The sequence below is a fragment of the Perna viridis genome, chromosome 5 (genome assembly GCF_037379345.1).
Source record: "Perna viridis isolate PV_CMFRI_1.1 ecotype Kerala chromosome 5, ASM3737934v1, whole genome shotgun sequence".
NCBI classification, from domain to species: domain Eukaryota; kingdom Metazoa; phylum Mollusca; class Bivalvia; order Mytilida; family Mytilidae; genus Perna; species Perna viridis.
Genome location: NC_142449.1, coordinates 23,735,512 through 23,807,600, shown reverse-complemented (window position 1 = coordinate 23,807,600; position 72,089 = coordinate 23,735,512). Strand labels below are relative to the sequence as shown.

Sequence of the window (72,089 nt, the reverse complement as noted above, 5' to 3'; positions counted from 1 at the left end):
TTATAGCCTGACAACCCCAGCACGTAACACGCCACGGGTACCCCATTCCACCACCTGGGGCACACATCCCAGTTGCTCTGTGGGCAGAGCGCCTAGCCCCTGGCTAGGTTTCTGAGCACTATTTAGTCGCCTTATACGACAAGCTTAGCGCTGCTGCAGGCCTATTCTTTTAACACCCGGACCTGCACGGGGCTATTTGAAAATCCGGTTTGTAGTTAGTTGAGGATGAATGTTTAGCGAAAGTTTCGGCTAGCTTATTGGCGATATCTTTTTCGGTGGTTAGAGTGGTATTACCAACTTCAAGGTGTTTCACTGAAGAATTCGTATTTTTTCCTTTTACTTTTCTAATAAAATTCCATACTTTATTGAGGGGAGTGTGAGATTTAATATTAGAAACAAAATTTTTCCAAGAGGTTCGTCTGGCTTGTTTACATGTACGTCGAGCTTTTGCTCGAAATATTCGGAAGGTTGACAAATTTGCTGGTGTAGGATTTTTGTCAAACCGGCGATGGGCCTTGTTGCGTTCTTCGATCGCTTTGTCGCATTCATCAGTAAACCATGGTTTACTAGGCCTTTTTGGATTTGTCGAGGTTTTAGGTATTGTTGTATTAGCAATTGATGTCAGTCTTTCATTAAATAATAAAATGGGATCTTCAACATCCTCCATCGTTTCTAATCGTAATTCTTCAAGACAGTGGGCTTCAAATGAAGTCCAATCTGCTTTCTCAAGTTTAAAACGAGGTTGACGTTGAAGATGCACAAATCTTCTTCCTGAAGGAGCTCCTCAACTTTTTTACCTTTATCGTTCGTATGATTACTTCCCCATAAAGGATTATGAGCATTAAAGTCACCCAAAATAATAAATGGTTTGGGCAACTGTTTAACCAAATCAACTAATTTATTTCTGCACAAAATTGAGTTTGGGGGAATATAAATGGAACAAACGGTTATGGTTTTATCAAGGGATAACCGAACGGCCACTGCTTGTAGATCGGTAGTTAAAGGAACTGAACTATGTATTACTCTGTTCCTAATAAAAATGGTAGATCCACCAGCAGCTGTACTATACATTGTATATCCTTTTACGGAAATTTGATTCGTTTCTTTTAAATGAGGCTCCTGGAGACATAATGCAACTGGTAAAATAGACTGAACAAGAAGAGTTAATTCCAAAATATTAGCCTTTAAACTTTAAACCTCGACAATTCCATTGAAGTAATTTGGCCACTTTTTATGGGTGACGAAGGGGGGTATCTTCTCTGACTTGGATCCGTGACCACGACTGGATGACCTTCTAGTACGAGTGCCACCATTAAGGTCAATTCGAATTCAAACCTAAGAGCCGAGTGGCATATACAGCCGTATCCTCGATCATCCAGCCGTCGATGACACGGGGGTTACGTCACGACTGGAGTCTAGATACGACCATCATCCACTAGGACCTCCTCGCCCACCGATAACTCACGGGTTGCATCTCACGGCAAACAAGTAGGTGAACCCACTTTTTATTTTAAACACCGGGTCGATGTTCGGATCGCTTTAGTCTGGCCTCTAACCTTTGACCTTTCCAGCATGGGTAACCCTACCAGCTGGCATAGCTCTTAGGATCACTGAGGCACGCAAGTCCCCATAACGACAAGGATAGCGATCCACAGGGGGGATGATCAAATGAACACGTTCCATTTGCTTTGTGTGCCCTAGCCCCCGGCACTATTTAGTCTCCTTTTACGACAAGCTTAGCGCTGCTGCAGGGCTATTATTTTAACACCAGGTCCTGCACGGGGCAGGAACTCGTAGTGGAGTATTTCAGACGTTTTGGTTCTGATGTCCATATTGAGGAGGAGTCGATGGACTACGGAATATCTTTACAAACTGGTAGGCTCAGAGGGACCATGAATGAAGACCAATATTGCAGTATTCCGTACCGTACGAGAGTGTACAAAAGGCCTGTATAGTTAACAGTCTTGGGCAGGCCATCACAGTGTCTTCGGTGTGGCGAAACTGGGCATCATCGAGCCCGATGCCAGGAACGACAAACAGCTGCAACTACTCAGCTGTCCTCTGGTGGAAGCAGGATAGAAACAGTAGCGGTGAAGGTCGTGAGGCTGAGGTACCGACGACAAGTAGCAGTGAAGGTATCGTGGAGGATGCTGATGTACTGACAGGCAGTGAAAGCGCTCAGGTACTGATTAGCAGTGAAGGTGCTCAAAAGAGCGCTGATGTACTGACTGGCAGTGAAGGATATCGATGTACTGATTTGCGGTGATGGTACCAATCCTGGTACTGAGGTAGCGATTCCTGAAGTGGCCAACACCCAGAAGAGACCTCGAGAGGAGGAGGAATCTGACAAGGATGACGGAGAAGATGTCACCGAAAAGAGAACCCGGGCCGACGATGATAATATGGAGGTAGACAGGAAGCCACTTGCCCTGCCACTGATAAGGCCGGACAAGCCGGAGGACCCAGTTAAAATCGACTAGGTGATATGAACTTTTTATTATGTTAAACGGTCTTAAGAGAATTTGTATTGTCCCCCCTGATATGATTGCCTTTATGTCCACGGTAAATGAGTTTAAATACCGATCATGCTTTATAATTTTGTTTGTTTGTTGGGGTTTAACGTCCGAGCAGCAATATTGATGATAAAATGAACATCAAATGATGATGAAGTGAAAAAGGGATGGGACACGAGGACAATGGGGTCGACAAATTTTGATTGCCACTGGAAATAGGGAGGTGGGTAGGGTCGGGCAATTTAGCCTCCTGTGGCGGAGCCCTATGGTTCCTACTCCGGGAGAATACCACAGCAGGGTTCTTTAACGTGCGAGGAACGTGGCATCTTTCCCAACACGGTGCACCACTATGGTTTGCGGTCAGGTTTTCCGTATTATAGCCTGACAACCCCAGCATGTAACACGCCAGGGGTACCCCATTCCACCACCTGGGGCACACATCCCAGTTGCTCTGTAGGCAGAGCGCCCTAGCCCCCAGATAAGGTTCTGAGCACTATTTAGTCGCCTTTTACGACAAGCATAGCGCTGCTGCAGGCCTATTCTTTTAACACCCGGACCTGCACGGGGCGACATAAATAGGATTAATGACGCAGTCGTAGGCAGGGCTATCTGGGTAGGCCATAAGTTTACTTACAAATTGAAGACCTAATTTCAAACGTCTGTCTCCAAGGGATGGTTCATTTGCCTGGGCATTAAGGCTCTCAATAGGAGAGGTTCTGAAGGCACCAAGGCAAATTCGCAACCCCTGGTGGTGAACAGCGTCTAAAATTTTAAGGTAAGATTTTTTGGCGGAACCATAAACAATAGATCCATAATCAAGTTTAGACCTAACCAAAGATCTATATAAATTTAATAAAATTGAGCTATCAGCACACCAATCGGTACTGGACACCATTTTTAAAATATCTAATGCCTTAAGACACCTAGATTTAAGTAATTTGATATGGGGAAGAAAAGAGTTTATTATCAAAAAGTAATCCAAGGAATTTTGTTTCTTCTACTATTTTGATTTTATTACCATAAAGAAAGAGATCTGGGTCCGGATGCAGCTTTCCCTTTCGACAAAAGTGCATACCAACAGTTGTAGATGTAGAAAACTTAAACCCATTCTCCAAAGCCCATTTCTCAATTCTTTTGAGGCAAAGTTGTAACTGCCTTTCAATATTACTCATATTTTGTCCCCTGTAGCAGATCAAAAAGTCGTCTACATACAAGGAACCGTCAATATTGTCCTTCAAAACTTGGGCTAAACTATTAATTTTAATACTGAAGAGAGTGACAGAAAGAATACTTCCCTGAGGAACTCCCATTTCCTGTTCCTTCTCCTCAGAAAAAGTCGAATTTACACTCACATTAAAGTGACGATCTGGCAAAAAATTATACAAGAACAGAGGAAGTCTTCCTTTCAACCCCATATCAAATATGTCATTATTTGACTTGAAGTTTAATTTTGTCTTTTCTGCAGATGATTTAATTTTTTGAAAATCCGGTTTGTAGTTAGTTGATGATGAATGTTTAGCGAAAGTTTCGGCTAGCTTATTGGCGATATCTTTTTCGGTGGTTCGACTGGTATTACCAACTTCAAGGTGTTTCACTGAAGAACTCTTATTTTTTCCTTTTACTTTTCTAATAAAATTCCATACTTTATTGAGGGGAGTGTGAGATTTAATATTAGAAACAAATTTTTTCCAAGAGGTTCGTCTGGCTTGTTTACATGTACGTCGAGCTTTTGCTCGAAATATTCGGAAGTGTCATATAGTTCATTTTGATTAAAATTGATAAAGTCAATTTTAATGTTGAAATTTCATGTTTCATTTCTAAAGTTTCAAATTTGGAATATTTAGAGTTTAATTCTAGGTATTTGAACATTGAGTTATTTTGATAACACATAAAGTTTAAGTTTTATATTCCCACAGATGGCAAAAAGCTCTTTTCAATGAAATTAAGTGGAAAAGGGTTTCTTGTTTGTTCTGAAGATTAATTATCTAAAATTAACCAGGCTTTGGGCCCAGTTTATGAGATAGGTGTAGGCTTAATTACTTGATTGCGCAATTGAAATCAGCTCTATTGTGTCAAGCCGGACGCTTAATCCAGTGGTAGATAATCTGAACAATAGGCAATTTACATATCTTGTAAGTGTTCCTACAGTGTCAAAAAGTAGTTTTAGACACACATTTAATTGAAATTTATTCGCCGTTTCCTAGCAAATTAATGTAATCTAATTCTGATTGGCCCTCATCTGGAAAATAGTGCAAAAGCGAGGAATTTGTTTATTTGCTGGTATAGCGTCACTTTTGAGTTTGCCAGCAAATAAAGAAGTTCAAAATAATTCACTGTTTTCCAGGTAAGACAATTTTCATTATTCACTTTATAAATTTAAAGTTATGGTAATTTTGATGTTTAAAATAATTGGAAATTAAGTTTTAGTTTTTCTAGATTTAATTTGCTTGCTTTAGTAATTTGGTTTTTTTATTCACTGACTAAATTGTGAATTTGAAGGATAATTTTGGCTACTTCTAAATGAGGCTAAGGCATGCAAAAGCCCGACTTTTGTATGCAAGTATTTTATTAAGTTTATTAAGAAATTTGGCTCTTTTGAGTCATTTGACGCTTTCAATATATTAAGAAGAAGCGTATCGATGATAGATTTTCCTATTTCCAGGTAAGCGTCCTTGGTTTAGCAAGTCCCAAAACATTTCATATAGTCTGCTTTACGGCATAGGTAATATTTGAATATTCTCGCATTCTTTTATTTGTCTCATAATTTTGATTTATTTGATTGTGTAAATATGATCGTAATACTGTTTTATTAGTTTTTGTATAATTGAGATAGCGTCCCTCGCTTAGTGTGTCCCAAAATGCGTTCAGTTAAAGGGAGATAATTCAGATTTTTTCCCGCAACACGTTTTTAAGGAAAACGACAAAAAAAAAAAAAAAAAAAAAGATTGTTCTTTTAAGTTTTATTAAGATGTAGGTGTCCAGTCGTATAGTCACGAAAGCCAATGGTTTCATACTCCTCGTGTTTTAAATTTTGAAGTGAAATTAAGTGATTTGTCAAATTCATAAAGTTTTTAATTTTATTTTTGATATCCATTAGTAACGAAGATTTGATTGGGTGAAATATTTGAATTTAAATGTTTATTCTTATCCTATTATTGTATACTTATGCATCTTATATGATATTGTTTTTTATTGTTATAACACTTTTGAGTTTGCCAGCAAATAAAGAAGTTCAAAATAAATCACTGTTTTCCAGGCCTGTCAGAAGACCCCGAGTCAGTTACGTAGTAACAAACAGTGTCCTGAATCTATACAGTCATTACTAGCGCCTGTCTGTCTGTCTGTCCGTCTGTACTCTACTAGCTATTCCCCCACAGGAAACAAGAAAATTGTAGTGTGTCAATTGGTGGACGAACCAAAAGATCCAGAGGACAGACAGATTCATCATTGATGTCAAGTGGTTATTGGTTGAGGATGAGACCCAACAATTCTACCCAAGGAACATCCACCTCCCAGGAGACGGAGACGATACCACCAACAGAGGATGTAAACCAAACAACCCAAGGGGCAGAAGGGGGTGTTGAGACTGGCATCCTAGTGGACCTTCCAGTCCAGACCAGACCAGTTCTACAATCAACAGGCTCAGAGACTATATCACCAGTGACATCAGAAACTCCAATACGATCTCCAAAGGTACAAGTATCCCTGGAAAGATTCAATGGGTCAGGTGACGCCACCCAATGGTGGTCTATGTTTATGACTTTCTTAACACTTCAAAGAATCTTGCCAGCCGAAGGTGTCAATGTTCTACCTTTCTATTTAGATGGCATTGCCAAACAATGGTATTATATGACCAGTTCTACTGTAAGAAAATCCTTACAACTACTTAATACTTCATTCATTAACCGTTTCAAAACTGATGAAGACGATGATATTTGTTTAACCGATCTTAAACAAGAGCGAAATGAACCTGTTGATGAATTTATTCACCGAGCATTAAAATACAACAAAAATGATAGTTGCAATGAAAAGTTTCTCATTAAATTATTATACAGAGGTATAAAAGAGTCAATCAGAAACATTGTTATGCCTCAAAATCCAACCTCAGTGGCAGATCTTATCGAAAGGGCAAAAAGAGCAGAGTTAACAATCAAAATGGGAGAATATGCTCCAGATTCGAAGGAAAACATTTTTATGAGTGCTATTCAATCAATGGAAAAGACATTCGCTGACAAACTTGAAAGTTGTATGCAATCTATAGCAGCCATTTCAACATCAAATATAGAAAACCAACCCAGACATAACTTTAAAACTAATTATGTTCATGAACAGTCATTTCAGATGCCTCGCAGCCAGCAGCAGCAGCAGCAGCAACAACAGCCTAGAATTCACCAGCAAGTGCCAAGATCGTTTGAGAGAACCAGGGGATGCCAGGGTTGTGGTAAGTCCTGCAGATTAAGGTCACTATGCCCCGCCAATAATATGATGTGCCACTATTGCCATAAGCCTGGTCATTACATGAGGGTCTGCATTAAGCGAAGTCAAGATATGTCACAAAGGTCAGGACGCTAGGAATTCGGGCCTGCCTTTGGGCAACAGTCTAGAGGTGGGCACAAACATAATTCTAACCCCTATCTCAGAAACTATCTGTCAAAATCTTACTCTAAACAAGAGCAAATTTTTCCCGTCACATCTTTAGATTCGGATAAGTGTACGACAAAAGTTTTCATAGGAAAAACTCACACCAAGGCTCTTATTGATACAGGAGCTAATATTTCAGTTATCAGTAGGGAGTTTTTGGCACATACTTCTTATCGAGTTAAAGCATTGAATGATAGTCACATCAAGCAAGTTTTAGCTGCTAATGGACAACAGGTGCAGGTTTTAGGCAAAATTGATATTGATATTTCTATAGGGGACCACATTTTTACTCAAACTTTTCATGTTTTAGATAGGCTTCATCATACTCTTATATTGGGTGTTGATTTCATGAAAAAGCATCATGCTTTTCTCAACTTTTCTGAGTGTACTCTGGAGTTAAAGTCGAATTCTCAGGTAGTCATAGGGTCCATTACATTGAAGACAGGTCTTGTACGCACTAAAAAGGCAGTGAATATTCCATCTAATTCTGAAACCCTCATTACTGTCTCTGTTTCGAAACAAGCTGACAATAGTACAATTCTCTTGGAACCAATTGAGGCTAAATGTCAACTACCTGAAGGTTTGGTTATAGCTAAGTGTCTTGTTAAGGTTCACAAAGGAAAGGCTGTGATACGAGTTCTCAATCCAACAAATTCTGATGTCAAAATTAGGGCTCACAAAGTAGTTGCTAAGATCTCATCGGTTCAAACTGAACAAATCTACTCTCTAGATGACACAGGTCCTAGTTCTTCAAAGACTCAAAATCATTCCAGTTCTTCACCTTCGGCTTCTTCTAGTGACTTGTCCTTTGATTTTAAAAACTCTTGTTTGTTGCCTGAGGAAAAACAGAAGCTTTTGGCCTTCTTACAAAGGAACAAATCTGTCTTTGCAACATCAATGGATCAACTTGGTTGCACTCCCTTCTATCAACACCACATTGAAACTATCCCAGGTGCAAAACCAATCAGATCTGCTCCTTATAGGCAAGCACCCAAAGTTAGGGCGGAACAAGATCGCCAAATTGCAGAGTTTCAAAAGCTTGGTATTGTTGAACCCTCTACTTCTAATTGGGCGTCACCAGTAGTCATGTGCTTCAAAAAGTCTGGTGAAATGAGGATGGCAATTGACTACCGAAAATTAAATGCTGTCACTGTTCCCCAATCTTTTCCTCTACCTCATCTTGACAGTGTTTTTGATGCCATTGGGGAGGCAAAGGCTCAATATTTTTCTTGTGTTGATTTAAAATCTGGCTTCCATCAGGTACCATTGTCTGACGAAAGCAAGCATAAAAGTTCTTTTATCACTCAGTCAGGAATCTACCAATTCACAAGAATGCCATTTGGTCTGATGAACAGTCCTATCACTTTCCAGGCAATGATGTCCCATGTTCTTAGAGGCCTAAATTGGAAATTTCTCTTGGTGTATGTGGATGATATTTTGGTTTTCTCTCGTACATTTGAAGAACATCTCAGTCATTTGTCCCAGGTTTTTGACAGGTTACGTGAGGCTAATTTAAAACTTCACTCAAAGAAATGTCACTTTGCAGTGCAGGAATTAAAATTTCTAGGTTACGTCATATCTCGCGAAGGTGCCAAGGTCGATCCTGAGAAAACAGTTTGTTTGTTTTGTTTGTTGGGGTTTAACGTCCGAGCAGCAATATTTCAGCTATATTCAGACGATGAACATGAAATGGATGATAAAATGAACATGAAATGAAAAAAAGAAAGGATGGGTCACAAGGATAATAGGGTCGACAAATTTTGATTGCCACTGGAAAAAGGGGGGATGGGTAAGGTCGGGCAATTAAGCCTCCTGTGGCGGAGCGCAAAGGTTCCTACTCCTATCGAATACCACAGCAGGGTTCTTTAACGTGCGAGGAACGTGGCATCTTTCCCAACACGGTGCACCACTATGGATTGCGGTCAGGTTTTCCGTATTATAGCCTGACAACCCCAGCATGTAACACGCCAGGGGTACCATATTCCACCACCTGGGGCACACATCCCAGTTGCTCTGTGGGCAGAGCGCCTAGCCCCCGGCTAGGTTTCTGACAACTGTTTAGTCGCCTTTTACGACAAGCTTAGCGCTGCTGCAGGTTTATTCTTTTAACACCCGGACCTGCAATGTCCCAGTTCCAAAAACTCAAAAACAGTTGCGTTCAGTACTTGGTATGGCAAATTTCTATCGAAGGTTTATCAAGGACTACAGCAAAATAGTCGCTCCCATGAATGCTCTTCTTCACAAAGATCAGCCAGTTAGGCTCAAGTGGACACCTAAGTGTCAGACGGCTTTTGAAACTCTCAAGCATTCTTTAGTCACTGCCCCTGTTCTTGGTTACCCAAATCTTGAGAGACCTTTCATTCTTACATGTGATAGTTCAGATGTTGCAGTTGGCTTTGTTCTTGGTCAATTAGATGATGAGAAAAAGGAGTATGTTATTGCTTATGGGAACAAAACCTTGACCAAAGAGGAGAGAAATTACACAACCTCAGAGAAGGAACTCTTAGCTATTCTTAAAGGTGTTGAAGCTTTTCGACCTTACCTCTCACATAACCATTTCACTGTAATAACTGATCATCGGGCTCTCATTTGGTTGAAGACAGCCAAACACACAGGTCGTTTGGCCAGGTGGATGCTAAAATTACAGGAGCTTCAGTTCGATATTATACATAGGTCAGGTAAAAGCAATGTTGTGGCTGTTTGTTTAAGTCGCCTCCCTAATCCTTTAATAGCAGAAAAGATTGATTCTATTTCAGCCCCAAGTCAAGGTTCTTCTGATATCCAAGCTTCCACTTCTTATAGCGAAGATGATACTGATAATATGGGTACAGCTGTTACCTTCTATTACAATTTTGATCATTTCCACCCTAGTTTTGAGCACCCAGCTGTATCTGCTATTGATACAGCCCCCGCTGAAAACCCTGTTGATACACCAGATCTCCCCCAGTTGCAAAAGGACTGTCCAGAATTTTCTTGTGTCTATAAATATCTTGAGTTAGATGAACTTCCTGACGATGCTAAGTTAAGAGACAAGGTTGTTTCTAAGAGCAAACATTTCCAACTAGTTGATAAAGTGCTTTACCATATGTATCAAAAGAGATGCAAAGGTCAGGAGGAGGAAATGCGACAACTCGGACAAATCGCACTTCCAAAATGTTTAAGATTAGATGCTCTCAAGTCATATCATGATTCTTTGGCAGCAGGTGGACATTTCGGTATCGATAAGGTCAGTAATTCTTTCACTCAAAAATATTGGTGGAAAGGCATGTATCAGGATGTTACTGATTATGTAAAATCCTGTGAAAGGTGTCAAAAGGCCAAACAAAATTGTCACCCTAATAAGCCCCCTTTGACTCAAATGCCTCAGGTTGGTCGATTCGAGAGATGGCACATTGATGTTCTTGGTCCACTTACAAAAACAAAGGAGGGTTATGAGTACATTCTGTTGATAGTAGATGCATTTAGTAGATTCTGTGAAGCTTTTCCTATGCGCACTCAAAGTGCAAAAGAAATTGCCGAGAACCTCTATAGTGGTGTCATTACAAGGTATGGGAGTCCAAGAGTTCTCTTTAGTGATCGTGGTCAACCTTTCATGTCTAAGATTGTCAAGGCTATGTGTGAAATCTTTCAAATCACACAGCATCACAGCACCTCATACCATCCTAACACCAATGGAACCGTCGAGCGCCAAAATCACACCTTGGCTCAGTCTCTTCGCACTTACTGTAACAACAGTCATGACATCTGGCCCTCTCTTATTCCTGGAATCATGATGGCTTTTTGTAGGTCTGTTTCATCTTCTACAGGGTTTTCACCGTATTATATGGTTTTTGGAGAAGAAATGAAAATTCCATTTGATATAGCGTTGCAACCAAAGGACTCTTTACCCCCAGAATCACCAGAGTATATCAAGCAGTTCCTTTCTAAGCTAAAGATAGCCCATACAGTTGCTTCTCAGAATGAAAGTGCACAAAAGGAAAAGAACAAAGTCAGGCATGATAGAAATGCAAGAACTCCACGCTTTGCTATAGGAGATCTTGTATTGTTGAAAAACCACAAGTTTCCTAAAGGTCAAGCTAGAAAACTCTGTGACAAGGCTAATGGTCCTTATCGCATATGGTATTCGGAGAGAGTCGGATCAAAAGCGTCAGGCGTCCCTTATCAATGCAACAAACTTACAACTTTACATGCACCCTGATCCAATTAGGAGAAACTTGTCGTTGAACCACCCTCCACAGATTGATAATGACCCTGAGTCAGACATTGAATCTTTGAGTGATCATGATATTGAACCTGCCCCTCTTTCACAAAACCTCCCAAGATCTCAAACTCCTGTTGACCCAACTGTGAAGTATCGCATTAAGAAGCTTGTTAGGGGTAGATTTAAGGCTGGTCGTAGAGAAATATTAGTCAATTGGGAAGATGGCTCATGCTCATGAGAGCCAGATGAATCTTTTGATGAGGGTCTACTAGCTGTCATTAACTCAAAGTGGACAAAAAAGGGAAAACGTAGGAAAAGTCATTTTCGATAGAGGTATCTTAGTTTTCACAGTTTTGGCAATCTCTAGTTCCTCTTAAATTAAAGTGTGCAGTCTCGTTCTATCCATATTTAGTAAGTGTTTTTATGTTTCTCTGGGGCTCTATTAACCTGAGTGAGCTGATAAAGAGTTATTAATTCATTTCATTTTCATTGTGGTATTGCTACACCACATGTTTATTGGGTGTTAAGAGAGTGGTATTGCGACACCACCTATTGATTTATGTGTTTAGAGTGTGGTACTTGACACCACAAATCTGAGTGCAACTAGCAACGTTGTAGCCAGATTTCATGTTCGAACATTTATAGCGTATGGACTCACTTGTACAACTTAGACAACAATGCCCGTTGGTAATGGTGCTAAGAAGAATTGCGCTTTGAGACATTTGCTTCAAATATAGGTTAATTGTCTATGACTAAGGGTAAATTGATGATTCAATCCCAGAAAATTGGAGATGCTTTTGAAAGTCCTTGTGGTTTCTAATTGCTTGTTTCATAGTGCTAGATTGTATGCTGAGACGTTGGCTGCAGTCATTTGAAGTAATTGGCATATCTAATTTTCTCTTTTGGTATCATTGTAGGCCCTTACTTGAGTTTTTGGAGCTGTCTCCTTCTAGTTCCCTTTGTCATCATAAGTTGTGACACCGCAAGTGCTGTCCCATCATCACAAGATGTGATTCAGAGATTGAATTACGGAGTAGTGTTTCGCCCAGAGTCGAAGCTTTTCATCGCACAAGAGACATGGCTGCACACTTTTATGATTCCTTTACCCAGAGACTTGCCATTACCACAAACAGAGTTCTGCAATGCCACACAAACAAATTGCTCACAGTTCAACAGCATGGTACCGTTTATTAGACATTTACATACATCTATGATTCATGATTTGAAAGAAACAATTAAGGCTATTCGTACTCTTGTTCCTCAGTCAAATATTTTCCAAGGTAGAAGGATATCGAGGTCACTTTTACCATTTATAGGCACTTTAGCCAAAGGTTTATTTGGAACGGCAACAATGTCGGATGTTGAGTTGTTAGCAAAACATATTAATGCTTTAAATGTTAGAACTAGAGAAATTACACAAGCTCTCCAGCAACATGGGGATCACCTTTCATCTTTTGTAAAGGTGGTCGATGATAAAACATCAAACTTATTGCAAGGTATTAAGGATAATTCTTTTGAAATTAGGCAGCTTTCGAAATCAGTAAATAAGTCTTTAGGGATGTTGCAACACTCCTTGATGAACATGTCTCAATTGTTAATTACCCTTACTAATAACTTTAACACTTTGCACTCTAACCTTGTCCAACTGCAAAATGCAATCCAGTCATTGGTGGAAGGACGCATTTCACCCTTTCTTATACCTAAACAAGTCTTTACTAAGACTTTACATAACATTCAATCCATTTTAACTAAATACTATCCTGGTTTTTATTTGACACATTTTCATGCCTCTTATTATTACACAACATCCAACTTTATGTTCACTAGAAACCATTCCTCTCTATATATCACGGTACGATTTCCTGTATGTTCACATGCTCGTCCATTGCAACTATACAAAATCATTGCACTTCCTGTGCCGGCTACTAACAAAAACCTCACTAAGCATGCGACTAAGCTCTTTGATTTGCCTGGTTTCCTAGCACTAACACATGATCATGATTATTTCTTGCCATTGCAATCAGCTGACCTGACTAACTGCGTGCATGGCTCAACAATTATTTGTAATTTCAACATGGCATTAGTTCCTTCAATCAGCCCACAATGTTCATCAGCAGTGTTCCACAACAATGTCAACCAGGTATCACAACTATGCAACTTTCGGTTTTTACAAAATCATATTTCACATAGCATTATGGAGTTAACACCAACATCAGTGCTTGTTTATGATAGTGAGGACATGTATTTAGATTGTCCTCAACACCAAAGAAAGATACCTGGGTGTACATTTTGCGTTATTGATATACCTTGCAAATGCTCAATTTCTACAAGAAGCTTATATTTTTCTCCAAGGCTTGTTAAATGTTATAATTCAAGTTCTCATTTTTCTGTTTTACATCCAGTCAATCTTGCCTTGGTACAAGAATTTTTCGATGAACAAAAATTTTCTAAGGTTCTTGGAGATACTTTATTTTCGACACCAGTTTACCTATCTATTCCAAATTTTTCATTTTATGAGCACAATATTTCAAGTGTTTTAGCTGCAGATGCAAAAACCCATTTAAATTTAAAGAAAATAGCGAGCGCAGCTAAAGAGGATAAAATGATTTTTAAAACCTTATCAGAACCATTGTTGTCTGGAGAGATAAGTTTGAAGTCAAGTTGGCCTGACAAAACAGCCATTTTATCTTTCATTTCTATGGGAGTTGCCAGTCTTTCTCTTTTCGCTTTCGCATATTTGTTTTGTAAGATCAGAAAGATGGCATTGTCTTTAACGGTTATGCAGCAAATGGCTAGTGTAAAATCTCAAAGTGCACCATCATTCATATATTATAAGCCAACTGACACACCTCAAGTAGAACAAAATGTTATGAGCAATGTCAAAGAATTTTTAACATCTGAATTCACTTGGGTACATGCTTCTGTTGTCCTTAGCATTTTAGTTTTGATATTTTTGTCGATTTTAGTTATTTATTTATACAAGTCCAGGAGTAATCGTTGTACAAAATTGGTGTTAGAAGTTACAAGTGGCGGCAATTGTGTTGTCATCCCTATCCTCGAATTATCATTGTGGCCATCTTATTATAAGTTCACTCGTTCAAATGTTGAAGACTTGACTGTTGCCCCGTTCCCTACAAGTAAACTATTTGTTGTTTGGTCTGAATTTAGAGTAACTAATTTGTTGACAAATCAGTCAGTTAATATTCCTACTTCCCTACCCTGTAGTTTTATGCAACGTTATAAGTTGAACCAGATACTTCGACAACCTTTCAATACTTATATATATGTGACACATCAGAATTTCGCTTCAGTTCTGAATCCACCAGGAGATGTTGTTCAAAATGTAACAAAAACTTCTGCGGTGAATTCTAATTCACTGTATCCATGTCTATGAACTGATTTTTTTAGCAACCTCACGCGATTTAGTAGTCATCTTTACATGTTTTTATCACATTCATGATAAATTTTAGACAATTTTTTTAATTTAGACTTTAAGTAGAGCCATCTCTTCTTGTAGATGTAAAATCATTCGTTTACGCATCAAGTCGTGGTACAAGTATCCTGGGCGAGGGAGAAATCAACAGTAAAGTTCGTGTTGTTCCTGGTGGCAAAATTAGACAATTAAGCAATATGGCTGTACAAGATCTTCAATCCGTGCCAGGAATCAAAATTGTTTACTTCTTTACCGGAATACCTGATATTTGTACCTTGAAAAGAGATAAAAACTCTCTCTATGAAGAACTTTTTGGATATGGACAAAGGTCATGTGAATCATTTTAAGACCGAAATTTTATTTGTTCAAGAGCAAATGAAACAAATTGGTTGTAAGGTTGTTTTCTGTACCATTCCTCCTATGAACTTTTCAATGTGGAATGCAAACAGACTGAAAATTAGAAAAACAAAGTTTTTGAAATTTGTCAAAGATTATCCTTCTATGCAAAAGGCTCTCAATGATGCCTTACATACACTAAATTGTTTTATTACGAATGTTAATTGCAAAAATGAAGTTGTCACTCCCTTCGTCCACACGGCTATTGTAAAGCAGAGAAAAGATGGGCATTTCAAATTTTCATATTCAAAAATGCCAGATGGTGTTCACCCATCACCAGAGTTAGCCGCTACATGGGTTACTAAGTTTAGTAAAGCCATTGACATAAATAAGCGCAAACTTGCTTCTTGACTTCTACTTCTTATGTCATCATTTTGATTACGGGCCCTTGCAGGGGCGGTCGCCACAAAGGTGGTCATGTAATCCAGGTTGTGATGTATGAAAAGGAATTCAAGGGCAATCACTGTGTTTAATTATCAGATATCAAGACATAGACATGGCTTTTTACACTCTATGATACCAAATTATTTTTGACGGTATCTGTTCTTCTATTTTAAACGTTTTTTTTTACTCAAAAGAGACATAGGAAAAACAGAGTAGTTTTTCTGTGTTTGAGACCAGGCTTATAGCATATTTCATAGAGCTCTTTCGAGCTCATGTATATAGTGTATATATATGCAATATTCTTTTCATCTCCATATATTATTTTATATTCTCAAGTGACCTTGATACGTAGGGCTTACAATATTTTTTTATATTTGAATGTGTGTATGTGTTTGTTTGATAGTGACATTTTACCGTTAAGCTGCTGTTGTCCGTTGTGCTGTTAAGGCATCACCGACCGAACATTAACGATATAGTGACCCAGAACTGTGTTACCCGAAACAACGCCTTGGAACATTCCGAATATCCGTGTGCTTCATTTCATTCATTCTATGGATTTGTGATGTGAAACAAATGAAATATGTGTTCGAATATGAATCAATATATGTGTTCAAAAGTAAATCAATTTGTGTTCATAGTGAATCATTCAGAGGATTACTATTTTTGCTTTCAGTTTATATTTTTCTGTTTATTTATTAATGAATATATTATTTGATATATTAATGTTTTCAGATGGTGCAAACAAATTTCGCTTTGGGGTCCAAAGCAAATGGGTCAGGGGGGAGTTGTCATATAGTTCATTTTGATTAAAATTGATAAAGTCAATTTTAATGTTGAAATTTCATGTTTAATTTCTAAAGTTTCAAATTTGGAATATTTAGAGTTTAATTCTAGGTATTTGAACATTGAGTTATTTTGATAACACATAAAGTTTTAGTTTTATATTCCCACAGATGGCAAAAAGCTCTTTTCAATAAAATTAAGTGGAAAAGGGTTTCTTGTTTGTTCTGAAGATTAATTATCTAAAATAAACCGCCCCGTACAGGTCCGGGTGTCAAAAGAATAGGCCTGCAGTAGCGCTAAGCTTGTCGTAAAAGGCGACTAAATAGTGCTCAGAAACCTAGCCGGGGGCTAGGCGCTCTAGAGGATGTGTGCCCCAGGTGGTGGAATGGGGTACCCCTGGCATGTTACATGCTGGGGTTGTCAGGCTATATTTTATTATAACTATATGTTCATTTTATCATCATTTCATGTTCATTTTATCATCCATTTCATGTTCATCGTCTGAATATAGCTGAAATATTGCTGCTCGGACGTTAAACCCCAACAATCAATCAATCTAAAATTAACCAGGCTTTAGGCCCAGTTTATGAGATAGGTGTAGGCTTAATTACTTGATTGCGCAATTGAAATCAGCTCTATTGTGTCAAGCCGGACGCTTAATCCAGTGGTAGATAATCTGAACAATAGGCAATTTACATATCTTGTAAGTGTTCCTACAGTGTCAAAAAGTAGTTTTAGACACACATTTAATTGAAATTTATCCGCCGTTTCCTAGCAAATTAAGGTAATCTAATTCTGATTGGCCCTCATCTGGAAAATAGTGCAAAAGCGAGGAATTTGTTTATTTGCTGGTATAGCGTCACTTTTGAGTTTGCCAGCAAATAAAGAAGTTCAAAATAATTCACTGTTTTCCAGGTAAGACAATTTTCATTATTCACTTTATAAATTTAAAGTTATAGTAATTTTGATGTTTAAAATAATTGGAAATTAGGTTTTAGTTTTTCTAGATTTAACTTGCTTGCTTTAGTAATTTGTTTTTTTTATTCACTGACTAAATTGTGAATTTAAAGGATAATTTTGGCTACTTCTAAATGAGGCTAAGGCATGCAAAAGCCCGACTTTTGTATGCAAGTATTTTATTAAGTTTATTAAGAAATTTGGCTCTTTTGAGTCATTTGACACGTTCAATATATTAAGAAGAAGCGTTGTGATATCGATGATAGATTTTCCTATTTCCAGGTAAGCGTCCTTGGTTTAGCAAGTCCCAAAACATTTCATATAGTCTGCTTTACGGCATAGGTAATATTTGAATATTCTCGCATTCTTTTATTTGTCTCATAATTTTGATTTATTTGATTGTGTAAATATGATCGTAATGCTGTTTTATTAGTTTTTGTATAATTGAGATAGCGTCCCTCGCTTAGTGTGTCTCAAAATGCGTTCAGTTAAAGGGAGATAATTCAGGTTTTTTCCTGCAACACGTTTTTAAGGAAAACGACAAAAAAAAAAAAAAAAAGATTGTTCTTTTAAGTTTTATTAAGATGGTAGGTGTCCAGTCGTATAGTCACGAAAGCCAATGGTTTCATACTCCTCGTGTTTTAAATTTTGAAGTGAAATTAAGTGATTTGTCAAATTCATAAAGTTTTTAATTTTATTTTTGATATCCATTAGTAACGAAGATTTGATTGGGTGAAATATTTGAATTTAAATGTTTATTCTTATCCTATTATTGTATACTTATGCATCTTATATGATATTGTTTTTTATTGTTATAACACTTTTGAGTTTGCCAGCAAATAAAGAAGTTCAAAATAATTCACTGTTTTCCAGGCCTGTCAGAAGACCCCGAGTCAGTTACGTAGTAACAAACAGTGTCCTGAATCTATACAGTCATTACTAGCGCCTGTCTGTCTGTCCGTCTGTACTCTACTAGCTATTCCCCCACAGGAAACAAGAAAATTTTAGTGTGTCAGAAGGTTGACAAATTTGCTGGTGTAGGATTTTTGTCAAACCGGCGATGGGCCTTGTTGCGTTCTTCGATCGCTTTGTCGCATTCATCAGTAAACCATGGTTTACTAGGCCTTTTTGGATTTGTCGAGGTTTTAGGTATTGTTTTATTATCAATTGATGTCAGTCTTTCATTAAATAATAAAATGGGATCTTCAACATCCTTCATCGTTTCTAATCGTAATTCTTCAAGACAGTGGGCGTCAAATGAAGCCCAATCTGCTTTCTCAAGTTTAAAACGAGATTAACGTTCCTCCGTTTTGGAGGATAAATGCTCCAAAATAATTGGATTGTTTGTTTGTTTGTTTGTTGGGGTTTAACGTCCGAGCAGCAATATTTCAGCTATATTCAGACAATCCAAAATTGGTAAATGATCACTCCCGCACAAGTCATCTTGAACTCGCCATGTAAACTCTGAAAGTACGAGAGGATCACAAATGCTTAAATCAATAGAAGAATACGATCCATTGCCTGAATGATTGATTGATTGATTGTTGTTGTTTATTGCCGTTTCGGCGACCAGGGCCATATCACGGCAAGAACATTTAATGTAAGGAAAATATTAAAAGCAAGATCAAAGTCTCTTCATAAAATAATGAAATTAAAACAAACAGCTATTCACATATAAAAAGGTACATAAAAGGTGAACCTAAGACATAAAATAAATATAGAAAGATAACTTCGATAAAACATTTAATATATTGAAAAATCAAGGAAGGTATCCAATTTAGATTTTATTAAATAAACCAATGTCCCGCAAGAAATCGATAATGTTTTTAGATGAAACGGTCTTGAATAAATCAAACATATTGGCGCAGTCAAAATAATTTTGCCTGAATGAAGGAACGTTTAAGATCCGTCATTAAATATGCACAAATCTTCTTCCGGAAGGAGCTCCTCAACTTTTTTACCTTTATCATTCGTATGATTACTTCCCCATAAAGGATTATGAGCATTAAAGTCACCCAAAATAATAAATGGTTTGGGCAACTGTTTAACCAAATCAACTAATTTATTTCTGAACAAAATTGAGTTTGGGGGAATGTTAATGGAACAAACGGTTATGGTTTTATCCAGGGATAACCGAACGGCCACTGCTTGTAGATCGGTAGTTAAAGGAACTGAACTATGTATTACTCTGTTCCTAATAAAAATGGTAGATCCACCAGCAGCTGTACTATACATTGTATATCCTTTTACGGAAATTTGATTCGTTTCTTTTAAATGAGGCTCCTGGAGACATAATGCAACTGGTAAAATAGACTGAACAAGAAGAGTTAATTCCAAAATATTAGCCTTTAAACTTTAAACCTCGACAATTCCATTGAAGTAATTTGGCCACTTTTTATGGGTGACGAAGGGGGGTATCTTCTCTGACTTGGATCCGTGACCACGACTGGATGACCTTCTAGTACGAGTGCCACCATTAAGGTCAATTCGAATTCAAACCTAAGAGCCGAGTGGCATATACAGCCGTATCCTCGATCATCCAGCCGTCGATGACACGGGGGTTACGTCACGACTGGAGTCTAGATACGACCATCATCCACTAGGACCTCCTCGCCCACCGATAACTCACGGGTTGCAACTCACGGCAAACAAGTAGGTGAACCCACTTTTTATTTTAAACACCGGGCCCACGGTCGATGTTCGGATCGCTTTAGTCTGGCCTCTAACCTTTGACCTTTCCAGCATGGGTAACCCTACCAGCTGGCATAGCTCTTAGGATCACTGAGGCACGCAAGCCCCCTACAACGACAAGGATAGCGATCCACAGGAGGGATGATCAAATGAACACGTTCCATTTGCTTTGTGTGCCCTAGCCCCCGGCACTATTTAGTCTCCTTTTACGACAAGCTTAGCGCTGCTGCAGGGCTATTATTTTAACACCAGGTCCTGCACGGGGCAGGAACTCGTAGTGGAGTATTTCAGACGTTTTGGTTCTGATGTCCATATTGAGGAGGAGTCGATGGACTACGGAATATCTTTACAAACTGGTAGGCTCAGAGGGACCATGAATGAAGACCAATATTGCAGTATTCCGTACCGTACGAGAGTGTACAAAAGGCCTGTATAGTTAACAGACTTGGGCAGGCCATCACAGTGTCTTCGGTGTGGCGAAACTGGGCATCATCGAGCCCGATGCCAGGAACGACAAACAGCTGCAAGCTACTCAGCTGTCCTCTGGTGGAAGCAGGATAGAAACAGTAGCGGTGAAGGTTGTGAGGCTGAGGTACCGACGACAAGTAGCAGTGAAGGTATCGTGGAGGATGCTGATGTACTGACAGGCAGTGAAAGCGCTCAGGTACTGATTAGCAGTGAAGGTGCTCAAAAGAGCGCTGATGTACTGACTGGCAGTGAAGGATATCGATGTACTGATTTGCGGTGATGGTACCAATCCTGGTACTGAGGTAGCGATTCCTGAAGTGGCCAACACCCAGAAGAGACCTCGAGAGGAGGAGGAATCTGACAAGGATGACGGAGAAGATGTCACCGAAAAGAGAACCCGGGCCGAGGATGATAATATGGAGGTAGACAGGAAGCCACTTGCCCTGCCACTGATAAGGCCGGACAAGCCGGAAGACCCAGTTAAAATCGACTAGGTGATATGAACTTTTTATTATGTTAAACGGTCTTAAGAGAATTTGTATTGTACCCCCTGATATGATTGCCTTTATGTCCACGGTAAATGAGTTTAAATACCGATCATGCTTTATAATTTTGTTTGTTTGTTGGGGTTTAACGTCCGAGCAGCAATATTGATGATAAAATGAACATCAAATGATGATGAAGTGAAAAAGGGATGGGACACAAGGACAATGGGGTCGACAAATTTTGATTGCCACTGGAAATAGGGAGAGATGGGTAAGGTCGGGCAAATTAACCTCCTGTGGCGAAGCCCTATGGTTCCTACTCCGTGAGAATACCACAGTAGGGTTCTTTAACGTCCTAGGAACGTGGCATCTTACCCAACACGGTGCACCACTATGGTTTGCGGTCAGGTTTTCCGTATTATATCCTGACAACCCCAGCATACAACACGCCAGGGGTACCCCATTCCACCACCTGGGGCACACATCCCAGTTGCTTTGTTGGGAAAGCGCCGTAGCCCCTGGTTAGGGTTCTGAGCACTATTTAGTCGCCTTTTACGACAAACTTAGCGCTGCTGCAGGGCTATTCTTTTAACACCCGGACCTGCACGGGGCCACATTGATCACATTAGAGTTAAATCTCCCCTTATTTGATGAATTGAAGTGGTATTTAAATCCGGCAGTGAGCATTATTTTCTTTGTCAAATGTTTAGATGTACCTATTTTTTCTCACCTTTATTTTACTTGGGTCATTATCTAAAACGTGCTTATGAGTGAGCAGAAAATCGATTGATTGATTGATTGTTGGGGTTTAACGTCCGAGCATCAATATTTCAGCTAGGCTAGGTTTCTGGGCACTATTTAGTCGCCTTTTACGACAAGCTTCGCACTGCTGCAGGCCTATTCTTTTAACACCCGGACCTGCACGGGGGCAGTTTTTGTTTGTTGGGATTTAACGTCCGAGCAGCAATATTTCAGCTATATTCAGACAATGAACATGAAATAAAAAAAAAGGATGGGTCACAAGGATAATAGGGTCGACAAATTTTGATTGCCACTGGAAAAAAGGGGATGGGTAAGGTCGGGCAATTTAGCCTCCTGTGGCGGAGCGCAAAGGTTCCTACTCCTATCGAATACCACAGCAGGGTTCTTTAACGTGCGAGGAACGTGGCATCTTTCCCAACACGGTGCACCACTATGGTTTGCGGTCAGGTTTTCTGTATTATAGCCTGACAACCCCAGCATGTAACATGCCAGGGGTACCCCATTCCACCACCTGGGGCAAACATCCCAGTTGCTCTGTGGGCAGAGCGCCTAGCCCCCGGCTAGGTTTCTGAGCACTATTTAGTCGCCTTATAGGACAAGCTTAGCGCTGCTGCAGGCCTATTCTTTTAACACCCGGACCTGCACGGGGCGCACGGGGGCAGAAAATCGATATTGTAACTTTAAATGTCAGAGGTTTATTGAATTGTAATACATAATTTTCATTGAAACAGTTACGTACTCAGCGTTAAGTTGATATTTTATTTTTGCAAGAGACCTGTTTCAAATTTAAAGATTGCAAAGCAACTTGATTTTTATTTTTCGCAATATAAATGTTTTTTGAATTTTGGATCGAATTTAAGCCGTGGTACGGCAATTTTTATTTCACAGTCACTTGATTTTTCCATTGTTAAATTTCATAGAGATTTAGATGGGCGTTTTCAGTTTATAGATATTATTATATATTAATTATAAGTTAATGAATATAAATGCGCCAATAAATAATGTAGAGCGAAAAGATTTTTTTTAAAGATTTTTATCCATTTATTATGTCTCAAAATATGAAAATTGTTGGTGGCGATTTTAACTATATTGACAAACCAGTACTAGATTTTGTTTGTTTGCTGGGGTTTAACGTCCGAGCAGCAATATTTCAGCTATATTAAGACAATGAACATGAAATGGATGATATAATGAACATGAAATGAAAAAAAAAAGGATGGGTCACAAGAATAATAGGGTCGACAAATTTTGATTGCCACTGGAAAAAGAGGGGATGGGTAAGATCGGGCAATTTAGCCTCCTGTGGCGGAGCGCAAAGGTTTCTACTCCTATCGAATACCACAGTTATTTAAGGTGCAAGGTCCCAACACGGTGCACCACTATAGTTTGCGGTCCGGTTTTCCGTATTATAGCCTGACAACCCCAGCATGTAACATGCCAGGGGTACCCCATTCCACCACCTGGGGCACACATCCCAGTTGCTCTGTGGGCAGAGCGCCTAGCCCCCGGCTAGTTTCTGAGCACTATTTAGTCGCCTTATACGACAAGCTTAGCGCTGCTGCAGGCCTATTCTTTTAAAACCCGACCTACACTGGACAAAAACTGGTCTTTAAATTGATGATTTTAAACAAAATATGTATTTCGCATTCGTTGCATTATATTCGGTCAACTTCTGAAGCCAATAAAATGGTGTCTCCATTTCCCGTATTTTTTTTAACTCATGGAGAAGTTTCTTACAAATTATGCTGGCGAAAAACGTAAAACTGACGAGGAAGTAAAGCAAAGGAAACATGTATTTGGTTTGTTGGGGTTTAACGTCCGAGCAGCAATATTTCAGCTATATTCAGACAATGAACATGAAATGGATGATAAAATGAACATGAAATGAAGAAAAAAAAGTGGGGTCACAAGGATAATAGGGTCGACAAATTTTGATTGCCACTGGAAAAAGGGAGGATGGGTAAGGTTGGGCAATTTAGCCTCTTGTGGCGGAGCGCAAAGGTTCCTACTATCGAATACCACAGCAGGGTTCTTTAACGTGCGAGGAACGTGGCATCTTTCCCAACACGGTGCACCACTATGGTTTGCGGGCAGGTTTTCCGTATTATAGCCTGACAACCCCAGCATGTAACACGCCAGGGGTACCCCATTCCACCACCTGGGGCACACATCCCAGTTGCTCTGTGGGCAGAGTTTGTTTGTTTTGTTTGTTGGGGTTTAACGTCCGAGCAGCAATATTTCAGCTAAATTCAGACGATGAACATGAAATTGATGATAAAATGAACATGTTTGTTTGTTTGTTTGTTGGGGTTTAACGTCCGAGCAGCAATATTTCAGCTATATTCAGACAATGAACATGAAATGGATGACAAAATGAACATGAAATGATAAAAAAAAAGTATGGGTCACAAGGACAACAGGGTCGACAAATTTTGATTGCTACTAGAAAAAGGGGGGATGGGTAAGGTCGGGCAATTTAGCCTCCTGTGGCGGAGCGCAAAGGTTCCTACTCCTATCGAATACCACAGCAGGGTTCTTTAACGTGCGAGGAACGTGGCATCTTTCCCAACACGGTGCACCACTATGGTTTGCGGTCAGGTTTTCCGTATTATAACCTGACAACCCCAGCATGTAACATGCCAGGGGTACCCCATTCCACCACCTGGGGCACACATCCCAGTTGCTCTGTGGGCAGAGCGCCTAGCCCCCGGCTAGATTTCTGAGCACCATTTAGTCGCCTTATATGACAAGCTTAGCGCTGCTGCAGGCCTATTCTTTTGACACCCGGACCTGCACGGGGCAAAATGAACATGAAATGATGATGAAATGAAAAAGGGATGGGACACAAAGATAATGGGGTCGACATATTTTGATTGCCACTGGAAATGGGGAGAGGTGGGTAGGGTCGGGTAATTTAGCCACCTGTGGCGGAGCCCTATGGTTCCTACTCCGGGAGAATACCACAGTAGGGTTCTTTAACGTGCGAGGAACGTGGCATTTTTCCCAACACGGTGCACCACTATGGTTTGCGGTCAGGTTTTCCGTATTATAGCCTGACAATCCCAGCATGTAACACGCCAGGGGTACCCCATTCCAGCACCTGGGGCACACATCCCAGTTGCTCTGTGGGCAGAGCGCCCTAGCCCCGGCTAGGGTTCTGAGCACTATTTAGTCGCCTTTTACGACAAGCTTAGCGCTGCTGTAGGCCTATTCTTTTAACACCCGGACCTGCACGTGTGGGCAGAGCGCCTAGCCCCCGGCTAGGTTTCTGAGCACTGTTTAGTCGCCTTTTACGACAAGCTTAGTGCTGCTGCAGGCCTATTCTTTTAACACCCGGACCAGCACGGGGCAGCAAAGGAAACAGGAATATGATAAAACTATACGGGTTAGAGAATTTCAGTCGCATTAGCTAAAATTATTTCAGTGGTTGGAGTATCATGTAACCAATGGAGAGGGAAAAATATATTGCCAAATATGTTTGTTTGGGTTTAACGTCCGAGCAGCAATATTTCAGCTATATTCAGACGATGAACATGAAATTGATGATAAAATGAACTTGAAATGATGATGAAATGAATAAGAAATGGGACAAATGGACAATGGGGTCGACAAATTTTGATTGCCACTGCAAATAAGGAGAGGTGGATAGGGTCGGCAATTTAGCCTCCTGTGGCGGAGCCCTATGATTCCTATTCCGGGAGAATACCACAGTAGGGTTCTTTAACGAGCTAGGAACGTGGCATCTTTCCCAACACGGTGCACCACTATGGTTTGCGGACAGGTTTTTCGTATTAAAGCCTGACAACCCCAGCATGTAACACGCCAGGGGTACCCCATTCAACCACCTGGGCACATATCCCAGTTGCTCTGTGGGCAAAGCGCCCTAGCCCCCGCCATGGTTCTGAGCACTATTTAGTCGCCTTTTACGACAAGCTTAGCGCTGCTGCAGGCCTATTCTTTTAACACCCGGACCTACAGAAATTGCTTGAGAGCAATGAGAAGATTTTTTCTATTTCACTCGCCTCACGGAGGCTTATGCATTACCTAATACGGAGTCAGTTGCAGATAAAAATGAATTCATTTGCCGTTATTAAGTACCAAAGCACTTCCATACCAATCAGGGTACGCAATTTACTTCTGAACTTTTTAATCAATTATGTACCAGGTTACGCATAAATAAAACAAAAAATACCCCCTTTCACCCACAAAGTTCAGGATTAGTCGAGCAATTGAATGGTACAATCAAAGATATGTTGGTTAAGTTTGTAAATAGATATAAAAAAAAAAAAGCCTGGGACCAATACCTTCCATACGTGATGTTAGCATACCGTTCGTCAATTCATGGCATATGAAGTGAATCCCCAAACCTTGTGATGTTTGGTAGAGAAGTCCAAATATAAACGCCCCGTGCAGGCCCGGGTGTTAAAAGAATAGGCCTGCAGCAGCGCTAAGCTTGTCGTAAAAGGCGACTAAATAGTGCTCTGAACCCTAGCCGGGGGCTAGGGCGCTCTGCCCACAGAGCAACTGGGATGTTTGCCCCAGGTGGTGGAATGGGGTACCCCTGGCGTGTTACATGCTAGGGTTGTCAGGCTATAATACGGAAAACCTGACCGCAAACCATAGTGGTGCACTGTGTTGGGAAGGATGCCACGTTCCTCGCACGTTAAAGAACCCTACTGAGGTAGTCTCCCGGAGTAGGAATCAGGTCTCCGCCACAGTAGGCTAAATTGCCCGACCTTATCCACCTCTCCCTATTTCCATTGGCAATCAAAATTTGTCGACCCTATTCACTGCTTCTCACGAATTTCTGTAAGAAAAGATACATGTTTTTTTAGTTCATCTTCTTCAGATATTGAAGAAAATAAAGCTTCTGGACTCACATAAGGCAAGAATGCTGAGCAGTGTCTAGTAAAATATAAAGAACCAATCAATCTGTAAAAGGATAAAAGTAGATTTGGTGAGTTCACATCTGTAAAGTCATTAGAAACAATGAAAGAAGCATTTTTTCTAAAAACATCAAAAAATGTCTTCTTTCCGAATCCTCTAAAATAAGACACAAAATCACAGCCACTGTAAATATAAACTAGCTGAATATAATCAAGAACTTGAGGTATATTTTGAAGTTGAATGTCATTTAAAATGAGCTCTGTCAGAACATTCATGTTAAGGAAGGTACAGTCATAAGGAGAATCTTTCAGCTGAATGAAAACAGACTTATTTAAGGTTAGTGTAATTGGCATTCCAATTACAAAAATATCTGTATCAGGACTGTAAATTATAACTTGGTCGGTCTGGGAAACAGCGGCATGTAACCAAACCCTTGTGTCAGCTTCTTCATGGTTACCATGAACCAAGTCATAATCTTCAGTCCTGCCCCTTGAAACTGAAAATGCCTTGTCAGTATCACTTCCATCAAAGCCACCAGCTGTAATAAATATAAAATCATGAAAGTGATCAGCAGCTAGAGCCAGAAAATAAGAAGACAAAAAGTTTATCAAAAAAATCTCTTCTGTTGTCTAATTGCTATAAAGAAGGAAGTAAAGTATCAGGTGTTATGGTAGAATGGAAGACTGGTTCTTGGACAACTGTGTCCCGCCTATTTCTTTCTATGTCTTTAGGGCTTACACCATTTCTATTGGGATGGTCAAACACCAAATGAACTTCACTGCCCTTATATTGCTGAACTGATCTGGTTACCCATCTCTGAAATAAAAATTCAGCATACTGACCAAACGTTCTGTGAGTAGGAAGAGGATTTGAATTTATGATAAACATACCATCAATAACCAACGATGAAGTTTTGTTAGAATCAAGATCAGGTAATTTAGAATCAAAGGCTTCTGAATAGAGACCTTTGAAGACAGAAACTGTAGAGGACTTCTGTCCCTTTTCTGGAATACCTTCAGCATTACACAAAGCTCTAGGCAGTTGGAGAAACTGATTTAGATCTTGAACAGCACTACCTGAATGTTTAGAAAAAGCTATCTTTTTGCGTAAACAGGAAATAACAGTTTGATCTTGAATTTCCTTCTTCTGTTTGTGAACAGTAACTTTCTCAGGAGCAAATGATTTCAGTTTCCGCCTTTTCTTTCTTGGTGGCTTAGAACCTGAAACAGACGACTTCAACAGAAAACAAGTTACATAATTATTGAAATCTTCATCACCATACTTTCTGTAATTAGTTAAGCTGTCAATCTGTTCACAATTTGCCTCAGCACCTGAAAAAATATGATGTAAATTTTTGTTACTGTCACAAACAAAGAAGATGACTTTAAGGTGGAAATGTATTCTTCTACTGTTTTCTCAGCAGTTTTGATGTGAGACTTACTTGTCTCTCTATGATAAAACTTATCATCTTTCTCTAAATTTAGCTCAGACTTTAAATTATGAATAGTCTTTGCTCTAAAAGGCAGATAAAAAGTAAGAGTGGCTAAAGATGTTTGACTGAAAGAATTCAAAGCATTCTTGGATTTCAGGTTTATCTCCATCTCATGCGCCTCATCCAATGCAACAGAAAACATGTCTTTGCCTGAAATACATACAGAAAAGCAGCCACTAGATAAATGATCAAGTACAGAATCTGGAAAGGTAAGAAGATCAACAAGATGATAAGGAATGAGACGCTGGTAGTTCTGCCTGTCAAATGCGTGGAACAAACAGACTAATTTTTTCAAAGAAGCATTCCTCAAATGCCAATTTCTGCTGCGGATCGAAAAATAAAGTCCTAAGTAAGACATAAAGTCAACATGAATAAAGTTATCCCAAAAGTGAAACGTTTGATTTTGAGAGCAGTTCTCAAGTCGCCATTCCTGAAATTCTGAGAGTAAATCACTATTAAAAGCAGAAAATATTTTGTCTTTAAAATGGCATATCTGTCTCCATTCATCTTGTAGCTCTCTGTCGGTCATGTGACAGCATAGAGTCAAAATCTAGATCTGTCTCGACAATTTCAGACACTATATCGGAAAGAACAGAATTAATTTGAACATCAAATGGCTGACTTAAACCTGTGGATTTACATGTATAAAAAGAAGAAATCTGATGTCTAAAAATAGCTTCCCATGTCTACAAAAAACCTGTGTGTAATAGAAAATTTAGTACACTCTGTAAGGACTTTTAAAGTTGCACCTCTGTGGTGTTTGGTGGCTAACTCCTTTAATCCAGCATCAAAGTAAAGCTTAATAAAAATTGGCAAAACCTTTTTTTAGTACATGCCAATCACCTGGATAAGGAAGAACCCAATCAAGGTTGTTGCCATACTCAGACTTCAGCTTAACCAAATGGTCATAACTTTTCCCATCACCTACGATAACAACAAAGTCTGTAGATTTTCCTACCTGAAATTTGTCATGTAATATATTAATTACTTTCAAAACAGTATCTTTACTGTCAGCAGTTTCATCAAGAATGGCCACAGAAGTAAATTCAGATTTTTCTGTTGATTTCTCTGGAATAGAAAAAATTTTTTGAGACCAGGCAAAACTATATTCTGATCCTGAAAAGAGGATTTAGTAAAACCATAATTAGTCATGTTGTTGATAAAATTGACCACTCAGCAAGTTCCAAATCTGTCTCTTCTAAATCTGAAAAGGATAAATTAGAAAATCTACTTCTATTAGAATTAGGGGGTGGACCAACATTGTCAACTGGATTAACCAAGATGTCAATAAGGCGGATATCAAGCTTCCGCTCACGGCTATTAATCTTACTATTACAGACTGTTGTTTTCTCATCTACAACAGATATCTCAGTGGGATCACCATCTACTCTGCTTGGCTTAGGAACAACAGTCTGTATAGTAGTTCCGTGAAAACCAGTCTTGTCCTTGCCAGCACCTACAAGAGAGTATGAAACGTTTATATCAAGATTATCAAAAGAAGCTATAGAAAATTTGTTTGAACAGAGGTGTCTCTGCTGTTGCTCTAAATCAAGACAACGGCGTGTTATGTAACGCTTCAATGAATCTTTAGAAATACTAGCACCAATTCTAGCATTAATAGAAAGAAGCAAACTGGAGGAATCTGAAAATTTGTCTGAAATGTCAGTCAGAAGAAGATGTAAAGGCTCGACACACTGCGGATTCTGTAAATTGAAAATACAACTAGCAGTAAACAGCCTTGGAAACATTCTAGTATTACTAGATTCAAGATAATGAGTACTCCAGGAAAATTTGCCCTTCTGACTCTTGTCTTCTCTGTCAGTGCATGAAATTCTAAACAAAAAGTTCTACAAAAAAGGATGAATCTTTAAAATTTCATCTCTACAACAAAATTTATCAATATCAGGCAGTCTGTCTGTTACAATTTTGTCAGAGACATATAATTTAACATAATTTCTCAGAATGTGAGCAGCATGTTCTAAACTTTCATGGGTCTTGTTAACCTTCATACTATCTGTAATAAAAGATGAAACTTTTTCCTTTAATCTAATATTTTCTTTATCCATCATAGTAATCTGATGTTCAGATTTTCTACAAGACAAAAGTAATGAATGACAAGAAGAAAAAAGGTTAGAACCATTTCTATATATCATTAGCCCTAAATTTCTTTTAGGTGGGACATAACACAGCAATGACCTTCCGAGACATGCCTTCAACATGGAAAATATCCACTGGGAAGAGTGTAATAACTTAGAAATCTCATGAAAGTCTACAGTAATATTCAAATCATGAATATTTTTATCTAAAAGGAACTTGTACTTATCATATAAATCTGGTAAAAGAAGAGACATATCATTTTCAAATGACCTAATAACAAATCTCAAAATCTGCTGAAAGGTATAAAGATCAACATTAGTACAAGTAACCTCTGATTCCTCTATCAACACCTGTTTATTTAAACAGTCTTGTAAGTATGCAGGACTTTGAGCCAAGTTTTCTTCTGCTGCATCAGATCTAGAAAAGAGATTAAATGAGTTATAACAATAAGGACAACAAATCAATCTATTGTCCTCAATACTCTTTTTTACAAAAAGCTCTCGCTTGTCCTCGCCTACAGTTTTAAAAACTGAATTGCTCTTACTGACCGAAGTCTTCTCGCAAACAATGCACTTATATACTTCATTGTTCATAGAACGGTTTAGCTTATTGTAATGTGAGTGACAAAGTTCGGCCGAAAAAGCTTCACCATACTGATCTGATATAGAAATACCAAAAGCATTTTCAAAAGAAATGCTTCTTACTTCAGTCTTATGATCAGGTGTGCTGGAACACAAATCAAAGTTGTTAAGGAAACATACATGTATACTTTCAGCTTCAGTACTGCCATTATGCTCAAGGCAGGCTTTCTTAGGTTCAGAACTTTCAGAGGTTTTAGAAACCTGAAATTTAAGAAAAGCTCGTTTAAATGCAGCTTCACATCTCCTGCAAATACAATCTGTATCGAAATATTAAAATGTTTTAAAACATAATTATAATACTCAGGCTGATCTGTTATCTTAAGGCAAAAGCCCCGTGCAGGTCCGGGTGTTAAAAGAATAGGCCTGCAGCAGCGCTAAGCTTGTCGTAAAAGGCGACTAAATAGTGCTCAGAAACCTAGCCGGGGGCTAGGCGCTCTGCCCACAGAGCAACTGGAATGTGTGCCCCAGGTGGTGGAATGGGGTACTCCTGGCGTGTTATATGCTGGGTTTGTCAGGCTATAATACGGAAAACCTGACCGCAAACCATAGTGGTGCACCGTGTTGGGAAAGATGCCACGTTCCTCGCACGTTAAAGAACCCTGCTGTGGTATTCGATAGGAGTAGGAACCTTTGGGCTCCGCCACAGGAGGCTGAATTGCCCGACCTTGCCCATCCCCCCTTTTTCCAGTGGCAATCAAAATTTGTCGACCCTATTATCCTTGTGACCCATCCTTTCTTTTTTTCATTTCATGTTCATTTTGTCATCCATTTCATGTTCATTGTCTGAATATAGCTGAAATATTGCTGCTCGGACGTTAAACCCCAACAAACAAACAAAACAAACTAAATTGCCCGACCTTACCCATCCCCCTTTTTCCAGTGGCAATCAAAATTTGTCGACCCTATTATCCTTGTGACCCATCCTTTTTTTCATTTCATGTTCATTTTATCATCCATTTCATGTTCTTTGTCTGAATATAGCTGAAATATTGCTGCTCGGACGTTAAACCCCAACAAACAAACAAACAAACATCTTAAGGCAAAAATGAACATATCTATTAGAAGGATCAAATTTACCACATTTTGGGGCTTTGTACGGACCAGGCTCTTGAAGAGGGTGAACTTTTGAGCAGTTATTTTTGGACATGTCCAATTGCACCTGGGGCTGCGCCTGTGGAAGATCTGAAATACATGTACATGCACATAAAAGAGCAAAAAACAGGTAATGATACACAATGAAGTACATAAAGAGTGAATAGAATGAAAAAAGGGGAAGCTAGTTAAATTCTGTCTTACATGAAAATCAAAACACAAATACAACAACTATAAAGAATGTTTCTTGGCTCGACAAATTAAAAGCCTTATATGCAGATAAATTACAAGTTTATCTACACAGAAAATCTATAAACACGGAAAAAAAACATTCAGATATGAAAGTCTGCAGTCTGTTGACCCGAGACAAACTCAGTACCACTGACAACTGTATATTTGTGCCAAGCTCACATCGTTGAAAAGAAATTATGTGTAAACTGTATAGATATATTTGTTAACAAATCAAAGACAATGTAAAGAGAGCTACTCACAAAAAAACTGATGAAGGCCTTATCTAAAACATCTGTAGCTTGGTAACATGCACACAGCTACATGTACATGTATGTATGAAAGAAATCAAATAAAAATATACAGCTACATGTCTTTGATTATTATAATCTAGTCTACAAATGTAAGAAACAAAAGGCAATATCTGTGTTGGATACCTAGTCTATATAAGGGAAAATATCAGAGTTAATTATAAAAAGGTCAGGCAAGACAGGTCTCTGACGCTGAAAAACGTGGAAATGTGGTAGAACTACATGGTGAATTTTGGTATTTCGGACGAAAAATCCTAATATTCTATGGTATGGGACTGAAAAAGACTAATTGTAATGCAAAATACACACTAATATGGACAAAAACAATAATAAAACGCTGAAACATACACAAATTTTGCTGGAATTTGTCTGAAAAGAATGCCGACTTTGAAGGTCAAAATCAAGTATTTACCGTATTTACCAAGTGAATGCTGGGACATTTTTGATATCAGAGGATTCTTTTCTAATTTTAGAGTTTATTTATAAATTCACGTTTTTGATTGGTTTTGGAGGATGCGATTGTGTCAGTTAAATTTAGAGAGGGGGGTTTTCGCGCCATATTTTTAGACCTGAAACGTCCAAACTAGGTCGCCACAAAATTAGCGTAAAATTGGGTAGATTGAAGATAAAAACCATTCAGTCATGTTTATTTATCAACTTATTATCCAAAAAGACATTAAAAGAATTAAAACAGCCCGTCTAAGTTAAGAAAACAACGTTTGCTGAAGATACCCGATCGCGATCAATACTGTTTATATTTTACGTAGCGCCCTCTATATCAAAAATCGCAGTTGTCCTTGACGCTCGAATATTGACATTCTGTATGTTGATTGATCGATTTGAATGGCGGCTTCCCGGCTGATTGTCCTTGTGTACCATCCCATTTTCATTTCATCATCATTTCATGTTCATTTTGTCATCAGTTTCATGTTCATCGTCTGAATATAGCTGAAATATTGCTGCTCGGACGTTAAACACCAACAAACAAACCAAATACAAACCGTTCCTGATAATATTGATAATATTTCAAACCGAACCCCACCCTGTGCTGGTCCGGGTCTTAAAGAATAGGCCTGCAGCAGCGCTAAGCTTGTCGTATAAGGCGACTAAATAGTGCTCAGAAACCTAGCCGGGGGCTAGGCGCTCTGCCCACAGAGCAACTGGGATATGTGCCCCAGGTGGTGGAATGGGGTACCCCTGGCGTGTTACATGCTGGGATTGTCAGGCTATAATATGGAAAACCTGACCGCAAACCATAGTGGTGCACCGTGTTGGTAAAGATGCCACGTTCCTCGCACGTTCAAGAGTCCTGCTGTGGTATTCGATAGGAGTAGGAACCTTTGCGCTCCGCCACAGGAGGCTAAATTGTCCGACCTTACCCATCCCCCTTTTTTCCAGTGGCAATCAAAATTTGTCGACCCTATTATCTTTGTGACCCATCCTTTCTTTTTTCATTTCATGTTCATTTTATCATCCATTTCATGTTCATTGTCTGAATATAGCTGAAATATTGCTGCTCGGATGTTAAACCCCAACAAACAAATAAATTGTCGTAAAAGGCGACTAGATAGTGCTCAGAACCCTAGCCGGGGGCTAGGGCGCTCTGCCCACAGAGCAACTGGGATGTGTGCCCCAGGTGGTTGAATGAGGTACCCCTGGCCTGTTACATGTTGGGGTTGTCAGGCTATAATACGGGAAACCTGACTGCAAACCATAGTGGTGCACCGTGTTGGGGAAAAATGCCACGTTCCTCGCACGTTAAAGAACCCTACTGTGGTATTTTCCCGGAATAGGAACCATAGGGCTCCGCCACAGGAGGCCAAATTGCCGGACCCTCCCCACCTCTCCCTATTTCCATTGGCAATCAAAATTTGTCGACCCCATTGTCTTTGTGTCCCATCCCTTTTTCATTTCATCATTTCAGCCCCGTGCAGGTCCGGGTGTCAAAAGAATAGGCCTGCAGCGCTAAGCTTGTCGAATAAGGCGACTAAATAGTGCTCAGAAACCTAGCCGGGGGCTAGGCGCTCTGCCCACAGAGCAACTGGGATGTGTGCCCCAGGTGGTGGAATGGGGTACCCCTGGCGTGTTACATGCTGGGGTTGTCAGGCTATAATACGGAAAACCTGACCGCAAACCATAGTGGTGCACCGTGTTGGGAAAGATGCCACAATCCTCGCACGTTAAAGAACCGTGTTGTGGTATTCGATAGGAGTAGGAACCTTTACGCTCCGCCACAGGAGGCTAAATTGCCCGACCTTACCCATCCCCCATTTTCCAGTGGCAATCAAAATTTTTCGACCCTATTATCCTTGTGACCCATCCTTTTTTTTTCATTTCATGTTCATTTTGTCATCCATTTCATGTTCATCGTCTGAATATAGCTGAAATATTGCTGCTCGGACGTTAAACCCCAACAAACAAACAAACAAACATTTCATCATTTCATGTTCATCTTCTGAAAAAAGCTGAAATATTGCTACTCGGACGTTAAACCCCAACAAACAAAAAAAAGACGAATGGAACCCGTGCAGGTCCGGGTGTCGAAAGAATAGGCCTGCAGCAGTGCTAAGCTTGTCGTAAAAGGCAATTAAATAGTGCTCAGAAACCTAGCCGGGGGCTAGGCGTTTTGCCCACACAGCAACTGTGATGTGTGCCCCAGGTGCTGGAATAGGGTACCCCTGGCGTGTAACATGGTAGTTTTTGTTTGTTGGGGTTTAACGTCCGAGCAGCAATATTTCAGCTACATTCAGACGATGAACATGAAATTGACGATAAAATGAACAGGAAATGATGATGAAAAGAAGGGATGGGACAAAAGGACAATGGGGTCGACAAATTTTGATTGCCACTGGAAATAGGGAGAGATGGGTAGGGTCGTGCAATTTACTCCGGGAGAATCAAACCGCAAACCATAGTGGTGCACTGTGTTTGGAAAGATGCCACGTTCCTCGCACGTTAAAGAACCCTACTGTAGTATTCAATAAGTTTGTTTCTTGGGGTTTAACGTCCGAGGAGCAATATTTCAGCTATATTCAGACGAGTATTCAATAAGAGCAGGAACCTTTGCGCTCCGCCACAAGAGGCTAAATTGCCCGACTCTACCAATCCTTCCTGTTTTTTTGTGGCAATCAAAATTTGTCAACCCAATTACTTGTGTCCCATTCCTGTATTTTTTTTTATTTCATCATCATGACGGAGCCCTATGGTTCCTACTCCGGGAGAATCAAACCGCAAACCATAGTGGTGCACCGTGTTGGGAAAGATGCCACGTTCCTCGCACGTTAAAGAACCCTGCTGTGGTATTCGATAGGAGAAGGAACCTTTGCGCTCCGCCACAGGAGGCTAAATTGCCCGACCTTACCCATCCCCCCCTTTTTCCAGTGGCAATCAAAATTTGTCGACCCTATTATCCTTGTGACCCATCCTTTTTTTTTTTCATTTCATGTTCATTTTATCATCCATTTCATGTTCATTGTCTGAATATAGCTGAAATATTGCTGCTCGGACGTTAAACCCCAACAAACAAACATCATCATCATTTCATGTTCATCGACTGAATATAGCTGAAATATTGCAGCTCGGTCGTAAAACCATCCCACCTTCAGTTCGTACGATTTATCACTTGTCCCTGATTCTTACATTCATATCTTATTTATATAAGGGCCATGTATTGTAATGGGTGCGTCCTGTTAAGTCCCGCACATGATTTATGCAGGTCAAGTGGTGTTTTCGCTCTGAAAACTCCGCCATTTGTGGTTATTTATTTACGGCGCATGATTACCGGAAATCGGTGATTATTGATCTAATGACCCAATAGATAACCAATTAATAATTGTTATTGGGCCACGGTGGGTTTTCACACAAACCGTTTTTATCGTCTGCACACCATTACTGCAGCTACCACCATAGAACAAAGACTGGACTAGCAGAATAAACCAGAGCAGAGACAGTAACCAAACCAACCACAGCATCAAGATATATACTAATTATGGTACAAAGAGAGGTGTACACAAACTAGTGGCCTTGCTTGATAAATCAAGCTACCAGTGTTAGAAATATAAACCAAAAGTTCAAACCAGGGCTGAGGCTCGACAGTACTTTGAATAAATCTGGTTATAACTAGTGCTACTTCTTAAGTGTAATATTTAGCTTTTTTTTTTTAAACAAATAGATTATACATACATGTATGAAGTCAGCTATACAACTAAAGAGGCATGTTTTTGTATTTTAAATTCAGACATTAAATATGAGAAATACATAGTGTTATATATGTTTCAATAAATCTTTGTAGATTATTAATTTTCTGTTTATAAAAAATACTAATTTATTTAAAGATGTATCTTTACTTATTATGGTGGATTGATTGATTGTTGGGTTTTAACGTCCGAGCAGCAATATTTCAGATATATTCAGGCGATGAACATGAAATGATGATGATGAAATAAAAAAGATACAAAGATAATAGGGTCGAAAAATTTTGATTCCCACTAGAAAAGGAGGGATGGGTAGGGTCGGGCAATTTAGCCTCCTGTGGCGGAGCGCAAAGGTTCTACTCCTATCGAATACCACAGCAGTGTTTTTTGAACGTGCAGGAACATTGCATTTTTCCCAACACGATGCACCACTAAGGTTTGAGGTCAGGTTTTCCGTATTATAGCCTGACAACCCCAGCATGTAACACGCCAGGGGTACCCCATTCCACCATTCCACCATTTAAATCTTCTTCAATTGTTTCTTCCATTTTCATAGGATCCATGAACTTTCCTCGCACGTGAAAGAACCTGCTGTGGTATTCGATAGGAGTAGGAACCTTTGCGCTCCGCCACAGGAGGCTAAATTGCCCGACCTTACCCATCCCCCCGTTTTCCAGTGGCAATCAAAATTTGTCGACCCTATTATCCTTGTGTCCCATCCTTTTTTTTTTTTTTTTTCATGTTCATTTTATCATCCATTTCATGTTCATCGTCTGAATATAGCTGAAATATTGCTGCTCGGACGTTAAACCCCAACAAACAAACAAACACCCCATTCCACCACCTGGGGCACACATCCCAGTTGCTCTATGGGCATGGCGCCTAGCCCCCCGGCTATGTTCCTGAGCACTATTTAATCGCCTTTTACGACAAGCTAACGCTGCTGCAGTGCCCATCCTTTTTTTTCATTTAATCATTTCATGTTTGTTATGCCCAAAGTTTTTGATGCTAGAAATTTGTTAAAATGTCTAAAATCGATAATTATTATTAACTCCCTTTGTTCTTTTTTCACTTTTTCGAAACTGTATTTGAAATATTGTTTATTATGAATTATACTATTAATTTCTACATGTACGATGCTGTCAAATACTTAGTTTGTGTATTTTGTATTTTTCAGTCAATCGTTTACACATCTGAATAAAGAAAATGATATGACATTGCCTATTGGTATAATTTTCGCCACAACATTATTGACATATTTGACCTGAAGCCAGGGTTTTGTTTGTTTGTTGGGGTTTAACGTTCGAGCAGCAATATTTCAGCTATATTCAGACTATGAACATGAAATGGATGATAAAATGAACATGAAATGAAAAAAAAAGGATGGGACACAAGAATATTAGGTCGACAAATTTTGATTGCCACTGGAAAAAGGGGGGATGGGTAAGGTCGGGCAATTTAGCCCCCTGTGGCGGAGCGCAAAGGTTCCTACTATCGAATACCACAGCAGGGTTCTTAAACGTGCGAGGAACGTTCATGGATCCTATGAAAATGGAAGAAACAATTGAAGAAGATTTAAATGGTGATGATATTGATACTGAGGGGGAAAAGAGAACTTTATCAGCTAAAGTAGTGAATTATGAGCTGGACAAAATCAGTAATCTATTTGGAGCTCTTAAAACCATTACAGAGAACACACTTATTCTCATATCCATCCATGCATCAGATGAAGTTGTGAGAAATAAATATACAATATGGATGGACAAATATGAGAACTATTTAGAAAAACATCAGGAAATTGTGTTAAGAATTCCGAGTCAAGAATGGGACACATATGGAGACATTTGAAGATAGAGATGCAAATTTACAAAATTTTAGCCCCGTGCACGTCCGGGTGTTGAAAGAATAGGTCTGCAGCAGCGCTAAGCTTGTCGTAAAAGGCGACTAAATAGTGCTATTGATTTAAGCATTCATGATCCTCTCGTACCTTGTGCGGGAGTGATCATTTTCCAATTATTTTGGAGCATTTATCCTCCAAAACGGAGGAACGTCAACCTCGTTTTAAACTCGAGAAAGCAGACTGGGCTTCATTTGAAGCCCACTGTCTTGAAGAATTACGATTAGAAACGATGAAGGATGTTGAAGATCCCATTTTATTATTTAATGAAAGACTGACATCAATTGCTAATAAAACAATACCTAAAACCTCGACAAATCCAAAAAGGCCTAGTAAACCATGGTTTACTGATGAATGCGACAAAACGATCGAAGAACGCAACAAGGCCCATCGCCGGTTTGACAAAAATCCTACGCCAGCAAATTTGTCAACCTTCCGAATATTTCGAGCAAAAGCTCGACGTACATGTAAACAAGCCAGACGAACCTCTTGGAAAAATTTTGTTTCTAATATTAAATCTCACACTCCCCTCAATAAAGTATGGAATTTTATTAGAAAAGTAAAAGGAAAAAATACGAATTCTTCAGTGAAACACCTTGAAGTTGGTAATACCACTCTAACCACCGAAAAAGATATCGCCAATAAGCTAGCCGAAACTTTCGCTAAACATTCATCCTCAACTAACTACAAACCGGATTTTCAAAAAATTAAATCATCTGCAGAAAAGACAAAATTAAACTTCAAGTCAAATAATGACATATTTGATATGGGGTTGAAAGGAAGACTTCCTCTGTTCTTGTCTAATTTTTTGCCAGATCGTCACTTTAATGTGAGTGTAAATTCGACTTGTTCTGAGGAGAAGGAACAGGAAATGGGAGTTCCTCAGGGAAGTATTCTTTCTGTCACTCTCTTCAGTATTAAAATTAATAGTTTAGCCCAAGTTTTGAAGGACAATATTGACGGTTCTTTGTATGTAGACGACTTTTTAATCTGCTACAGGGGACAAAATATGAGTAATATTGAAAGGCAGTTACAATTTTGCTTCAAAAGAATTGAGAAATGGGCTTTGGAGAATGGGTTTAAATTTTCTACATCTACAACTGTTGGTATGCACTTTTGTCGAAAGGGAAAGCTGCATCCGGACCCAGATCTCTTTCTTTATGGTAATAAAATCAAAATAGTAGAAGAACCAAAATTCCTTGGATTACGTTTTGACAGTAAACTTTCTTTTCTTCCCAAAATGAAATTACTTAAATCTAGGTGTCTTAAGGCACTAGATATTTTAAAAATGGTGTCCAGTACCGATTGGGGTGCTGATACCTTAATTTTATTAAATTTATATAGATCTTTGGTTAGGTCTAAACTTGATTATGGATCTATTGTTTATGGTTCCGCCAAAAAATCTTACCTTAAAATTTTAGACGCTGTTCACCACCAGGGGTTGCGACTTTGCCTTGGTGCCTTCAGAACCTCTCCTATTGAGAGCCTTTATGACGAGGCAAATGAACCATCCCTTGGAGCCAGACGTTTGAAATTAGGTCTTCAATTTGTAAGTAAACTTATGGCCTACCCAGATAGCCCTGCCTACGACTGCGTCATTAATCCTATTTATGTCGCCCCGTGCAGGTCCGGGTGTTAAAAGAATAGGCCTGCAGCAGCGCTAAGCTTGTATAAGGCGACTAAATAGTGCTCAGAACCTTAGCTGGGGGCTAGGGCGCTCTGCCCACAGAGCAACTGGGATGTGTGCCCCAGGTGGTGGAATGGGGTACCCCTGGCGTGTTACATGCTGGGGTTGTCAGGCCATAATACGGAAAACCTGACCGCAAACCATAGTGGTGCACCGTGTTGGGAAAGATGCCACGTTCCTCGCACGTTAAAGAACCCTGTTGTGGTATTCGATAGGAGTAGGAACCTTTGCGCTCCGCCACAGGAGGCTAAATTGCCCGACCTTACCCATCCCCCTTTTTTCCAGTGGCAATCAAAATTTGTCGACCCTGTTGTCCTTGTGACCCATCCTTTTTTTTTATCATTTCATGTTCATTTTATCATCCATTTCATGTTCATTGTCTGAATATAGCTGAAATATTGCTGCTCGGACGTTAAACCCCAACAAACAAACAAACAAACCTATTGAGAGCCTTTATGACGAGGCAAATGAACCATCCCTTGGAGCCAGACGTTTGAAATTAGGTCTTCAATTTGTAAGTAAACTTATGGCCTACCCAGATAGCCCTGCCTACGACTGCGTCATTAATCCTATTTATGTCGCCCCGTGCAGGTCCGGGTGTTAAAAGAATAGGCCTGCAGCAGCGCTAAGCTTGTCGTATAAGGCGACTAAATAGTGCTCAGAACCTTAGCTGGGGGCTAGGGCGCTCTGCCCACAGAGCAACTGGGATGTGTGCCCCAGGTGGTGGAATGGGGTACCCCTGGCGTGTTACATGCTGGGGTTGTCAGGCCATAATACGGAAAACCTGACCGCAAACCATAGTGGTGCACCGTGTTGGGAAAGATGCCACGTTCCTCGCACGTTAAAGAACCCTGTTGTGGTATTCGATAGGAGTAGGAACCTTTGCGCTCCGCCACAGGAGGCTAAATTGCCCGACCTTACCCATCCCCCTTTTTTCCAGTGGCAATCAAAATTTGTCGACCCTGTTGTCCTTGTGACCCATCCTTTTTTTTTTATCATTTCATGTTCATTTTATCATCCATTTCATGTTCATTGTCTGAATATAGCTGAAATATTGCTGCTCGGACGTTAAACCCCAACAAACAAACAAACAAACCTATTGAGAGCCTTTATGACGAGGCAAATGAACCATCCCTTGGAGCCAGACGTTTGAAATTAGGTCTTCAATTTGTAAGTAAACTTATGGCCTACCCAGATAGCCCTGCCTACGACTGCGTCATTAATCCTATTTATGTCGCCCCGTGCAGGTCCGGGTGTTAAAAGAATAGGCCTGCAGCAGCGCTAAGCTTGTCGTATAAGGCGACTAAATAGTGCTCAGAACCTTAGCTGGGGGCTAGGGCGCTCTGCCCACAGAGCAACTGGGATGTGTGCCCCAGATGGTGGAATGGGGTACCCCTGGCGTGTTACATGATGGGGTTGTCAGGCTATAATACGGAAAACCTGACCGCAAACCATAGTGGTGCACCGTGTTGGGAAAGATGCCACGTTCCTCGCACGTTAAAGAACCCTGCTGTGGTATTCAATAGGAGTAGGTACCTTTGCGCTCCGCCACAGGAGGCTAAATTGCCCGACCTTACCCATCCCCCTTTTTCCAGTGGCAATCAAAATTTGTCGACCCTATTATCCTTGTGACCCATCCTTTTTTTCTCATTTCATGTTCATTTCATCATCCATTTCATGTTCATTGTCTGAATATAGCTGAAATATTGCTGCTCGGACGTTAAACCCCAACAAACAAACATCAATCCGGGTCGGGCAATCACAAAGAGCAAGTGGTCATGACTAGATGCCGCATTGGACATTCTAGATTTACACATGGCCATTTGCTTGTTGGTGATCCTCCACCTGAGTGTATCCCATGTGATTGCCCTTTCTCTATCAAACATGTTCTTCTAGATTGTGTGGATTTTGCCAACACCAGGCAAAATTATTTTGACTGCGCCAATATGTTTGATTTGTTCAAGACCGTTTCATCTAAAAACATTATCGATTTCTTGCGGGACATCGGTTTATTTAATAAAATCTAAATTAGATACCTTCCTTGATTTTTCAATATTTTAAATGTTTTATCGAAGTTATGTTTGTATATGTATTTTATGTCTTAGGTTCACCTTTTATGTACCTTTTTATATGTAAATAGCTGCTTGTTTTAATTTCATTATTTTATGAAGAGACTTTGATCTTGCTTTTAATATTTCCATTTCATTCAATGTTCTTGCCGTGATATGGCCCTAGTCGCCGAAACGGCATTAAAAGATAACAATCAATCAATCAATCAAGAAAAGTTAAATCATTTGAAGAGTCTTGCATTGTATTTTGGTTGCCTTAAGAGAGGTCACATGACCAAGAATTGCACAAACCGACTAATTTGTACGATATGCAAGACATCGGACAATCTCACATTACGAATCGAAACAAGAACATCAAAGTGTAGATAATACGTCTTCAAATTCATACAGTGCGAGGAATACAACTGATATCAGGATGTTGTGAGCCAAGTAGGGGCCGGTGATTTTAGGAGTTCTTGCGCAATGGCAATTGTGCCGGTCAAAGTTAAATTGAAAGACAAATTCAAAACGATAGACACATATGCGGTCTTTGACACAGGCGCAGTGTATCGTTTTGTTTGTTTGTTGGGGTTTAACGTCCGAGCAGCAATATTTCAGCTATATTCAGACGATGAACATGAAATGAAAAAAAAAGGATGGGACACAAGGACAATAGGGTCGACAAATTTTGATTGCCACTGGAAAAAGGGGGGGATGGGTAAGGTCGGGCAATTTAGCCTCCTGTGGCGGAGCGCAAAGGTTCCTACTCCTATCGAATACCACAGCAGTGTCTTTAACGTGCGAGGAACGTGGCATCTTTCCCAACACGGTGCACCACTATGGTCTGCGGTCAGGTTTTCCGTATTATAGCCTGACAACCCCAGCATGTAACATACCAGGGGTACCCCATTCCACCACCTGGGGCACACATCCCAGTTGCTCTGTGGGCAGAGCGCCTAGCCCCCGGCTAGGTTTCTGAGCACTATTTAGTCGCCTTTTACGACAAGCTTAGTGCTGCTGCAGGCCTATTCTTTTAAACACCCGGACCTGCACGGGTCTGTATCGTTTTGCACAGATTCATTGATGAGGCAGTTAGGAGGTAGTGGCAAATATATGGAACTGTCATTGAGCACAATGGGAAACCCATACAAAATGCGTACATGTGCACTGAAAGGCTTACAAGTTTGCGACATGAACATGAACTCAATCATAAATCTTCCTACAGTTTATTCAAAGGAGGAAATGCCTGTTTCTGTATCGTATATTCCTACTAATGAAGAACTCGCACAATTGTCTCATCTCAGCAGTATTCAATATCCAGAAATTGATGGTCATATTGGTATTATGATTGGTAACAACTTTCCTGGTGCGTTTACTCCATACAAGGTTGTGACTGGTCCAGCAGGTTCGCCACATGCTACGCGGAGCAGGCTAGGTTGGATTGTATGGAATCTGCTCAGAAATGGAATAGATGAGACATCAAATGCGATAGTTAATCGGGCTCAAGTAGAAGTTGTTCAGAAATTAGAAGATCATGACAATCTAGATACTCTCGTCAGAAAATCTATGAATGTAGACTTTCCTGAACTCTTGATCAATGACAAGAGAGAGAATTCGCTTGAAGATAAATACTTCTTGGAACAAGTCAGTGAATCAATAGAATTCAAAGATGGACATTATCATGTAGCACTACCGTTTCATGATCATGACGTGAAATTACCAAATAATATTTCACAAGGGTATCAAAGGCTGAAAGGATTGAAGACGAAAATGTTACGAAATCAGAAGTTCAAGGAGGACTATGTAAAATTTATGAACAATCTCTTTGAGAAACAATATGCGGAGAAGGTACCGGAACCGGAACTAGATCAGGATGATGGAAGAGTGTGGTATATTCCACATCATGGGGTATACCACCCAATGAAGCCTAACAAAATTAGAGTAGTTTTCTGAATATAGCTGAAATATTGCTGCTCGGACGTTAAACCCCAACAAACAAACAAACAATCGATTGTTCGGCTATGTACATGGGAGTATCTTTGAACAATGCTCTGCTACAGGGACATGGTCTGGCAAATAACTTATTAGGAGTTCTTATGAGATTTCATCTGGATAATGTACCCCTATTGGGAGACATTGAAAGTATGTTCTACCAAGTTAATGTTCCCATAAAAGATAGAAATTACCTTCGTTTTCTGTGGTGGCCAAATGGAGATTTCGAGAACAAACCTGAAGTGTACCGGATGACTGTTCATTTATTTGGTGCCACTAGCTCACCGAGTGTTTGTAACTTTGCTCTTAAGCGTACAGTCGAGGAACATGGAGATCGATACGAGAAGGGAGCTTCAAAAACGATTAAAAAGAATATGCACGTAGATGATTGTTCAGTATCAGCTGAGACAGATGACAAAGCAATATCATTAGTCGAAAACGTTAGATCTCTATGTAAAGGTGGATTCAACCTTACAAAGTGGATGAGTTCTAGTTCGAAAGTCGTTAACTCAATTTCAGAAAAGGATCGTGCGAAGGAAGTCAAACAATGGGACTTTGATACTGAAAGTTCAGTTGAGAGAGCACTAGGGGTGTTTTGGTACATTGACAGTGAGACATTAGGTTTCAAGATAAACCTTAGAAATCAACCTATTACGAAACGAGGAATACTGTCCACTGTTAGTTCATTATATGGTCCGATTGGCATTGTGTCGCCTTTCGTATTGTTAGGAAGAGCTATGTTGCAAAATGTGTGCAAACAAGGAATTAAATGGGATGATAATGTCCATGAATCTGATCAAAAGAAATGAATAGTTGGTTACATCAGTTAAATGATTTGCCTAATGTGAAAATCGATCGTTGTTATAAGCCGAACGATTTTGGAAAGATTATTTCTGTACAGCTACATTGCTTCTCAGATGCCAGTGATATAGGCCTAGGAATGGTTTTCTACCTTAGATTGGAAGATGAAAATCACAAGATACATTGCTCATTTGTACTTGGAAAGTCGAGAGTCGCACCTCTTAAAACTATCACAGTTCCTAGAATGGAACTTACAGCCGCTACGAAAGCTGTTCAGTTGAGTAAAGTCATCTTGGACGAACTTAGTTACAACATTGACAATGTGTTCTATTGGACTGATAGCATGACTGTCTTGCGATATATATTTAATCGAAATACTCGTTTCCACACTTTCGTCGCAAATAGTCTCGCTCTCATTCATGAAGCAACCAACAACGACCAATGGAACTATGTGAACACAAAGTTAAATCCAGCTGACTTAGCTTCTCGTGGAATGACTGTTTCAAAGTTCGAACAATGTCCTCTTTCTTTGGTTACCAGAAGATAATTGGCCAAGATTAGTTGAAAATTTGAAATTATCAGAACAAGATGGCGAAGTGAAACATGTTGCGAACACATCTACAATAGATCACTCAGGTGAACAAGATGGAATGGAGAAATTGATCTCAAAAGTATCGAACATCAACAAAATCTAATCTGTCACAGTTTATTATTTGTTCTGACTCTTTGAGCTGTCCTTCGGCAATTAAGAATCACAAACTGAAAAACACTCTTATTTTACAAATTTTGTATTTTATTCATCGACTTAAGGAATTTGATAAAGAGATTGTTTTTCTCTGGGTACCCAGTCATGTTGGTATTAAGGGGAATTCAGTTGTAGACAGGGTTGCCAAAAAGGCATTAAATGAAATAATAAAGGACGTTAGTTTGCCATACACCGATTTTAAACCTTTAATAAGGAAATATATTTTAAAGATGTGGCAGGACCGATGGGACGGTCTTGAACACAACAAACTCAATTCCATAAAACCCGATCTAGGCGTTCATCAATTCGGGTCGGGCAATCGCAAAGAGCAAGTGGTCATGACTAGATGCCGCATTGGACATTCTATATTTACACATGGCCATTTGCTTGTTGGTGATCCTCCACCTGAGTGTATCCCATGTGATTGCCCTTTCTCTATCAAACATGTTCTTCTAGATTGTGTGGATTTTGCCAACACCAGGCAAAATTATTTTGACTGCGCCAATATGTTTGATTTGTTCAAGACCGTTTCATCTAAAAACATCATCGATTTCTTGCGGGACCCCCCCCCCCCCCCTTGTGGATCGCTATCCTTGTCGTGGTAGGGGGGCTTGCGTGCCTCAGTGATCCTAAGAGCTATGCCAGCAGGAGCATTAAAAGATAACCATCAATCAATCTTATTTCGAATACCATGGTCAACAAATATGGTAGATTAATTATTTAAGTGCCCCAGATAAGGTCTATACACTTATTATAGTTCGTGAATGTCTATTTTCATGAATTTTGATATTTGGTCAGTGCACAATAACCTACACATAGATTTCGATAAACAAATGGTTTAATACCTGGTATATATCCTTGAATATTGATTATATTGAATTAAAATGTATTTTTACATATGTCCCGATATATTTTTCCGTGAAAACGTGATTTTCCAGAGGACTCTTATGTTCAATTTTTTCCCGGCACGTTAAAGTGTTCATTTCTGCTAATTTTCCAACAATTTATATTTTCACTACTAAACTTCGAATTAATACTTTTTATCCCCCCTGTGGATCGCTATCCTTCTCGTGGTAGGGGGGCTTGCGTGCCTCAGTGATCCTAAGAGCTATGCCATCTGGAGTTTTTTCTCCTGGTAGGGTTACCCATGCTGGAAAAGATCAAAGGTTAGAGGCCAGACTAAAGCGATCCGAACATCGACTGTGGGCCCGGTGTTTAAAATAAAAAGTGGGTTCACCTACTTGTTTGCCGTGAGTTGCAACCCGTGAGTTATTGGTGGGCGAGGGGGTCCTAGTGGATGAAGGTCGTATCTAGACTCCAGTCGTGACGTAACCCCCGTGTCATCGATGGCTGGATGATCGAGGATACGGCTGTATATGCCACTCGGCTCTTAGGTCATCTAAACGGGAGATCGGATGGACCCGGTTCGATCAATCGGCTGGTCACGCCATGCCCTTCATTTGTCCACGCCCTTCATTTGTCCACCTGCTTTACTGATGGCATTTTGTTAAATCCAATGTTTCTAAGATTTTCAAAAGCTTACAAATGGCAAATGAAGAAGGCGGTGGCTCATGGGTCAATCGAGTAGTACGCTGTCTATGCGCCATTGATAGATACGCTCTGTTCGAGTATGTCGTCTCTGGAATCCCTGATGCTATCTGCTGGAAATCCGTAGAGTCCTAGCATCGCCCGTGTTGGCACTCGGTGGCGGGTGGGGAACAGAGACGATGAAACTTACTAAAACTTAACATGGCGACAAAAAACAACGGGGAGTCTAATGTTTCTTATTAAAAAAAAAACGAAAAAGTGATGTCTGCAATTCTTCTGACGAAAGTGATAAAAACTGGCCAAGATTTATTGTAATTTCTGCAAAAGATAAAGACAAAAATGTTAATGACCTTTCTCCTTTTTTAATACAGAAAACTATCAAGGGTGTAGCTGGTGATGTTAAAGAGTCAAAGAAAATAAGATCAGGAATTTTAATTGAATGCCTCAGACCTGGCCAATCATCAAATTTGCTGAAATTAACCAGGATTGGTGATCTTGATGTGGTTTCATCTGCACACAAGTCAGTAAATCAGTCACAGGGTGTCCTTAAATACCGGGGTCGAGACCTCGACGCCTTGACTGATGAAGAGATCTGTGAGGAACTGAAATCACAAGGCGTTAAGTCAGTGAAAAGATTTACTTCTCGACGTGCAGATGCAACCACACCAATGAGAACAATCCTGTTAACATTTAGTTCCACTTCAGTGCCATCTCATGTCTACATTGGTCCATACAGGACAGCTGTCAGTCTGTATATTCCTAACCCACTTCGGTGTTTTAAATGCCAGAAGTTTGGGCATGGAAAGGGCCAGTGTAGAGGAAAACTGTTTTGTTTCCGATGCTCATATCCAAGTCGCGGATCCAAGTCAGAGAAAATATCCCCCATTCGTCACCCATAAAAATGGCCAAATTACTTCAATGGAATTGTCGAGGTTTAAAGGCTAATATTTTGGAATTAACTCTTCTTGTTCAGTCTATTTTACCAGTTGCATTATGTCTCCAGGAGACTCCTTTAAAAGAAACGGATCAAATTTCCGTAAAAGGATATACAATGTATAGTACATTTGCTGAGGCAAATGAACGAGCTGCTGGTGGATCTTCCATTTTTATTAGGGACAGAATAATACATAGTTCAGTTCCTTTAACTACCGATCTACAAGCAGTGGCCGTTCGGTTATCCCTTGATAAAACCATAACCGTTTGTTCCATTTACATTCCCCCAAATTCAATTTTGTGCAGAAATAAATTAGTTGATTTGGTTAAACAGTTGCCCAAACCATTTATTATTTTGGGTGACTTTAATGCTCATAATCCTTTATGGGGAAGTAATCATACGAATGATAAAGGTAAAAAAGTTGAGGAGCTCCTTCAGCAAGAAGATTTGTGCATATTTAATGACGGGTCTTCAACGTTCCTTCATTCAGGCAATGGATCGTATTCTTCTATTGATTTAAGCATTTGTGATCCTCTCGTACTTTCAGTTTACATGGCGAGTTCATGATGACTTGTGCGGGAGTGATCATTTTCCAATTATTTTGGAGCATTTATCCTCCAAAACGGAGGAACGTCAACCTCGATATAAACTTGAGAAAGCAGATTGGGCTTCATTTGAAGCCCACTGTCTTGAAGAATTACGATTAGAAACGATGAAGGATGTTGAGGATCCCATTTTATTATTTAATGAAAGACTGACATCAATTGCTAATAAAACAATACCTAAAACCTCGACAAATCCAAAAAGGCCTAGTAAACCATGGTTTACTGATGAGTGCGACAAAGCGATCGAAGAATGCAACAAGGCCCATCGCCGGTTTGACAAAAATCCTACACCAGCAAATCTGTCAAACTTCCGAATATTTCGAGCAAAAGCTCGACGTACATGTAAACAAGCCAGACGAACCTCTTGGAAAAAATTTGTTTCTAGTATTAAATCTCACACTCCCCTCAATAAAGTATGGAATTTTATTAGAAAAGTAAAAGGAAAAAATTCGAATTCTTCAGTGAAACACCTTAAAGTTGGTAATACCACTCTAACCACCGAAAAAGATATCGCCAATAAGCTAGCTGAAACATTCGCTAAACATTCATCCTCAACTAACTACAAACCGGATTTTCAAAAAATTAAATCATCTGCAGAAAAGACAAAATTAAACTTCAAGTCAAATAATGCTGAATCCTACAACTCTCAATTTTCTATAGAGGAACTAAAATCGTCACTGGCTAAAGCCCACGATACAGCTAGTGGGCTAGATAATATTCACTATCAACTTTTGAAACATCTTCCTGGTCCATCTCTACATACACTTCTTGCGTTAATGAACAAGATATGGACTTCTGGTAACGTTCCGTCCATCTGGAAAACGGCTTCAGTAGTCCCTATTCCAAAACCAGGAAAAGATCATACGGATCCTTCAAATTATCGCCCGATCGCATTGACAAGCTGCGTTTGCAAGACAATGGAACGAATGGTCAATGATCGCCTTGTGTGGTTCCTTGAGAAGCACAACTTACTCACTAATATTCAGTGTGGTTTTAGGCAAGGCAGAAGTACTCTTGACCATTTAGTCCGGTTTGAAACGCTCATCAGAAATGCATTTGCTAAAAATGAACATGTTGTGTCGGTCTTTTTCGATTTAGAAAAAGCCTATGACACGACGTGGAAATATGGTATTTTAAAAGATATATTTGATATGGGGTTGAAAGGAAGACTTCCTCTGTTCTTGTCTAATTTTTTGTCAGATCGTCATTTTAATGTGAAGGTAAATTCGACTTTTTCTGAGGAGAAGGAACAGGAAATGGGAGTTCCCCAGGGAAGTATTCTTTCTGTCACTCTCTTCAGTATTAAAATCAATAGTTTAGCCCAAGTTTTGAAGGACAATATTGACGGTTCCTTGTATGTAGACGACTTTTTGATCTGCTACAGTGGACAAAATATGAGTAATATTGAAAGGCAGTTACAACTTTGCCTCAAAAAAATTGAGAAATGGGCTTTGGAGAATGGGTTTAAGTTTTCTACATCTAAAACTGTTGGTATGCACTTTTGTCGAAAGCGAAAGCTGCATCCGGACCCAGATCTCTTTCTTTATGGTAATAAAATCAAAATAGTAGAAGAAACAAAATTCCTTGGATTACTTTTCGATAGTAAACTTTCTTTTCTTCCCCATATCAAATTACTTAAATCTAGGTGTCTTAAGGCACTAGATATTTTAAAAATGGTGTCCAGTACCGATTGGGGTGCTGATACCTCAATTTTATTAAATTTATATAGATCTTTGGTTAGGTCTAAACTTGATTATGGATCTATTGTTTATGGTTCCGCCAAAAAATCTTACCTTAAAATTTTAGACGCTGTTCACCACCAGGGGTTGCGACTTCGCCTTGGTGCCTTCAGAACCTCTCCTATTGAGAGCCTTTATGGCGAGACAAATGAACCCTCCCTTGGAGACAGACGTTTGAAATTAGGTCTTCAATATGTAAGTAAACTTATGGCCTACCCAGATAGCCCTGCCTACGACTGTGTCATTAATCCTATTTATGTCGACATTTATCGAAAACATGAAAGCAAAACCCCTCCTTTTGGAGTTCGAATAAAACCTCATTTGGAAGCAATTCATCTGGAGACCAATGCAGTGACACCTGTTGTTACTTCGAAATCCTCTCCGTGGGAGCTTCCACACCCTTCTTTCATTTTTGATCTGCGTGAATATAAAAAGTCCGATACCAATCCTTTATTTTTACAACAAAAATTTTCTGAAATTAAAGCAAATTATCCAGATTTTTTTACGGTGTATACAGATGGCTCAAAAGATGGCGATAACGTTGCATGTGCTGCTGTCCATGATGACAACTGTAACTGAACGGTTGCCATCAAGCGCTTCCATATTCACAGCTGAAGCTCGAGCCATATTGTTAGCACTTAAATTGATTACTCAATCTAATCTGTCACAGTTTATTATTTGTTCTGACTCTTTGAGCTGTCTTTTGGCAATTAAGAATCACAAACTGAAAAACACTCTTATCTTACAAATTTTATATTTTATTCATCGACTTCGGGAATTCGATATAGAGATTGTTTTTCTCTGGGTACCCAGTCATGTTGGTATTCAGGGGAATTCAGTTGTAGACAGGGTTGCCAAGAAGGCATTAAATGAAATAATAAAGGACGTTAGTTTGCCATACACCGATTTTAAACCTTTAATAAGGAAATATATTTTAAAGATGTGGCAGGACCGATGGGACGGTCTTGAACACAACAAACTCAATTCCATAAAACCCGATCTAGGCGTTCATCAATCCGGGTCGGGCAATCGCAAAGAGCAAGTGGTCATGACTAGATGCCGCATTGGACATTCTAGATTCACACATGGCCATTTGCTTGTTGGTGATCCTCCACCTGAGTGTATCCCATGTGATTGTCCTTTCTCTATCAAACATGTTCTTCTAGATTGTGTGGATTTTGCCAATATCAGGCAAAATTATTTTGACTGCGCCAATATGTTTGATTTGTTCAAGACCGTTTCATCTAAAAACATTATCGATTTTTTTGCGGGACATCGGTTTATTTAATAAAATCTAAATTGGATACCTTCCTTGATTTTCAATATTTTAAATGTTTTATCGAAGTTATGTTTGTATATGTATTTTATGTCTTAGGTTCACCTTTTATGTACCTTTTTATATGTAAATAGCTGTTTGTTTTAATTTCATTATTTTATTAAGATACTTTGATCTTGCTTTTAATGTTTTCCTTGCATTAAATGTTCTTGCCGTGATATGGCCCTGGTCGCCGAAACGGCAATAAACAACAACAATCAATCAATCAATCAATCGAAGTTATGTTTCTATGTGTATTTTATGTCTTAGGTTCACCTTTTATATACCTTTTTATATGTAAATAGCTGTTTGTTTTATTTTCATTATTTTTCCGAGCAGCAATATTTCAGCTATATTCAGACGATGAACATGAAACGGATGATAAATTGAACATGAAATGATGATGAAATGAAAAACGGGATGGGACACAAGGACAGAAGGGTCGACAAATTTTGATTGCCACTAGAAAAAAGGAGGGATGGGTAAGGTCGGGCAATTTAGCCTCCTGTGGCGGAGCGCAAAGGTTCCTACTCCTATCGAATACCATAGCAGGGTTCTTTAACGTGCGAGGAACGTAGCATCTTTCCAACACGGTGCACCACTATGGTTTGCAGTCAGGTTTTCCGTATTATAGCTTGACACCCCCAGCATGTAACATGCCAGGGGTACCCCATTCCACCACCTGGGGCACACATCCCAGTTGCTCTGTGGGCAGAGCGCCTAGCCCCCGGCTAGGTTTCTGAGCACTATTTAGTCGCCTTTTACGACAAGCTTAGCGCTGCTGCAGGCCTATTCTTTTGACACCCGGACCTGCACGGGGCAGGGGTTGTCAGGCTATAATACAGAAAATCTGACCACAAACCATAGTGGTGCACCGTGTTGGGAAAGATGCCACGTTCCTCGCACGTTAAAGAACCCAACTGTGGTATTCGATAATAGGAACTTTGCGCTCCGCCACGCGAGACTAAATTGCCCGATCCTACCCACCCCTCCTTTTTTATGGCAATCAAAATTTGTCGACCCTATTATCCTTGTGTCCCATCCCTTTTTTTTTTCCTTTCATCATTTCATGTTCATTTTATTATCCCTTTCATGTTCATCGCCTCAATATAGCTGAAATATTGCTGCTCGGGCGTTAAAACCCAACAATCAATCAATATTTTATACCTCTCACTCCCTTTACAAAACAAGTATTGGCACTCCTGTTTTTGAACCCTAGCCGGGGATTAGGGCGCTCTGCCCACAGAGCAACTGTGATGTGTGCCCCAGGTGGTGGAATGGGGTACCCCTGGCGTGTTACATGCTGGGGTTGTCAGGCTATAATACGGAAAACCTGACCGTGTTGGGAAAGATGCCACGTTCCTCGCACGTTAAAGAACCCTACTGTGGTATTCTGCCGGAGTAGGAACCATAGGGGTCCGCCACAGGAGGCTAAATTGCCCGACCCTACACACTTCTCCCTATTTCTAGTGGCAATCAAAAATTATTGACCCCATTGTCCTTGTGTTCCATCCCTTTTTCATTTCATCATAATTTCATGTTCATTTTATCATCAATTTCATGTTCATCGTCTGAATATAGCTGAAATATTGCTTCTCGGACGTTATACCCCAACAAACAAACAAACAAAACAATCATTTTATCATCCACTTCATGTTCATCGCCTGAATATAGCTGAAATATTGCTGCTCGGGCGTTAAACACCAACAATCAATTAATTATTGACGGAAGAACTCATTTCAGTCTACAGCGGATTATACTCCGTCATCAAGCGTCCTGGAATGCTTGTTAGTTTATACTAATTTAATACAATGAAGTCCTAACAGTGTTCTTATCAGTGATCTTTCTGTTTCCTTATACTAGTTTATATGATACGATTATCTTGTCGATTTTTTTTTATTCATTCGGGGGGGCCCCGTGCAGGTCCGGGTGTCAAAAGAATAGGCCTGCAGCAGCGCTAAGCTTGTCGTATAAGGCGACTAAATAGTGCTCAGAAATCTAGCCGGGGGCTAGGCGCTCTGCCCACAGAGCAACTGGGATGTGTGTCCCAGGTGGTGGAATGGGGTACCCCTGGCATGTTACATGCTGGGGTTGTCGGTCTATAATACGGAAAATCTGACCGCAAACCATAGTGGTGCACCGTGTTGGGAAAGATGCCACGTTCCTCGCACGTTAAAGAACCCTGCTGTGGTATTCGATAGGAGTAGGAACCACTGCGCTCCGCCACATGAGGCTAAATTGCCCGACCTTACCCATCCCTCCCTTTTTCTAGTGGCAATCAAAATTTGTCGACCCTACTGTCTTTGTGTCCCATCCCATTTTTCATTTCATCATAATTTCATGTTCATTTTATCTTCCATTTCATGTTCATCGTCTGAATAAAGCTGAAATATTGCTGCTCGGACGTTAAACCCCAACAATCAATCAATCAATCAATCATTCGGGGGACCCTTACCCTACCGGTGCACCAGGTCCGTACTAAATGTTTTATGTGGTGTTTCTCGCTCTGCTAACTTTTTTCAGAGGGTGAATTCACTTAATTGCTTTTGGTTTGTTTTCATTACTTCTGTGCTTTCATGGTTGTGATTTATCCTAGAGACTTGTATTTCGATAGTTTTTAACCATGGTTTCGTGAACTCGAAATTCTGTTGAATGCATTCTATTAAGTTCGCCTTTGACTTGACTTACTTCATGTAGGATGTATGTTAGTATCAAGTAATAAATGAAAGCCCATTCAATGCTTTTGATTTTACTACACCGTTGAGAATAGTATAGTAAAAACTCAGCACACTAATTAGTTTGCCTTATTCGCCATTAAGTATATTTAATATTTGAAGATCAAGTATCAGATAGCTGTAATTAACGTAGAAACCCTTTCATTTAATCGAATTGAAGTCTTCCATTTTGACAATTTACAACAATATTTAAGTTGAACTCGGGAGACCAACGGATCGTTCATTTAAATACTTATCCTTTTTCCTTGTTACTGTTTAAAACTATATATATTTATCTATGATTTGAAGTTTTTGTTACATTTTTATATTACAAGTTCATACTGTCATGTGCATAACAATTAAACTGCATTTTATTACGTGTAACGTCTCCCTCTTTGTTGTCGACAAGATTGTTTGCGCATAAATTCACTATCACAAAATGAAATTGAAACTAAGATAGTTAATAGTTTTCTATATTTGGCTTTTTGCAAATTAATCTCTTTTTTTAAGTAAAACGTCTTTCTTTGACTTGGTGTTTATTTGCCCTTTTAACACATTTGTGTTTATGTAATTGAATAGTCAAGGGATTGCCGATAAATGAAAATTTTAATGACTTTTGTACAGGTTTGGAGAGGGGGTATTACTTCGTGCAAGTCCTGTCCTCTACAAAGACTAGCCTGAATCGTGTTTATTTCCATCGGTATTTAACAGCTGGGGGAATTGTCTCATGAACATTTCTTCAAGATCTCTGTTAAAGAATATATATAAAAAATGACACCGAGGAATAACGATTTCAACCAGTAAATAGTAACTGAAGCATTTGGATTTCATTTACTTCGTCTATAGGATTGTATTTCCACAGGCCGAACTTAAGTGGCTATTCCACTACACTGGTTCCCGATCGCAATATTCAGTATGTTATACATATACAAATAGTAGACAGTGTATTGCTAGTAGCTAATACCTGGAACGTAGTCCCGGGAACCAGGATACCATTCCTCTAACTAGGGAGAAGAAAGGATGACAATCAATGTTTTTTTTTTTCATAAAGTCGTCGATGAAGTAACCTTTTGTGCATAGGGTATAATTTGTTGTTAATAGGTGATATTATCATAGTAAGAACCTGATGAAAACTACTTGGATTCCGTATACATAATTATTTTAAGGACACTAGCACATACGTTGCTGAGTGCTTCTTGTATGCCTATCCATGACATTTTGCTTACATGGCATTACAATATTCATTATTCATAGTTTTAAAAAAAATATTAATCGTTGTTGCCATTTGGGGTTGGTGATCAACTGCCTGTCGGATCAGAAAGTTATTATGGTGTGTTCGAAATGATAGAATATCCTATCTTCGTGATTCTAGTGATTTTATTATATTGTGATATGAGAAGCTTTCTAAATGCAAGAAAGAAACGGTTTTTTTATGTATTTTACTGTTTTAATTGACCTAGCACATACAAATTTGAAATCAACAAACCATCTTTATTAGAAAAACTACATGTATGTAGATTTATTGAGATAATCAATTTTTCACTTTATAACTTAGTTGTATTCATTATTTTACACATGCATAGTAATGTAAATCTAACAGTGTTCCTTCGAGGATTTGGGAGTTCGCACTTTGAATTTCGGCCTATGAGTTGGCACAATACGTACTCATTAAACATTGAGTCAAGAAATGTACAAATATTTTTTTTTGTTTTTTTTTTTTTTTTGTTTTTTTTTTTTTTTTTGTTTTTTGTTTTTTTTTTCAACACAGAGGTTTAGAACTTATTAAGTTCGACTTTAAGTTTTATGGACTTAAAAAAATACGTCGAGGTTTCGAGAACTTGTTTTTTTTTTTTTTTTTACATCGAGGCCCATTTTTCTTAAAATATGAATTTTAAGTATTCCTAAAATTCGCCATCAACTCAAATTTCGATTAATGAACTAGAAGCTAGATTGAAATTTTAAAGTTAAAGAGAAATTCGAACATTTGATTAGAGAGAGAAACGGGTGAGCAACCAAACTTCATAAAAAAAACTGTTCGTTTTAAGGTCATAAATCATAGAAAATAAAGGAATACCGAATGAAAAAAAAACAACGGGAAATCCGTGAATAAAAATAACACCGGGAACACCACGAATAAAACAATGCCAGGAACACCATGCAAAATGGCATTGTACGAAGAACAAGTCGTACAACACAAAGAAACTAAAATGTACACTCGTAAGAACAACACAAACATCAAAATAGGAGTCGACCTCGGATGCTCCGGAAAGGTAAACAGATATTACAAGACACCCGCCGTACTGCTCGTCGTGGGTTTGCGATGGAAAGATGAATAAAATTAAATTCAAGACAATGAGCTCGATTGTCGTAAGAATATGTAGCTGTACTGTACTTGCATAGACAGTTCTAAGGTTAATGATTGACTTGGAGCTAGAGTCAGTGGTTGCTTAAATACTTAATTTACTTCAACAGATAGGTTCCTGTCGGACAAATGTACAATAAAGAAAGCAATTGGTGAAATGGTTCACATTGATTGCATTGTTATGTGTCAATTGTTCTGGGATATATGTATATATATATCATAAAATAACCGTTACTCCATTCGTATGTAAATCTACCGAACTGCAAACTTGGTGTTCAATTCAATCTGGATCAAGGAGATTTTAAAGGTAGTAATGGGTTAAATCGCTAAGTCATAAATAATCCACAGCTGTCAGTCGATAATGCTGGATTATCAGCCTAATCGTTGTGACACAGTTTCGTGGATTAAGAAGTTCCAATATATTTGCCTCAGTAATTTAAAAGTTTCATGGAAACCTTATGTTGAGACTAACCTTTTGAAATAAGTGTTAAAAGGTAATTTTTTGGTTTTTTTTTTATTAGTGAAATTCTAGATTTTAAATATTAGTTTAGTTGCTTGGTGGGTTTTTCTTATTCAGATGATGCTTACGTATTTTTTCCATGTGTTTGTATACATATTCCAGAGGATCACAAGGGTTGTTCTCGTGTAAACTGCTGACAATGTTCAAAATTCAGCTACAAATAAGACCATAACATGGTATCTGATTTCTTACCATTCGAAAACTAGCATTATGATACAGGGTTTGACACATGTCATACAGAACTAATGAAATTGTCTTATTTTACCGAGGACATCCAGTTCGTATTGGATGTCTCTGGTTTTACCAACTATTTTTCATCAATTTCCTTTTCAGAGATAATTAAATTGCAAAGTAAATATTTACCTGAACGACTTCTAGGTAAAACAAATATATCTTTCTCGCATCAGTTAGTTCTCAAAATGGTTTAAGTGTTGTAATTACTTTATTTGCTCTAGAAATGATTAAACTAATAGAATTTCAAAGGAATTTCATCAATTAGAGATTATTTTAGACCTAACATGCCAATTAACCGATAGGCCTAACGAGATAATTGGGAGTTAAATTCTTGAAAGGAGACCTAACCCCACAATTAATCATCGATTCTTGATGCTGAACCCGGGTATAATACTGATGAAGTGGTTAGATATCCAGAAATCAATGAGGAACACATATAAGTTACAAGAAGACAGCTTGTATTTACGTAATAGTATTTAGTCTTCAGATTTTTTTTTCTCGTAAGGAGGAACAAGGCCATTTGTAGATAGTATCTCGTTAAATTTTGTAGATTGGTCAATGAAATAATAATCTTATAATTAACTATATTTAAACATGTGGCTCTCTGGTTTCGTTTTCAAAATATTCAGACGTTAAATGCGCCCTTTTTACAATAGATTGCTTTGGAAAGTACACTGAAAACATTTAAAAAGTTTTCATTTAAATTTTAATTTCAATTCATCTTACAAAGATATTGTCCGCAGTGAAGGATAGAAAGCAAGCTTGCTGCAATACCACCTATTCGCATAGTGGCATTAATCATATGTGGATACTTAAAAATTCTAAAGGTTTACTTCAAAACCTAAAATCCTGCAGCTTTTCGGAAATTAGTTCTGTCCAAACTTTCGGCTTCTCAACTCTTTACACTCCGTTATCACAGGGTAAATTGAAATCTCGTTTGAATGGACTTATTCTTAAATCTTTTGCTGTTTCATAAAAATTATGTTGTTCTTTGTTACAAATCCACATATTTTTCTAAAACATCGCAGAAGGGCAAAGTGTGCTACACAGAAAAGCGGGTTTACGGTGTGCTTGATTTCCTCATTAATAACATATTTATCACATTTGGATGATCTATTTTTCAACGAGTTGGCATTCTAATGGGCACTAACTGTGCTCATCTCCTAGTCGAATTGTTTTATATTCATACGTGACTGAATTTCTTCAGAATCTCGTAAAGAATAAACATTTAAATGATGCTAAATTCTTTAACTTTACATACAGATATATTGATGATGTATTGTCCATCAACAACCCTTCTTTTGTAAATGGTAACCATCAGTATGTCTACCAGAGCTCGAGATAAAGGGGACTACAGTAGCAGCGTGTTCTGCATCTTTTGTGGACCTACATCCCGAATATGACAAGTGGTCATCACGGCACTAAGATTTTTGATAAAAGAGGCGAGTTTAATTCTAGAATAATAGATTTTCCTTGCCTGTGCAGCAGTATTCTTCATCTCCTGCATATGGTGTTTATATTTCACAATTGATTTGCTACGCTAGAGCAAGTACTAACTATTCTGTTTCCTTGAACGCCACAGATATCTGTGTATCAGACTCCTGAATCAGGGGTATGAAAAAATGCGTCTTAAAGGGTCCTTTACTTTTTTAGATATCAGTTCTTGGTTGAAAAATACTCAGTTTCTATTTAATGAGTAATGATTGTTTTTTATTGTTTTTTATTTTTTGTTTTTGTTTTTTTGTGTGTGTGTGTTTTTGGGGGGATGGGGTTGGTGGTTTTTTTTTTTTTGTTTTTTTTTTTTTTTGGTGGGGGGGGGGGAATTTTGTCTTTATGCTGATGTGACCGCTGATTTACCGATTATAACTTGAGCACGCAATGCTGTTTAATCACCACAAATATATTCACGCCGTAATGGAAGAGGGGGGTTTTACACGCGTTCCATGCTTTTTCCTACTGCGTTCTAGTCAATGAAATAGAAATAAAAGATTTCAGGGTTAGAAGGGTATAAAAAAAAATCATCCAGGGATATCGACTAGACAAAGAAAATAGACACATTGTAACAAAGAATATGAAATAACCAAAATAAGACGCATATAGGAACGAATGTACGTGAGCAACCGAGATTCCACTAAAGACTTTGAGCATGTACCAAGTGTTTCGAAGGAAAAGCGTCCTGCAATTTTCTAGAAACACCCACTGATTTGATCACTAAAAATCGCATCCTAGTAGACGTAAGAGGAAAACTGTGATACGGTTCTCACGATGCAAACGGATATACCATATCGACCCACGAGTTCATGATGACCATATAACTTTACATTGACGACTTTAATCTTGTAGAAACATTACCCTGTTTCAGAAGTCATGTCACCACTAGTCTGTTTCTCTTTTTACTTAATGAAAATTGAACAACTGTGATCAATGTACCCTTCAAACCTGTAGTGTTGTACAAATAAATGTATATTAGACCCCGTGCAGGTCCGGGTGTCAAAAGAATAGGCCTGCAGCAGCGCTAAGCTTGTCGTAAAAGGCGACTAAATAGTGCTCAGAAACCTAGCCGGGGGCTAGGCGCTCTGCCCACAGAGCAACTGGGATGTGTGCCCCAGGTGGTGGAATGTGGTACCCCTGGCATGTTACATGCTGGGGTTGTCAGGCTATAATACGGAAAACCTGACCGCAAACCATAGTGGTGCACCGTGTTGGGAAAGATGCCACGTTCCTCGCACGTTAAAGAACCCTGCTGTAGTATTCGATAGGAGTAGGAACCTTTGCGCTCCGCCACAGGAGGCTAAATTGCCCGACCTTACCCATCCCCCCTTTTTCTAGTGGCAATCAAAATTTGTCGACCCTATTATCCTTGTGACCCATCCTTTTTTTATCATTTCATGTTCATTTTATCATCCATTTCATGTTCATTGTCTGAATATAGCTGAAATATTGCTGCTCGGACGTTAAATCCCAACAAACAAACAAACAAACATGTTCGAGCTCTGATTTCCAATATACAACTCAACATGTGACCCCCTTCACTCCCACCACCACGAGAGCTTTATAGCGTCTTTATCATCGTTTCAATGTGGCTCTACACGGGAATGACATGAAATATAAAAAAAAACTCTTACATCATCAAATCGTTCATTGTTACCTCTAATATTCTCAAGTGGAGAGGTGCTGTCGTGTTGGAACTATCGTACAGAATTAGTGATAGTGAATTACTTGTACATACACACACAATCCGTCAACAGAAATAACATGTTTATTTAAATAGAATATATTTCATTGACATATTACTAACAAATAGGAAAATTAAAATTTCAGAAGGCACTAATATACTAACAATAATTAACATGATTGCACGATGACTTTTAGAATATCTACGTATTGGGACAAAAACATGTAAAACCAGTAATAATTCAGTTTAGTGTCGATATGGAGTCTCCAAGACGAAACATCTTGTTTTGGACTTCTTAAAACAATGAAAAAAGTCAAATCAAACCATTTGCATCTTGGCATGGAAGTACATACTTGTATCAAAGTAAAAATAATGTAGGACTGGCCATGTGACTTAATCCACAGTAGACTAGAAAAGAAGATGATTACTCCAAAGCATTAGTCGAAAATTCGCGTTTGAGAGAGTCCATTATCAATAATATTACTTTCAAATACATAGTGTTCAAATAATTCCACAGGGATCATTTTGGAAGAGCACATGTATATGTGGAAAATTCCAGGTAAATTTTGGAGTGGCCTATTCAATTGTGTCAAATTGATCATCAAGATAATTTTTTTTTTCAATAGTCTTTTTTACATCAGTTGATTTAGATTTGCCGAGTTCCATAACAAATCATGGACTATTGCCCATTCATCCTTAACCCAAACGTGTTCACTGATTGCTGATATTTTCAGAAAGTAAAACTAAGTAGTTGTGCCGTCAGGATTCTACCTGCACAGTAAAAAGAATTAACGAATTAAGCCGTAATTAGAACAAAAATCCAGTTTGTCAGCATTTGTGATTTAATCACATAAGATTAAATAAAAGATTCAGAATTTAAATATGCTTTTGGCTTTGTTGGACAATACAATGAAACATTTTGGCACTTTACAGTGCTTAAACCATATTAGTCATGTTCACCTTCAAATAAATTCCCAGATAAGATTAAACAGTAATTACGTTCACTTGTTCGACATATGTACTTTAAGTTTTAGTGTTTTTAAGAATCAGGAAAAACGGGAAAAATCAGAAATATGCATGTCAACACCCACCGATCTGATAATCTAATTTCACTCAAGAATGTTTTCTCTATTTGAAAAGACCATTATTTGATCTCTGCATCATTGGATTTTCTCAGAAATTTTACAATAGAGTCTTAGAAAAATGAGGTTTTTGGCAGAGTTATCTGCCCTTGAACTGTTCTTTTTCAGTGCATTTCAATGAAATTGTAACGCAATGGTCCAGCATGATATGGAAAATTTTGTCTATTTTCCTTGATTCTGATGGTGCAAATAATCAAATTACACTATCAAAATGATAGGTTTTTTTCATACCAAGTTTCACTTACTGCCTGATTCTTACAGAGACTGACAATTAAAGGAAAAAAGATTATCAAAAGGTATAAAAGAATCCATTTAAATTATTTAAGGTGCAGTGAGTATTGTAGGTTAGAATCTAACCAAAAACTTTCCTCCTACATCTACACATTGGAATGCAATTTAGAACAATTTTAACAATATAGTTTCAAAAACATATTATTGCACCATGTTCAATTCTTAACAAATAGTTTATACAATACATAGCACTTAGCATGATACAACATTCCTCAAACATACACCACAGTCCGCTTGGCAGACCGTGATATTGCCCGTATGAACATAGACACACTGAAACGTCTGCATGATATGCAGGAACTACATGTACAGTTAACCAAACATTTATTGTCCCTCCTTTTCGCAATGAGAAACATCCACTTTATTTTGTACCCGTCGACCTTAAAAGTAGGTTATTGAGGTTGACTAACGATTTTCTATAGAGAACAGATAACTAAAATATTCTGAAAACTTTACCAACATTTGGCATGAGTTGCAGAAGACGCGCCAAAATACTTCTACTTCCGAAAAAGTTCCTATATTCGTCTCTTTTTATAAGCATTCGAAATATACATAGCATTTGTCAACTTATTTTGCCTGAATTTTAATGAAATATTTAATTATACCACGTACACAGCTTTAATGTGATTAATATATGCTACGGTATAGTCTTCAGTCGACAGCTATTACTGTATATATAAAACAAATGTTTGCGGACCATGGATTGTAGACATACCATAGCATGTTGCAGTTGTATATTTTGGAGCTAACATGTATCTCATAAGCAACAATACATTGCATTTACTTAACAAGAAATAATAAGCAAGAATCTCTCACCAACCTTACTTTTTTATGTGGGTGCTACTTTTGGTAAAAACTTTTAAAAAAAAATCAAAGCCACCTGTGAGTTGTTGTTGGCACTTCTATGCGTTTACCGGCTATTTCCGGAAGCAAGGGACCTACGCCAGATAAAGGATCTTTTTTGGTAGGAACACGTTTCTCTCCCTTTATCGGTCGGATAAATTCCTGTATCGCACTTTTTTCACTACCTTCGCCGCTGTCACAAATTGTTATAGTTGTTGGAGAGTTATAATTTTTGCTTGCAATAGTCCTTCTTGTTATCTGTTTCCCACTAAGTGTGGTCAGTAATGATTGTCGTGTAGTTTCGATTGCCATTTTATAGGAATTGAGAGTTTTTTCCAGATCTATCGTCGGAAGATTCATGTGTGCACCATCGTTTCCAGATGAAGTTGTGTATTTCAGATGAGTAACTTGGTTATTGTTCTTAGAATCGGCAGTTGATATTCGTGATATTGGGTTAGTTCTCTCTGAGGGTCTCAACTCTTTGGTTCCTATACTTTTAGCAGTAAACGTCTCATCTGGTAGTGATTCTTTTTTATACGGACGAGGAGTTGTATCTCTCTCCTTTCCTTTTTCTTTCACTTTCGGTCGAAATAAAGTCCGTGTCGTATCTTCTGGAGGTTTCCTTAGTCTTGTATCATTTTCTATTTCTTGTTCTAGAGCACTGATTCGTACAGAAATGTTTTCAATGTAGAGGTCACTTCTAGATTTATACAAGTCTCCTGGTAAAGGGGCACTTTTGATTTCTGGAATGAGGTACCCATCATCATCACGTTGGCGCCGATGAGTCAACTCTGGGGAGCGCGAATTTACTTTTGTGCTTTTAGCTCTATATCGAGGGCGATCAATTTGAGATTTTTCTTTATGTTTCAGTCCAAAATCAGTTTGTTCTGATTGAAAGTCTAAATCTGACGGTCTTCGTTCGTTTTCCTTTTTAGGTTGGTTATCAAATTCGCGTTTCAATTGACGTTTTAGTTCCTTCTGATAACGTTTACTCTGCCAACTCAACGATACCTGTTCAGGTTGTTTCTTATTCACAGTAAACCATTCTTTTTTCTCAATGCTTAGAAATTTCATCGTTCTATAATATCCGTTATGAGGTACATATCTATAAGTTACTTGTTCAACCATGCCCTTCCAATGGAGGTATGGACCACTCTCAAGCTCATCATTAACGCATCGCACTACTTGCTTCGGTTCTCCATCGGAGTAGTTCGTTCTCTGCCATTCCGGCACCCGATTATCGATGGGCTTAGACCTCCGCTTGATGACAAATGAAGTTTGGTGAGGGTAATACCTAGGGTGTGAAATAATCGGTTTCCATGGAGTTACGGCCTCAAACCAATTGTCATTAACACACTTTTTAAAGTTAGCACTATCTTCATGTTTTGATTCTTCGCTGAACTTTGACAGGTTGTTCACTAGAGATCGACTTTCGTTTAAATGCAAGTCTGTTGACATTCTGGGAAGAACCTGTTTCGGAATTAAAATAATCCAAAGTTGTTATTTTTGTGGTCATCGCCAGAATCATGCAATTTTTTTCTAAACTGAATTTCCGGTCGTGCAATTTTACTTATCCTTCAGTTAAGTCGTGGTTTGAGCTGAAATGAAACAAATAAGACTTACTTTTAACATGTTTAAGTAGTTGTAAAAACACTCATAGAGCATAACGCTTTTACATCAAGACAAATCTTTAAATGACCTTCCCATTACGCTTATCTCCCTGAAAACGAAGTCTGAATAGACATAGTTTTTTACCTCTTATTGTAATTACTCCAATAAAAAGTCATCCGTAGTTAACTTAACCACTTAAACAAAAGATACCAAGTCGCGAAAACAATGTTGAACGGGCTCCCACAAGTCACCAAAATCTTAACAAAATACAATGAACATGAGATAACACAAATCAAAGTAGGACAAGACGACAAGTTGTTGAAAAATTCATAACCTTAAAAATGCTACCTGATATAGATCAAGTACAATTTAAAGTACCTTTGTCTGAAAACAAACGTTGTTTAAATCATTAAACGGAAAATAACAGACCGACTTCTACAAGACCTAATGCAATCAGACGAATGAATAATAAATGAACTGTATAATATCCAAAGAATAAAATGAATGTAACACGAGCGAAATTAGGATTAATCATACAGGTATAATTGTGAATGTAGATCAAATTATATTGGCATTTGCTATTGTTATAGGTAATTGTATCCATGTGTTTCAGCATGGAGTCGGAAATGCGTCAAGGATGATAGAGCACACTGATTTTAATTGCATTTTCTGTTATTGTTTCAATAGGATTTCATAATATAAAATTGGGTAATCAATTCTGGATAAACAAAGCGTTAAAACATTGAGAAAAAATTGGGTTGTTAAAGTAGAGCATGATTTGGTGTCTAATAAATTAAGTTCAATCTACATTGTTATTTCTTTTTCATACAAATATACTTAATAATAATATACTATAAATTTCTGCTTTCAGTTCGTGAACCATATAATTTTAGTCAATACTGATTGTACAGCTGTCAAGAAAGTACAAGAAAGTGCACATTTTCAAAGATGGGATATTTAAGAGTTCTTCCTAGGATAGAATACTGAACTACATGTATCTACTCTTAAAATTACATCAGTACATGTACAGGGTCTTCATACTCAAGTTTTTGTTATGAATTAATTGCGGTCTATACCATGGTAGAAAAAGGACTATATTCTTTTTAGATCAAAACAGAGTCTTCAAAGTTATGTTCTTCAAAAATATCTACCTAGATACATATTGGACCATCTGTTCGTGGACTGATTGATATACTCCTAAAACACCGAAGGTCAGAATTCCTTTTCTCCGGGTACCAAGTTAGAAAATATCTTGCAAAACAACATCTAGTATTGTTGGAGTATGAATGGTAATGTGTCTTAAGTGTAAGTGTTTGTAAGAATCAGGCAAAATGGGGAAAAAATCAGAAACATGCATGTCAAAACCCAACCGATCTGACAATATAATATCACTCAAGAATACTTTCACTATTTGAAAATAACCATGATTATTTAATCTCTGCATCACTGGCTTTGATCAGAATTTTTTCAATAGAATGTTAGAAAAAAATGAGTTTTTTGACAGAGTTATCTGCCTTTGAAATGTTCATTTTCAGTGCATTTCAATGAAATTATAACTCAGTGCGCCAACATGATATAGAAAACATTGTCTTTTTTCCTTGATTCTGATGGTGCAAATAGTCAAATCACACTATCAAAATGATGGGTTTTTTCATACCATGTTTCACCCATATATATACAGGTACAATGTACATGTATGTCAATTACATATAATTCGTCCTTCTCGGTACTATTAACACTTTAGAGTTATAAGTTTTAAAAAAGAATACGATAGGTTCGATTGGGAGTTTCCTTTGATCTATGTATTTTTACTTAACTTGTGTTTATAATTCTAAGCATGTGCCCCTTCCTTGTGTTATGCTCCGTGTCTCTTGACATACGTATACCAACCTTAATATACAAGTCAATGAAGCTTGTAAACGAATCATGATGCATATATGTGTGTGCGTCGTAAAATATTTAATTGTGTAACGTACTCTTTTGACAGACATTCTAACTAAACTCCAATTATTAAAAAAAATCAATGTTACTATAAATACATTTTTTTAAATATAAAAGTGTGCATGTGGCAACACATAAAATATTTAAGACATCATATATAATTAATACTTTTAAATTTAAATGGCAGAATGGTAGAAACTTTCAAATATAAAATCAAAGCTATCGATTTCAAAATTATCGTGTCTTAAAAACTACATACTATATTATGCAAAATATATTGTTTATATACAGTACTCACCTAGTCACTATTAGTACTATTAGCGTATATACAATAATACATGTATGTAGTGGTAGCCATAAATTTATATTTGAAAAATCCCACATTAAATCCGGAACAAACACAAGTTTTATTCAACTATCTGTGTATGTTAAGTATTCAATAAAAAACAAATCAGTCGTCCGTCACTTTGATAAATGGCATTTAATTTTCTCTCCATGACCTGCGAAGCGTCACATCTCTCCATGGGCAACTGATATTCACCGCTTACATCAATAAAAAAGAACAACGATTGGATAGTTATGTGACGATCTTTTTATACAGTTCCACTAAATTTTATATTTTTGTGTCCCAGCAATATTAATTAAAAGATGTCTATGAATATATACGGATCTCGGGAATTAATTATATCATAAATTTGTAATGATATAAGCGACTAAAGGAAGTGCGTGAGAAATAGTGCGCATGTAATTTTTACCGCCGAGCTTTCTCAGCTGTTCATTGAAAGAGAAAGCAGAAAAGATCATGATACGATACAAAAAGTCACATTATCTCAACCGAGAATCAGTCTTTCTAGCACACGAACAATGGCAGTACTCTGGCAATGGCTTTAAACGACTCAGTCAGGTTGGTAATTGAAAATGAAATCCCCCAACCTTCATTTTGACTTTCACAAATTTGTTTTTGTCTTTATGGTTGTCACTTTGTATGCATTTCGAGGAAGTCTAGATTTATTCACTAAGCATGCCAATGATTAAACTTTGTGGTTGATTGACTGCTCCTTTCTAATGTAGATTATTATGCTGAAAACATTTTTACAAAACAGGAATTTGTTTTATTCATTGGGAAGACATGTACAATGTATCAATATAATGAACATAAGCAGAATATAAGAGCTTCTTCCCAATTTGGTTTTCTTGATTTATCAATTTTCTAACAGATATGAAACATAATTTTATTCGATTACTAACCTGGCCCAAAGCCAAGCAAAGGGAGACATTTGGACCAAACTTAACATCAAAACACTAAACATCAAAAGTATAGGAAACATTTCAAGCCAATATAACAATAGCATAAATGTGATGAATTAATTTGACAAAAATCCAAGCTGGGAAAGAAGTCATAGCCATCGCCACTATACGTCACCTAAGTTTCATGATGTCTTCTTGGATGGTCTCATTTCTTTCTTAGGAAAACCTCTTGGACTTCATCATATTAGAACCAAACTTTATTCTATACCTCTCACTTTACTACACTCCCATTACAAAACAAGTCTTGACACTCCTGTTTCTACCCCCATCTCATCATTATACAGACTTGTTGCCATCATTTTGGATATTGGTTTCCACAGACTCTTTAAACCAGTTTGTGTGAAAAGTGAAGATGAAGAATAACGATCATTTCTTCCACTACCATTTGTCAACAAAGATCTAGATGCAATTAATTTGACTAACATCCTCCATCACAAAAACGTTACCAACAAAATTCCCCCATATTTCAAAGACAAATCCATACCAATTATTTCATATTCCTATACTTCACCCATTGCATCCAAAATTTTCAATTATAAAAGGCTATTGCAGAACCTCGAGATTGAGGACTTCAAAGCTAAACCACCTGACTGTTCTTGCAGAAACTCTTCATTCAAATATGGTCCTTCTGGTCATGTCGTTACAGGAGATTTAACCATCATCGAAAACGAATCTCTGCGTAATATCCTTTGTTGAGGTCCCAAGTACCGTGAACCATGTTCCATAAATTGGAATTATAACTTTAAAGTTCTTATGGATGCTGTTGAAGACTATGCAAGAAAATGGATAAAACGAGAACAAGAAGACATTGATTCTCTGTCAGAGTGGTTAAAGGCCATGAGGTCTATAAATTTGAAACAAATGAAAGTTTTAAGTAGGTCAATGAGTGCCAAGGCTACATCGGTTTTCAAAGACCTTGATGTAGAAAAAACATTGTCTACAAAACATGACAAATACGTTGTCGTACCAGCAGACAAGGCCCAAAACAACAATTTTTTTGTCTGCAAAATGTTTTACATCCAATGTTTATTATCAGAGGTAGACATAGAAAATAATACTAGTGATAAGACCTATACTGCTACCACACTCTCCAAAGAAGAGATTGAGGAAAACCATAAATCTGTGCTATCCTCTTTTGGTCTCTCTACCAAGGACGATGATTGCGATATACTGTCTATGTACTGGATTCCTAAACTCCACAAGAATCCATACAAACAATGTTTCATAGCTGGATCTGCAAAATGTACCACCAAACCTCTTTTAAAACTTAACTTCTATACTCACAACTGTCAAAGAGGGTCTACAGTCCTACCACAATACTTGTTAATCTGTAGTGGTATTAATTCAATGTGGATTCTGAAAAATTCGAAAGATCTCTTTGAGACAATCAGTTCCAGACTATTATCTGAATATAATAGCATTAAAACCTATGATTTTTTAACACTGCATACTTCTATTCCCCATACTCAGTTAAGATCCTGACTTAAAAACATTGTACATCATTGTTTTTTCAAAAAAGATGGTACACCTAGATATAAATATATAGTTCTTGGTAGAGGTTCCTCATACTTTGTAAGAAATAATTCCAAATCATCTTCCAAATATACAGAGGAAGATGTTTACAAAATGCTGGAATTTCTAATTGACAACATATTTGTCCAGTGTGGTGGACATGTTTTTCAACAAATGGTTGGTATTCCAATGGGAACAAATTGTGCTCCTTTACTTGCTGACATTTTCCTTCACTCTTATGAGGCTTATCGTTTAGCTAGATCCTTTAATCTCAGTTTCCACTATATAGATGACATATTATCTTTAAACAATCCTAATTTCGGGGATTTGATACATCTATAGCACCTGCGTATGGAGTTTTCATATCACAACTCCTACAAGGTTGAAGTCATCACTACAGAAGTTTTATGGTCGTCATCATGAACTCGTGAATCGTTATGGTGTATCCATCTGCACCATGAAAACTGATTTATTCAACTGGTCATAGTTTTCTTTTCCTCGTTTGTCTACCCCGGACTTGACTTTTTATGAGCAACTCGGCGGGTGTTTCTAGAAAAACAGAGGACGCTTACCCTACCAGTGCACCTGGTCCATGCTCCCAGTTTTTAGTGGAGTCCAAGTTGCTCATTTTCTTTTGTTACTTTGTATGTATGATTTTAGTTACTATATGTTTTTTGTTGTGTATGTCTGTTTTCCATGTCTGGTCTTTGTCCCTGGATTACATTCTTTTGATTAACGCTATAACCTTGGTTCCCTTGATTACTCTTATTAACTATTTAGGTTCATATTTACAGTACATGAAAATGCATTGTTTTCTAGGACCAATTTGGGGAATTACATATAACTTCAGAACCAAAAGTAGGCTTTTTCAAATTTTTTTGGGAGCTGCTATATGTACATGTATAAATACATTTCAATCACCACTACATGTGTCAATCTTCAGCCGCTGAGTGATGGTCAATCCTTAAATTCTGATTCTCAGCACAGACAATTTATTAAAACAGGGTATGTTGTAATTGTTTGTAAAATGTTCTTTTTCAGTGCATGTACAGAGATTATACAGGGTTAACCAAAGTGCTTAAAATAAGAAATTACGTTATTTACGTTAAGTTTTCATTTATTTGGCAGTTGCCTGACCATGTTATGGATGAAGTTGGTGAGGGTAGTGGCATTCCAGAAATTGTAGCAGAATTAGATTACTTTAGTGTTAGCGCAGATGCTGATGATGAGCTTTGTTTAGAGAATCTGAAGGTATTTTTTGTGACAGTTGAGTGTATTATTTATAAAAGTGTAAGTAACTAATTTTAACTCCTTAATCTTAGACTTGTTACTCTAAAAAAAAATCTTGCATGATAGGTCGATTAGTGTCACAGATCTGTTCAATAATCAAATCTTACTTGAATCCTCCTTCACTTTTTAGTATTTAAGCCAACCATGATCTTCACTGTTACTCCTAATTTTTAACCAATTTTCCTAGTCTTAGTCAGACCATACTGTTGCTGATATTAAATGAATGACAAGTCTATTTAAGTGCAACCTGGTATTGATGTATATACAAGTACATAGTAATGTGACAAAATACGAACAAATTTTAGAGCCAGTCATTGAAGCTTTTGATACCCTGACAAATTACGTTGTGTACTAAGCAAAATAATGTTAAGATGATTCCAGTAAGGCAAACCCAGTAAGTGTCACCAGCCTTGATAGGCATTCAGTCCTATTTGTATTTTCTACTCACAAAAAATATTGTGTAGCACAGGACTGGAGCGAGAATAATCTTCTTGTCTGTAGTACCAAACCTTCATGAATATAAAATTTTGAAATTTGTCATTATGGTTACCTGTGCTTTTAGTTTATGTAGTCCTTAATACATAGTTTTTGGTCAAGCTTCATATTTGCAAAGGTTATTCTTTTTGCTTCTTTCAAATTTATGTCATTGTGAGTGTAAAGTATTCATGAAGTGTACATGAAAGGAGTAAATACATTGAATACTGTATATACATACTTGTTGTGTAGTACATTGTATGTATGTAGGTTTCTGTTAGGATTTTAATAGAATTTTTGTACTCATACATTTTGTATTGTTTTCTAGACTCTTCTGGGAAATTTAATGAACTTTGAACCTAGACGTACTAATGAGGAATCTAATGCAGATGATGAACAGCAAAAGTATGCCACCCAGTTTTATGAACATGGTGGCATTGAGGTAAGAAATAACATCAAAGAGAAAGATTTAAGAATACCACATATTGTTAGCATATTTAAAGTGATGTATACATGTATATGTAGCAGTGGTTCCCAAGTATTTTTTTTCCTTTACGAAACAAATCTTTATCTTTTACAATAGCAAATAAATTTTAACCAGACTGAATCTGTTTTGGGAAATTTTTTTATATTAATTTTACCAGACTGAAATTATTTCGGGAATTTTTTTTATATCAAATTGTATTAGTCTCATTCTCTGGCATTG

The 72,089-nt window shown here is 38.3% G+C and overlaps 5 protein-coding genes and 1 pseudogene across 10 annotated transcripts in view; 4 read left to right on the top strand and 2 right to left on the bottom strand.

The window, feature by feature from the left end:
- Positions 1 to 5,778: 5,778 nt before the first annotated feature.
- On the top strand, positions 5,779 to 14,749 carry LOC148616589 (uncharacterized). The gene is made up of 2 exons (XM_088585086.1): positions 5,779 to 6,954; positions 12,273 to 14,749. Exons 1-2 carry the CDS (start codon positions 5,964 to 5,966, stop codon positions 14,747 to 14,749), a joined length of 3,468 nt encoding a protein of 1,155 aa, XP_088441212.1. The 5' UTR covers positions 5,779 to 5,963.
- Positions 14,750 to 26,501: 11,752 nt separating this feature from the next.
- LOC148616588 (uncharacterized) lies at positions 26,502 to 31,978 on the bottom strand (annotated as a pseudogene).
- A 12,330-nt stretch (positions 31,979 to 44,308) lies between these two features.
- On the top strand, positions 44,309 to 45,088 carry LOC148616587 (uncharacterized). Its single transcript, XM_088585085.1, has one exon. The coding sequence runs from the start codon at positions 44,309 to 44,311 to the stop codon at positions 45,086 to 45,088; it is 780 nt and encodes a 259-aa protein (XP_088441211.1).
- LOC148616586 (uncharacterized) lies at positions 45,085 to 45,627 on the top strand. The gene has a single exon (XM_088585084.1). The coding sequence runs from the start codon at positions 45,085 to 45,087 to the stop codon at positions 45,625 to 45,627; it is 543 nt and encodes a 180-aa protein (XP_088441210.1).
- Positions 45,628 to 61,037: 15,410 nt separating this feature from the next.
- On the bottom strand, positions 61,038 to 67,340 carry LOC148616585 (uncharacterized). 3 transcript variants are annotated; one of them, XM_088583806.1, is made up of 2 exons: positions 67,098 to 67,340; positions 61,038 to 64,845 (listed from the first exon to the last, which is right to left on the bottom strand). In XM_088583806.1, the coding sequence occupies exon 2, from the start codon at positions 64,703 to 64,705 to the stop codon at positions 63,275 to 63,277; it is 1,431 nt and encodes a 476-aa protein (XP_088439932.1). In that variant the 5' UTR covers positions 64,706 to 64,845; positions 67,098 to 67,340; the 3' UTR covers positions 61,038 to 63,274. The 3 variants fall into 3 exon arrangements, with proteins under 3 accessions (XP_088439932.1, XP_088439935.1, XP_088439934.1); XM_088583809.1 differs by lacking the exon at positions 67,098 to 67,340 and adding an exon at positions 65,237 to 65,310; XM_088583808.1 differs by lacking the exon at positions 67,098 to 67,340 and adding an exon at positions 65,003 to 65,173.
- A 167-nt stretch (positions 67,341 to 67,507) lies between these two features.
- LOC148616584 (short transient receptor potential channel 4-associated protein-like) overlaps positions 67,508 to 72,089 on the top strand; it is a 26,974-nt gene continuing 22,392 nt past the window's right edge. For 2 of the 4 annotated variants that reach the window (XM_088583803.1, XM_088583802.1), the window contains exons 1-3: positions 67,528 to 67,703; positions 70,748 to 70,909; positions 71,712 to 71,825. In XM_088583803.1, coding sequence (XP_088439929.1) covers positions 67,602 to 67,703; positions 70,748 to 70,909; positions 71,712 to 71,825 — 378 coding nt within the window. In that variant the 5' untranslated portion in view covers positions 67,528 to 67,601. Of the gene's footprint in view, positions 67,704 to 70,747; positions 70,910 to 71,711; positions 71,826 to 72,089 lie in introns of all 4 variants that reach the window. The other 2 variants (XM_088583804.1, XM_088583805.1) reach the window with 2 other exon arrangements.

What these genes read in the sequence shown, in the direction of transcription:
- LOC148616589 (XM_088585086.1), top strand. Translation starts at nt 5,964, where the DNA reads ATGTCAAGTGGTTATTGGTTGAGGATGAGACCCAACAATTCTACCCAA. An exon ending in CAGGGGATGCCAGGGTTGTG is followed by an intron (nt 6,955 to 12,272) that starts GTAAGTCCTGCA and finishes GTATCATTGTAG; the next exon opens with GCCCTTACTTGAGTTTTTGG.
- LOC148616587 (XM_088585085.1), top strand. Translation starts at nt 44,309, where the DNA reads ATGTACATGGGAGTATCTTTGAACAATGCTCTGCTACAGGGACATGGT.
- LOC148616586 (XM_088585084.1), top strand. Translation starts at nt 45,085, where the DNA reads ATGAATAGTTGGTTACATCAGTTAAATGATTTGCCTAATGTGAAAATC.
- LOC148616585 (XM_088583806.1), bottom strand. Translation starts at nt 64,705, where the DNA reads ATGTCAACAGACTTGCATTTAAACGAAAGTCGATCTCTAGTGAACAAC.